This window comes from Mesocricetus auratus, unplaced genomic scaffold (genome assembly GCF_017639785.1).
Source record: "Mesocricetus auratus isolate SY011 unplaced genomic scaffold, BCM_Maur_2.0 Super-Scaffold_100004, whole genome shotgun sequence".
Lineage (NCBI taxonomy): Eukaryota > Metazoa > Chordata > Mammalia > Rodentia > Cricetidae > Mesocricetus > Mesocricetus auratus.
Genome location: NW_024429189.1, coordinates 62,740,795 through 62,812,883, shown reverse-complemented (window position 1 = coordinate 62,812,883; position 72,089 = coordinate 62,740,795).

Genomic DNA, 72,089 nt, shown 5'->3' with positions numbered 1-72,089 from the left:
TCTAAATGACTCCCCAAACAATATAGACTATCTAAGTTGCCCTAGGTTGTCTCCCATAGATGGGGTCCCTATATCTAAAGATATTTCACATTTAGGGCACAGGATGATTTGAACTAGATCTGACCTGAAGCCTTCTTCCTGTATGCTAGCTTCCATGGTTTCAGAACACAAGCTAGCAAGGGAAGGAAGCAATGAAACAGTCCTACCCAGCCATAGCACCTGCAAATCACAACGACCAGAATATAAAAGTATCCCTAAAGGTATTGTAAGTGGTACTCACCTGCTGCTGGTAACCAACAGTTGCCTCGTTCAACTAAAGGCTCATTCACCAAGAGAAAAATTATACCTGTTCCTGGAAAACCAGCCAGCTTCCCAGAGCTAGTGACATCATGAGCCATAGGAAGCATCTACTACTATCACTTTGCTAGAATAGCATAATTCATTTCCATACTCTAAATCTTATTCTTTTTTCTTCAATATATTTTTATTTAAATAAGAAATATGCTTGCTTCACATGTTGACCCCAGCTCCCTCTCCCACCCCTCCTCCCTTACCCTTCTACCAAGCCACCAATGCCCCACCCAATCCCCATACCATTCCCCAGGAGGGTGAGGTTTCATTCCCCTTCTCTGGGGTAGCTTGCATATCTCTCTTGGGAACTTCCCTGTTTCCCAGACTCACTGGCAATGGGATTACAGGGTGGCACTCCCCTGATCCACGTCTAGAATCCATATATGACTGAGTACATATCATGTTTGTCTTTTTGTGACTGGGTTACCTCACTCCGGATGGTTTCTTCTAGTGCCATCCATTTGCCTGTGAATTTCAAGATTCCATTGCTTTTTTTTCTACTCAGTAGTACTCCACTGTGTAGATGTACCATATTTTCTCTATCCACTCTTCAGTTGTGGGTCATCTAGGTTGTTTCCAGGATCTGCCTATTACAAATAGTGCTTCTATGAGCATTGCTGTATGAATGGGCGTCTTTTCGGTATATGCCTAAGAGTGGAATTGCTGGGTCTTGCGGTAGACTGAGTCCCATTTTCCTGAGGAATCTCCATATTGATTTCCAAGGTAAGTGTAGCTACCACCTATCATCAAAGAAGTTTCTGTTTATAGCAAATTGAGACCACCACTCAAAACCACAACTGAACACAATGCAGAGGGATCCCTTTCACAAAACACACATCTATGTCACATGTTTTTGCATCTATGGGCCAGAAAACATCACAGGAGAAATGACAGAAAGATTGTAAGAGTCAAAGTACTAGGAAGTCTGTCATGATACAGTGCCTCCTAAAAGTAGTGGTATAAAGACCAGAATAATAGCAATATCAATGGAAATGTTAACCTGGAAAGGTGTCAATTTCATGGGGCCCACCCCTAGAGAAAGAACTACCCATAATTAATGGCTACTGCCAGAAGAATTATCTATATTGAATAACCAGTAAGGGGCCACATCTACTATGGAGGCCTTTTATTGGTAATCTAATATAGAATGCTCAACCCTAGAATCATATACACACAAACAACAAAAATTAACTCTACAGTTTGTATTTATATATTTGTGTGTACATAAATGCCTTTATATGTAACAATAACAATCAAAGAAAAACAGGCTCCCAAGGGAGGGTACCTGGAAGAGGCTAGAGGGGAGAAAAAGATGTGTGTGTGTGTTTCCCATAATACAAAGATTGTTCTTCAAGAAAAGATGAAGAAAATATTTTAAAATGCATCTGAAACTGAGAAGCTTCTCTATGCAGAGTTTTGATTGAAGAGTCTCTGGCTGTGATAATGGGGAATCTCTGGTGCCATGGATGAGCTTTAATCCTCTTGGCAGGTGTATGCAAGAGCCTGTATTTGCCGATTTTGTATGTACATCATCTCACTGTTTGCATTTTTTAGAAAGACTTCAAATATGTTATTTTGTGGTTGAGATGACCTGAAACTGGAAAGATAATATTGTCTGAATGGATTTTCTGTTTATGTGTTAATTTTAATTCTAATATATTAATTTGACAAAGAAAGATTTTCATTATAAAATTCCCATACAAAGTATAAAGTACTTTGTTCATATCTACCCTCACTATTATTCCTTCATATACCACCCATTCTGTATTCCCTTGTAGTATCCTTTTTATTTTCATGTCCTTTTTTTCCCCTGCTATAGTTTACCCTTTACTGGTAGTTACGGAGACTATTTAGCTGCTGAGAATCTGAAATCACATTTCAAGAGTAGATTTGTCTTTACAGATTTGGTATGTGTTGAGTTTCTTCAGTTTTTACCTAAGACTTGGCTATAGCTATCAGATGAAGAAAAACTCAATTAGGGAAAAGCCATTTCGTCCTCATAAGCCATGAGGTTGAATATTGTCAAGTTCATTTAGAAATACAAATTACAGGCCTCACACTAGCACCCTTCAAATCACATCCAAAGATCAGGAGGGGAATTCCTGCAACGGAGTGCTCCCATGATGGGAGGCCTTGCCTTACAAGATCCACAAGGTCCCAACTCCACTCTTTAATAGCACATGTCAAAGAAGGAAAATTCAAAACCATACATATGCAAACAAGAGGCTAGAGATATAGCTAAGTTTGTGGAGTGCTTGCTAAAAATGTACAATGCCTTGGTTCACATCAACACATAAGGATAAACTAAGTGTAACCCAACACTTGGAAAGTGGAAGCAGGAGGATCAGAAGCCCAAGGTTAGCTCAACTACACAGCAAAAAGCTGGGGTGGAAGCATCAGTACAGGAGACTTTGACTCAATAACAGCAACAAAAAGAATATTCAAATAAGATCTCATTTCCCTTAGCCATTTTGGTGTGATTTGTGATTTTGCACTCTTCCAACTTAAAGATAGAGTAGTCTCATCTTTTATCTTCATGATTCTTCCTTTACTTTGGGTCAATGGAATGTACTTGTTGACCTAGGCATTCACTCTCGTATTCTACCATCCCCTTGAAAGGAGTACATTGCAAATTCCTTGGACCCAGTAGGATGTGTAATGCAGCCAGTATAAGCTAAACTGGAGACATGGAGTAGCATGAAGCCAAGGCCAGTGGGAATCAGCAGAAAACATCTGGCTAACTACTAGGATGTGCATCAGAGATACTGATGGCAATTTAGACCACTGAATTTTGGAGTGGTGGTTACGTAGAATATTGTAGGATAATAAGACAATGGAAGCTTTTACCCTTGTTCAAAGACATCTTCGAGCACATGACGAAGGCTATGAACTTCCTTTACAGCAAAGCGTAGGGATAAATTCTAAATTTTATGAAATTAAGAAGATTCATTGACCTCCTGAAATGTCTTGAAGGTCTGGTTATTAATACTGCTTTTTTATGTATAGCTATATAAAGATAGAGTTTCAGTTGTCTTAGCAAACTGGTAATTCAACCTGAAATACAATGCAGATAAAATATGTATCTTATTTTGAAAATTATTTTAAAGTGTTTCTATAAGTCTCCATCTTCCTCCCTCCCTCCCTCCATTTCCCCCCACCTCTCTCTCTCTCTTTCTCTATGTCCCTCCCTCCCTGTCCTCTCTCTGCATTCCTTTCATGAAACAAGCTCTTCTGGTGACACCTGAAAAATATGCTTAGAAATTGTCCATCCCTCTCCAACCAAGCATTACTTCTGAAAAATCCGCATTTCAAAACGATTGTCATGACCTCTAATTCCCTCTACTGCCCTTCTGCAATGCATTTTTCAACCAACAGCAAAGTTTCTTTCAAAACATTCCCTTGACAGTGTTTTGTAATTATAATTTTAAAAATAGTTGTTTATGTCAGGAACACTTTGCAATACAGTTAAGAAATAGAGTTGCATTCTTCCCATCCTGAACTTAGGGGAAAACACCCAATGGTTTTAAAATTGATTATTCATCTATGAAACCAAAGATAGTAAAGAATATTATGTGATTGTACACAGAACACTCTATGAATACACATTTGGGCATATGCAAAAACATATGAAAAATATGAATTAGGTATATGGTTATATTGGTAAGGCACTTCCTCAGCTAAACAAAGACCTGAGTTCAGCTCTCAACACCATATAGAGTAAGCAGAAATTCCCAGGGCCTATTTTGTAATATTTTCTGGTAAATAGGCACTGGAAATTTGTAGATGTATGTTGTTTTAGTAGTTTAGAAGCTGTCTAACTCACAACTCATTAGTAGATTTGTTTAGTTATTATTAACCAAATAATATTAAGTTCTAAATATCAATCTTAGCAAATCATTCTAAATTTCTATTAGTTTATGTTTGTATGCCTTTATATATAACATATCTTATATTCTTCACATCAGGGTTTATGAAGCCCAAAGTGTCCTCAAATTCATGATATAACAAGAAGGAGCTAGAATTTCTGATGTCCTTACACACGCTGGGTGCTGGGATTACATATGTATAACATCAGGCCAAGTTTTACAGGTTACCATATTTGCATGTGTATTATTATTTACAGTACTGTAATTATTGTGCTTTAATTATCTTATCTGTTACAATATATCATGCTTTATTCCTGAGTTTTTAAATCTCTGCTCTACTTTCTTCTAGCTACAGAATTACCAACTTTATTTGACCTTTTCACCAAACAATCTTCTTGTCAACTTATCTTAGTTTTGCTGATCCTTTCTGTCTTTTTTCCCTTGTATCAATCATATTTATTTATTCTATGATTCATCTCTTTCTTCTGCTAACTTTCTGCTTCATTTCTTTTGTTTTGTGTATTCTTGGAATGAGAAGGGAAGAAGTTAAGCTGAGATCTTTTCTTCCTAACATGGGCACTTCCTGTTTAGTTTGCCATTTGCTGTACCCTGCAAGTTTTACTGTTTTTATTTCAATGTTCATTTGTTCAAAATTGTTTTTTTTTGCCTTCTATGTCTTCATTTTTACTGGTTGTTCTGCAGTACATTATCTCATTTCCACATACTATGCACCTTTTATTATTGATTTACAATTCATACTTTTGCAGACAGAAAATAAAGTCATCATGATTTCAATCTTCTTAAAATTACTCAGGTTTGTCTTGCTGCCTAATATATGGTCTAGCCAGCAGCATACAGATCTACTTTGCAAACACATGAGAAGAATGTATATTCTGCTGCTTTCAGCTCTGCTGGTGTCTCTGGGTCCTATTTGGTTTAAAGTATAGTTCCCATCTATAATTTCTAATTAATTTTCTTGTCAGATGACCTGTCTTATTCTGAGAATAAGATGTTGAAGTCATCAACTGAAACTATACCCAAACTATGAACAAAAGTCATCTAAAATTGATTAAAGACTAAACATAAAAACTGGAAACTTAAGAATTCCTAGAAGAAAATACAGGGGAAAGGCCCCTTGACACTAATCTGAGCAGTGAATTTTTGGATCAGACTCTAAAGCACAAGCAACAAAAAGAAAAACAAACAAGCAGGACCACATCAAATTGAAAAGGTTTTCAAGAAATCTAACAAAATGAAAATGCAAGCTACAGAATGAGAAATATTGATAAACCACTAAGGGGATCTTATTTCTAACATATAAGGAATTCACACAACTTAATAGAAAAGTGAAAAGAAAACAATAAAAAAATGTGCCAGGGATACAAATGGACATTCCTCAACATGGAAGAATCAGTAATATACCATACTATATAGGAGATTAGCTAGTTAATTGTTATTATCACAGGAGTTGAAATGATAGGTATATTAATTAGCCTTGTTATTATAATCATGTTATAATATGCACATATCAAATAATAAAATACACTATATATAGTTTTCATTATATAGAGATATATTTCTTATGGAAATCATAACATCAGCAAGATTAGTAAAAACCATTATTAGAATAGCTTGGGAAATATTAATAAAGTCTTTGTATGGAGGTAGTAGGTTTCACATTGACTTTCTATGTTTGATAATCCCATTAAAGTTATATAAGACAATGACTCTGTTATCAAGATACACACTGTCTATTGGAAGACACTTCCAGGATAGGAAAGCTTGTAAGCTCTTCTTGGAACCTTATGAAAGTTTGAAGACATTCTAAAAGAAAATATAAAACACCTGAATTACTATCATTCCAGACTTCCTTTCAGTGTTTGGTTGTTCATTATTGCTCCATTCTTATAAGAATAATGCTATATATACCAAATTGAGAATTAAAGGCTACAAATAAACGGTCGATATATGAAGAGTCTCTGAGACAGAATGAGTTAGAACATCAACTACAGAGTTATTGTCCACAACTTCTCAAAACAGAAATTAAAGACATAGCAGGTGATTAAAGTGGAGCAATCTTCCTTTCAGACAATTAAATTTGGAAACTACACATCTTTACATGTGGTAAGTGTCTCAAGTAATGTCAGTAAGGGTACAATTTGTGGCAATGAGAAGTGAGTGTATAGAGCCATGTGAATCAACTGGAAAGATGTCAGACTTCACTCTTCTCTTTTCCATCCTCATAGATTTGGCTAATAGGTTGTGATATCAAAGATTGGAGTTCTAAGGGATAGAGAAGTCAAAAGTCATTAAAAAGGAGTAGAGAGGGATACAAGGACAGAGCAAAGAACAAAACAGAGAAAGGAGGAAAATAGGGAAGGAAGGAGAGAAATAGAGAAGGAGAGGAGGAAAGGGTCATTTTTGAGGGAAAAAAAGAAAGGAGATCATATATATGGAGTTTAAAAATAACTTATTAGTTCCTAGCTGAAGCAATAAATGACAAAAATCATACTAAAATATTCTTTTTCTGAAATAACCGCCAGAGCTAGCCATTTATTTCAAGGTCTTCCTGCCAATCCTCTATCTTCTCCCTACTATATTCTTTATCAAATCCTCTGAGAGAAAAATTTACCACTCATGTTTAACTGCAACTCTGCTAGTAATTTTTTTTATCATGAGCGTCTCCCTTGGCTCTGTCTTTCTCCAAGGCTTGTCCTTCATTGGACACCAGTGATACTACTTTCTAAATGCGAATGCAGTCCAAGTACCCTGTTTCATAAAAAAGGGAATCTCATTGGAAGTTTTTGTTGTGCATGTATCAAATTTAAGGTAGATTTCTTAAAACATAGAACTTGCTATCAACAGCATTTATGCCAGTTCCTGAACTCAGGGTGATTTAGCTTTTCAAGGAAATTTTCAAATACTTTCTGCATGTGGCAGATGATTTAAGAGAGTCTGAAAATGGAAAAATAAGAGAAGAGGAGATAAAGATATATGAAATAATGAGGATGATATAAAAAATCTAATGGTGTGATCAGATTAACCTTGTCCTATAATACTTGCGTATGACAGCATTTAGATAAAAAAGTGATCCTTACATAATGTAAAATTAATCTATGTAACTCTGAATCAAGGAATATTATTGAGGTAAATTGCTCAGCTAGCTTAAAGGTGGAAGTGAGTAACCTTTTAAATGAAGAGAAATTGCAGAGTCCATTCCAGAGGCTATTTTTATCAGTTCCCATGATGGAAAGTAGAAATAATCAGCATTCAAATCCTTTGTATGTTGCAATAATAGCTCTCAATGTACAAAATCAATTATTTTGTATTTAAATGGGACTTATTAGTTTTACACCTCTGTACTAATATGCACATATACAATCACAAACAAAACACATAAGAGACCTGTAAGAAACAAAAACATGGACTGAAAAGATGGCTCAGCCAAGTAAAGGATTTGTCGTGAAAGTGTGAGGATGAATATCCAGGCTTCTGAACACACATAATCACCAGTGTTTTTGGCAGCATGTCCCAGAATCTCAGCATGCCTGAGACAGATGTGGGTAATCCCCAAATATAGCTGGTTATCTGAACTAGCTGAGATGGGGAGTTCTGAACTCTGGAAGAGATCCTACCTAAATAAAAAATAGAGAATGATGGAGGAAGAGGTTCAAAATAAACCTTTGGTCTTACACTTAGGCACACAAGGTTGCATACCACACACACAAAAGAAGTAGATAAGAGCAAAGATTAATGACTAAATTCCCTTATAGAGACCTTTACTGAAGTACAGAACCTGAAGCCTGGTGTGGTGGCACGTGCCTTTAATCCCAGAACTTGGGAGATAGAGACAGATAGATCCCACTAGGAGGACAGCCTGGTCTACAGAGCAAATCCCATGTCATCCAGGGCTACACATTCTCAAAAACTTGAAATAGAAAGAAAAAGAAGCAACAAACCTGATGAGAATGTTGGATGACAGGCACTCTTACTACAAAAATGTTAAATAGAACGCCAAAATTGCACAATACTAATTATTTTGTATGGACCAATGTCATAGTAGTCACTGAAACTATAGTTATTTGGGTACGGAAATACTTTATTGTCCAGATTATCAGTTTAGAGAGGATTCGAGAGTCCAAACCCTCCATAGAAGTTGTGCTCTCAGTTAACTATGAAATTTCAGAATATAGCTATCCTGAAAATAGTAATAGCTTTCACACTATACAGCTCTAAGTTTGAATTGGAATTTAGCACCTTAGCCAACTTCAGAGCTATTGTTTTTTTATATAAATTTTAATTCTCTGGTTTGTAACTATAAAAGAAAGAAATATGATTCTAACGATATTCGATGCTATATAAGGAAAAGATATATTTATTTACCAGAGAGAGAGAGTCGCACAGACCAGGATTTAGAAGCGTGGCTAGCTTCCAGGAGCAAAAGGAAGCCCCTTTTCCTTTCACTTCCTTTTATATCTACCTTGACCACGCCCTGTTGGGTGGATAGCTTTGTGGGTTCACTCCTACAATTCCCCTTTTAGTCTAAATAGAAGATTTAAATTTGATACAAACTCAAACACATACAACATATATACGTAGAGGGTGATAATTAAGTTATAATCTACTTATCCTAAACTAAACATATCCATTCCACCTAAATTCTAAACTTATCTGAAAGGGATGCCTAAGTCTGAACACCTTCCAATCCCAACCCTAAAATAATTGCAAAGTAACACTAACAGGTGTAAACTATCCTCTAATATCAATAGTAGGGAGATGGGACGTGGAATTCTCAAATTTACTTCCTGCTGAAGTGGGACGATGACAAATGTTGAAGGTTTCCCAAATTTTAACACCTGATAAATACAATTTCTCCTTCAGTCAAAAATTAGCTTTTATGCCAGGCGGTGGTGGTACACGCCCCTTAATCCCAGCACTCTGGAGGCAGAGGCAAGCGGATCTCTGTGAGTTCAAGGCCAGGCTGGACCGACAGCCTCCAAAACAATACAGAGAACCCCTGTCTCGTAAAACCAAAATATATTAGCTTTTGTTGGATTTTACAGGCATCTTAAGAAAACTGAAAATCACAAAAAAGAGAGGTGCTTCTAACCTTAAGCAGGCAGGACAATGTTTATTGATTGCAGAGCAAGGAGACATAATATCACCCATGGTATAGTATATTGAGCCATATATCCCACATCATGTGGGCGGATGAGAGATCATCTATGAAAGAAGAATGTTGCAATCTTTTATTGGTATGGGGGGAAATGATTGAAACACATTTTCTCCATAGTCCCTCTCTTCCAGCTCCGAGGGAAGCTGTGAAATGTAGTCTTTAAACAAAAACCATCATTTTAAAAATCATTTTTCTGATCCATAAATGAATGTAACAATTAATTGCAAGGATGTTTGAAAGAAATGTTGAAAAAATAAAATGAGATTGCATATATATAAATACTTTTTGAATTAAACACAATGATTTAGGTTGTATGTTCTTCTTGCTGTTCTTGAGTGTTTGTATAGAGTTGTCAGTGATCAAAACATAACAAGAAAATATGAGAATGCAAAAGCTAAACAAACTTCTATAATTTTATTTCTTAATTATATATTTGTAAATATCTTACTAATAAACATTGTATAATATTAACAATGTTTATCTTTCAAAATATCTGCATGATGAACACAATGTTGACTCTCTACATTTCCATTTATTAGTCATAGACATCACTGGAAGTGACCTGTGGGAAGACCTGTCTTGGGCAATATGCTAGATTGCTGCAAATATCTCATTTAAATCCCATAGCAAGCCAAGGTTCCATCACTACTTCTGTTCCTGCTTGTCCCTTGGCATGGGACAGAGTTCAAGCACATACTTAACTAGGCATGACACATGATAAACAGCCCATAAACAAACAATCTAGTTATGATGACCAATATGGCACCACAGACAGGGGCAAGGGATTACATTTCTTCTGCAAATAGGAAATCTCCTGAATAATTATTGCATTTTTCCATGCAGCTATGAAACCAATGAGATTCATACATTGCTTAGGGTCCAAGTTAGACCCAGACCACATGGATGTTATTTGCCGGACTGAGAAAAAAATCGTAAAAATTAGAACACCCATTTTTATATTAAGATCAAGTAATTTCTGTTGCAATTCTCTGTCATTTATAATCACAGACTTCAAGGGTTAAAGGGCACATTGCAGAATGGGTTCTAGGACTCAATTTTCCTTGTGTAGCTCTGGTCCTAAAATCGAACCAATTAATACCCCCTTTGTGCTCCAAGTTCTGTTGTCCACCCCAACACCATTATCATTCTGGTTTGCTACCTGGGTCAGAATCAGAATTTGCCTGTAAAGGGCCTTTACTAGAGGCTTGGGAACCAAGAAGAAGAATTCCTTCATATCAAGAGGTCTGAGTTGCTTATGACACTTGCCCTTGATCTAAAATATTTATTGACTTCCACAATACTGTTTGCTCTATGCCCCAAAAGTTTAGTAGAATGTATGGTAGGCTACTTCCTTCAACTATCTAGATTCCACTTGCTTCTCAGAATTTTACAAGACTCTCCTGGTTCTATTCACATTGAAACTTTGAGCTGAGGTGATTACTGACCATTTCTCCTGTCTTCTGAGTAGAGCCTTCAGTCCTCAATACCTATCATATTGTATATGTAATAAAGCCTAAATAAATATTGGAGATTTTCAAAGTAAGTTTTTCTAATTGAATAAAACTAACACAAGATATATTTGAAATTTAATATTTTTGATTAGTACTTTTTCCATATTTTTATTTAACTTTTTATGCATGTCACTTTCAGTTCCCTCTTCCTCCCCTCCTCCCCAAGCCCCCAATCCTCCCAAACCCTCACCCCACTCCATCCCCCCTCCACTCCCCAGGGAAGGCAAGGGCCTCCAAGAGGGATTTCCAGAGTCCTTCACATCATCGCAGGAATGGCCCAGGTTCTTCCCCATGTGTCAAGGCTGAGAGAACATCCCTCCACATGGCATGGGCTCCCAGAGTACCTCTGTATGCCAGGAATAAATACTGCTACACTCTCCAAAGTCCGACAGATTGCCAAGACCTCCTTTCTGTCGCCAAGATTCGTTTGGAGGATGTCTGGATCAGTCCCATGCTGGCCCCCCAATCATCAGTCTGGGGTCCATATGGTGCCCCTTGTTTAGGTCAGCTGCCCCTGTGGGCCTCGCCAGCCAGATCCCGATTCCCTTGGTCATCACTCCTCTTTGCAAGTGGGTTCCTGGATTTCATTTTGGTTCATAGATGTGGGTGTCTGCCTCTGCCTCCATCAGCCACTGGATGAGAGTTCTAGGATGGCATATAAGGCAGTCATCATTCTCACCATCATGGGAGGGCATTTAAGGCAGCCTTAATGCCAGTTGGTGTCATTCCTGTAGATTTGTGAAGATCTCACTAGTGCCAGATCTCTCCTCCAAATTATACTGGCTTCCTCTTTTATGGTAGCTCCCATCCGTTTCTCCTCTATTTTTACCCTGGCTCAACCTTCCTGCTTTTCCGTGTTGTCCTTTCTCCTCCTCTTCTCTCCCTCTTTTACTCCCATCTCCTTCTGCCTTCCCTTTCTCTCCCTCCCCAATCTAATTAGGAGATCACATCCCATAATCCTTCTCTGGGTTATCATGCGTATCTCTCTTAGGGTCCTCCCTGCACCCCAGACTCTATGGCAGTGGGATTGTAGATTGAAAATGCCCTACTCCATGTCTAAAATCCATATATGAGTGAGTACATACCATGTTTGTCTTTTGTTACTGGGTTACCTCACTCAGAATGGTTTCTTCTAGTGCCATCCATTTGCCTGCAAATTTCAAGATTCCATTTTTTTTTTTGCTGAGTAATACTCCATTGTGTAAATGAATCACATTTTCTCTATCCACTCTTCAGTTGAGGGACATCTAGGTTCTTTCCAGGTTCTGGCTATTACAAATAATGCTGCTATCAAACTTTCACTATTTGCAGATGATATGATAGTCTATGTAAATGAACCAAAGAATTCTTCCAGGAAACTCCAACAGCTGATAAACACCTTCAACAAAGTGGCAGGATACAAAATTAAATAAAAAAATCAGTAGCCCTACTATATATAGACAATAAAGGGGATGACAAAGAATTCAGAGAAATATCACCCTTTACAATAGCCACAAACACCATAAAATATCTTGGGGTAACTCTAACCAAACAGGTGAAAGACTTGTATAACAAGAACTTTGAGTCTTTAAAGAAAGAAATTAAAGAAGATACCAGAAAACGGAAAGATCTCCCATGCTCTTGGATAGGTAGGATCAATGTAGTAAAAATGGCAATTTTTACTAGGGAGCCCAGCTTCAGGTGAGATTGGGTCCCCGGCTGGGACCACCCGCCCATCACCCATCCCCCCCATCTTCGGGGCCGCTCCAGGCTTCTAGAAGAGCCGCCCACACAGGAAAGAGATCAGCCCCTCCAAGACCCCAACCCAGCGAGCCCAGCTTCAGGTGAGATTGGGTCCCCGGCTGGGACCACCCGCCCATCACCCATCCCCCTCCATCTTCGGGGCCGCTCCCGGCTTCCAGAAGAGCCGCCCACACAGGAAAGAGATCAGCCCCTCCAAGACTCCAACCCAGCGAGCCCAGCTTCAGAAGAGCCGCCCACACAGGAAAGAGATCAGCCCCTCCAAGACCCCAACCCAGCGAGCCCAGCTTCAGGAAAGAGATCAGCCCCTCCAAGACCCCAACCCCAGCGAGGCCAGCTTCAGCTTCAGCTGCAGTAAGGAAGGAGACCAGTGGAAACAGAAAGCCCCCACCAGCACCCACTGGAAGAAGAGATGGGAAGAAGACAGACTAAGAGATCACTCAGCAATAGAAACACCAACACGACCCCACCAGAATCCAGGGATCCAACACCAGCAAGACCTGAAAAGCACTACATAGATGAAGAAGAGGAGACAGACCTTAAAAATTATTTCATGAAGATGATGGAGAGCCTCAAAAGAAGAAACGAGGAAATCCCTTAAAGAAATAGAAGAAAAAACAAACAAAAAAATCCATGAAAAGGGGGAAAAATTCAAGAAATAAACAAATCTCTCAAAGAATCTAAAGAGCACCAAGAAAAAACAACCAAGAAAATTAAGGAAACAGCTCAAACAGTTGAAGGATTGAAAGCTGAAATAGAAACGATAAAGAAAACACAGAATGAAGGGATGCTGGAAATAGAAAAGCTCGGTAAACGGTCTGGAATTACAGATGCAAGCATCACCAATAGAATACAAGAGATAGAAGAGAGAATCTCAGGTGTTGAAGACTCATTAGAGGACATAGCATCGTCAACCAAAGAAAATCTCAAAACCAACAAATCCTTAACACAAAATATTCAGGAAATATGGGACACCGTGAAGAAGCCAAACCTGAGAATAATAGGTATAGAAGAAGGTGAAGAACTTCAACTTAAAGGTAGAGAAAACATATTCAACAAAATCATAGAAGAAAACTTCCCTAACCTAAAGAAAGATATGCCTATGAAAGTACAAGAATCTTACAGAACACCAAATAGGCTTGACCAGAAAAAGAAGTCACCTCGCCATATAATAATCAAAACATCAAACCTACAGAGCAAAGAGAAAATATTAAGAGCAGCTAAAGAAAAAGGCCAAGTAACATATAAAGGCAGACCTATCCGAATTACACCTGACTTCTCAATGGAAACGATGAAAGCCAGAAGATCCTGGTCAGATGTCCTACAAACGCTAAGGGAACAAGGATGCCAGCCCAGACTACTATATCCAGCAAAGCTCTCAATTACCATAGATGGAGAAAACAAAATATTCCATGACAAAGCCAGATTTAAACAATACGTATCCATGAATCCAGCTCTACAGAAAATGCTAGAAGGAAAACCTAGAGCCAAGGAAGATAACTACATTCACAAAGACACAGGCAATATAGAATCATACTTTACAAAACACTAAAAGAAAAAGGGAGGAGAAACTACACAAAATAACTTCACTAACAATAAATCAAGCGCAAACAAGGATCACCAATCAATGGTCATTAATATCCCTCAATGTCAATGGCCTCAACTTACCTATAAAAAGACACAGATTATCAGAATGGATACGAAGACAGAACCCTTCCTTCTGCTGCATACAAGAAACACATCTCAACACCAAAGACAGACGTTATCTCAGAGTAAAGGGCTGGGAAAAGATCTTCCAATCAAACGGCCCCAAGAAACAAGCGGGCGTAGCAATCCTAATATCTAACAAATTAGACTTCAAATTAAAATCAATCAAAAGAGATGAAGAAGGGCACTTCATATTCATCAAAGGAAAAATACATCAAGACGAAGTCTCGATTTTAAATATCTACGCCCCAAATACAAAGGCACCTACATTCGTGAAAGAAACATTACTAAAGCTCAAAATGCACATAAAATCTCACACACTAATAGTAGGAGACTTCAACACTCCGCTCTCACCGCTAGATAGGACCTCCAGACAGAAACTTAACAAAGAAACAAAAGAATTAATAGAAGTTATGACCCAACTGGGTTTAACAGACATCTATAGAACATTCCACCCAAATACAAAGGGATATACCTTCTTCTCGGCACCACATGGAACCTTCTCTAAAATTGACCACATAATAGGAAACATAGCAAATCTCCACAGATACAAAAAAATTGGAATAACCCCCTGCATCTTATCAGACCACCATGCATTAACATTAGAATTCAACAATAACACAAATCGCAGAAACCCTACAAACTCATGGAGATTGAACAATGCACAATTGCACCATCCCTGGGTAAAGGAACAAATAAAAAAGAAATTAAAGACTTCCTCGATTTCAATGAGAATGAAGACACAACATACACAAACTTATGGGACACTTTGAAAGCAGTGCTGAGAGGAAAGTTTATAGCACTAAGTGCCCACATGAAAAAACTGGAGAACAGTCATACTAGAGAATTAATAGCACAGCTGAATGTTCTAGAACAAAAGAAGCAAACTCCCCCAGGAGGAGCAGACGCCAGGAAATAATCAAATTGAGGGCTGAAATCAATCAAGTAGAAACCAGGAAAACATTGAGAAGAATCAATGAAGCAAAGAGTTGGTTCTTTGAGAAAATCAACAAAATAGACAAACCTCTGTCCAAACTAACCAAAAGACAGAGAGAGAACATGCTAATTAACAAAATGAGGGATGAGAAAGGGGACATAACAACGGACTCTGAGGAAATCAAGAGAATCATCAGGGCATACTTTGAAAATCTGTACTCCACAAAATTTGAAAATTTAAAGGAAATGGACAATTTCCTGGATAGATATCACTTGCCAAAACTAAATCAAGAACAGATAAATAATCTAAACAGACCTATAACCCCTAATGAAATAGAAGCAGTCATCAAAAGTCTCCCAAACAAAAAAGCCCAGGCCCAGATGGCTTCAGTGCAGAATTCTACCAGAAATTCAAAGAAGAGCTCATTCCAATACTCGTCAAAGTATTCCACACTATAGAAGCAGGAGGCTCACTGCCAAACTCTTTCTACGAGGCTACAATTACCTTGATACCCAAGCCACACAAAGACACAACTAAGAAAGAGAACTATAGACCAATTTCCCTCATGAACATTGATGCAAAAATACTCAATAAAATACTTGCAAACCGGATTCAAGAACACATCAGAAAAATCATCCACCATGATCAAGTAGGCTTCATTCCAGGAATGCAGGGATGGTTCAACATTAGAAAATCTATCAATGTAATCCACCATATTAACAATCTGCGAAAGAAAAACCACATGATCATCTCACTAGATGCTGAAAAAGCCTTTGACAAAATCCAGCACCCCTTCATGATAAAGGTCCTAGAGAGATCAGGGATAACAGGAACGTACCTGAATATAATAAAAGCAATATACAGTAAACCAACAGCTAACATCAAACTAAATGGAGAGAAACTCAAAGCAATTCCTCTAAAATCAGGAACAAGACAAGGCTGTCCACTCTCTCCATATCTCTTCAATATTGTACTTGAAGTTCTAGCTACAGCAATAAGACAACAAAAGGAGATAAAGGGGATGCAAATAGGAAAAGAAGAAGTCAAACTTTCATTATTTGCAGATGATATGATAGTTTACATAAGTGACCCAAAAAACTCCGCAAGGTTACTCCTAGAGCTGATAAACACCTTCAGCAATGTGGCAGGATACAAGGTAAACTCAAAAAAATCAGTGGCCCTATTATATACAGATGATGAAGTGACTGAGAAAGAAATCAGAGAAACATCACCTTTTACAATAGCCAAAAACAGCATCAAATATCTGGGGATAATGTTAACCAAGGAAGGGAAAGACCTGTATATCAAGAACTTTGTGTCTTTGAAGAAAGAAATCAAAGAAGATACCAGAAAATGGAAAGATCTCCCATGCTCTTGGATTGGTAGGATCAACATAATAAAAATGGCAATCTTGCCAAAAGCAGTCTATAGATTCAATGCAATTCCTATCAAAATTCCATCACAATTTTTCAAGGACCTGGAAAGAACATTAAGCAACTTTATATGGAAAAACAAAAGGCCCAGGATAGCCAAAACATCCCTATACAATAAAGGAACTTCAGGAGGCATCACCATACCTGACTTCAAGCTCTATTATAGAGCTATAGTTCTGAAAACAGCTTGGTATTGGCACAAAAATAGGCAGGTAGACAATGGAACCGAATCGAAAGCCCTAATTTTAACCCACACACCTATGAACACCTGATTTTTGACAAAGAAGCTAAAACTGTACAGTGGAAAAAGAAAGCATCTTCAACAAATGGTGCTGGCATAACTGGGTAGTGGTATGCAGAAGACTGCAGATAGATCCATGTTTATCGCTTTGTACAAAACTTAAGTCCAAATGGATCAAAGATCTCAACATACATCCAGCCACACTGAAACTTTTAGAAGAGAAAGTGGGAGATACTCTTCAACGAGTTGGTACAGGAGACCACTTCCTAAACATAACACCAGTGGCACAGGCACTGAGATCAACAATTAACAAATGGGACCTTCTGAAACTAAAAAGCTTCTGTAAGGCAAAGGACACAATCAAAAAGACAAAAAGGCAGGCCACAGAATGGGAAAAGATATTCACTAACCCTACATCTGACAGAGGGCTAATCTCCAAAATTTACAAAGAACTCAAGAAACAAGTCTCCAAAACACCAAAGGATCCACTTGAAAGGTGGGGTACAGAGCTAAATAGAGAATTCTCAGTAGAGGAGGCTAAAATGGCCAAGAGACACTTAAGAAAGTGCTCAACATCCTTAGCCATCAGGGAAATGCAAATCAAAACAACTCTGAGATACCATCTTACTCCTGTCAGAATGGCTAGAATCAAAAACACCTAAGACAATTTATGCTGGAGGGGATGTGGAGAGAGAGGAACACTCCTCCACTGCTGGTGGGAATGCCAACTCATACAGCCTCTTTGGAAATCAGTATGGAGATTCCTCAGGAAAATGGGAATTAATCTACCACTAGACCCAGCAATTCCACTCTTAGGCATTTATCCAAATGAGGCAGGTTCATACAACAAGGGCATCTGCTCCACTATGTTCATAGCAGCATTGTTTGTAATAGCCAGAACCTGGAAGCAACCTAGATGCCCCTCAACTGAAGAGTGGATAGAGAAAATGTGGTACATTTACACAATGGAGTATTACTCAGCAGAAAAAAACAATGGAATCTTGAAATTCGCAGGGAAATGGATAGCACTGGAAGAAACCATCCTGAGTGAGGTAACCCAGTCGCAAAAAGACAAACATGGTATGTACTCACTCATATATGGATTTTAGATATGGATCAGGATAGTGCCAGTCTGCACTTCCACAGATAGAGAGTCTGGGAAACAGGAAAGAACCTAAAAGATATGCATATATGCATAATACCCAAGAGAAGAGGATGGAGACAAGATCCTCTGAATGGATGGGGAACAGGGCGAGGGGGGTAGTGGGACCTGGGAAGAAAAGAGGGGGTAAAGAGGAAGGGAGTTGGTCATGGGGGAACAGGAAGTTGAGGGGGTGGGGGTAGAATAGGGGGAAGAGGGAATCATAGGATCGAAGACAGATCAGGCACCAGAGTGACCTCGAGTGATCTAAAGGTATAACATCAATTGGCAAGCTAAGCAATAGTGGAAGGACCACCTCGAATGCCCATTCCTGATAATGAACTTGATGTCTATAACTATCCGGGAGCCTTCATCCTGGGACTGATGGAAGCAGAGGCAAACACACAACTAAGCACTGAACTGAACCCAAGGAACCCAGTGACAGAGAGAGAGGAATGATGAGCAAATTGGCAAAGAATGGGCTGGCAAAACCAGCAGAGACAGCTGATCTGAACAGGGGAGTGCTCTTGGACCCCAGACCGACATTGGGGAGGCCAGAATGGGACTGATCTGGACCCCCCAAATGTGAGTGTCAGTGAGAAGGCCTGGACAACCTATGGGGCTCTGAGCTGTGGATCAGTGTCTATCCCTGGTATACAATCTGTCTTCATGTGCCTATAGCACAAAGAGAGATGCTCTCTCAGCCTGGACTCTTAGGGGAGTGCCTTGACCCTACCAAGAGTAAAATGATAGACTCTAGACATCCCCTATGTGGAAGGATTTGGCAATAGGGTGGGAGGGAGGGTGGAAGGGGAGTGCGGGAGGAGGGGAGGGAGAGGGAACTGGGATTGACATGTAAAACAAGCTATTTAAAAATTAAAAAAAAATGGCAATTTTACCAAAAGCAATCTACAGATTCAATGCAATCCCTATCAAAATACCAGCACAATTTTCCACCGACCTCAAAAGGACAATCCTCAACTTTATATGGAAAAACAAAAGATCCAGTATAGACAAGGCAACCCTATGCAATAAAGGAACTTCTGGAGGCATCACCATTCCTGACTTCAAGCTCAATTATAGAGCTATAGTATTGAAAACAGCTTGGTATTGGCACAAAAGCAGACAGTTAGACCAATGGAATCTAATCAAAGACCCTGATAACAACCCACACACCTTTGACAAAGAAGCTAAAACTATACAATGGAAAAAAGAAGCATCTTCTACAAATGGTGCTGTAGTAACTGGATGCTGGAATGTAAAAGACAACAGATAGATCCATATCTATCACCATGCACAAAACTTAAGTCCAAATGGATCTAAGACCTCAACATCATTCCTGCCACACTGAATCTCTTAGAGGGTAAAGTGGGAAGTACCCTTGAATGAATTGGTACAGGAGACCACTTCCTGAACGTAACACCAGTAGCATAGACACTGAGATCGACAATTAATAAATGGGACCTCCAGAAACTGAGGAGCTTCTGCAGGGCAAAGGACACAGTCAACAAGACAAAAGACAGCCCATAGAATGGGTAAAGGTATTCACAAACCCCACATCTGACAGAAGGCTGATCTCCAAAATTTACAAAGAACTCAAGAAGCAAGACTCCAGAAGACCAAAGGATCCAATTAAAAATGGGGTACAGAACTAAATAGAGAATTCTTAATAGAGGAGTCCAAAATGGTCAAGAGACACTTGAGAAAGTGCTCAACATCTTTAGCCATTAGGGAAATGCAAATCAAAACAACTCTGAGATACCATCTCACTCCTGTCAGATTGGCTAAAATCAAAAACACTCATGACAGTTTATGCTGGAGAGGATGTGGAGAAAGAGGTATACTCCTCCACTGCTGGTGGGAATGCCAAATTGTGCAGCCACTTTGGAGATCAGTATGGAGATTCCTCAGAAAAATTGAAATCAGTCTACCGCAAGATCCAGCAATTCCACTCTTTGGCATATACCCAAAAGATGTACCCTCATACAACAAAACTTAATTTTTAAATATTCCAATTTAGTTCCTTTCTCTCCTTACTCCCATCACTTTATACCATTGTATCCTTTTAAAATATTCAGAGATCTTACTGTGCTTCAGAGTTGGTTCCATGAGAGTCAGATGCAAGTAAAACACTTTCATTCATTTATTCATTTACATTAAACAAATACTTAGCAATCATCTATGCTGTACCAAGCTGTGAGAAAACAATTATGAGAAACGATGCAATTCTCACAGAACTTCTATATCATCAGGAACTCTGGTTACTAGGTAATCTGATTTACAACTCTGAAGAGTGTTGTGCTTTGCCATTCCCTGAAATGTTGTCCTACTTAGTGACTTCAGAATCTCCCCAAGTGAACAATGAAATGAAAGGTACAGAAACACTCATTCCGTAAAGAAGAAAGGAAACTGCATGAAGAGTGTATAGTGTGATTTGTCTAGACAGAGGACCAAGGAGTAAAGAATGGAAACCATGTTACTGCAGCAAATTGTGGCAAAAGGCAGAATGAATGTGCTCCATGCTGTGAAGGAGGGGATCCAGATCATTCTAGTTGATGCAAACCATGTCATAATTTTTAATATTAAAAGTTATACAAAGTCACAGTCATTTGAACAAAAGATACTTGTTTAATCATATTTATACATTTTTTAAAATTTATTTTTCAGTTTAAATTTAGATAAGAAACAAGGTTGCTTCACAAATCAGTTCCAGGTCCCTCTCCCTTTCCCTCCCCTACTCCCGTGCCCTACCCCCAACCCCCCCCATTATCCCCTCATTTAAATGGTGCTGGCATAACTGGAGGCTGGCATGTAGAAGAATGCGGATCAATCCATGTTTATCGCCATGCACAAAACTTAAGTCCAAATGGATCAAAGACCTCAACATAAATCCAGCCACACTGAAACTCTTAGAAGAGAAAGTGGGTGGTACCCTTGAACGAATTGGTACAGGAGACAGCTTCCTGAACATATTTATACATTTTAAAGATTATTCTGACTGACTAAGTAGTGAATGAATTAGAGAAGACGTGTTCAGGGAGGGGATATAAAATTATAGCATCAGCTAAAGAGAAAGAGAATGTTTGCTTTTACACTGGAAAGCCTAAGACATGATAAGTAGCTAGAATTGTAATCAATATCAAGAGAGGATGGTGAAATAAAGGCACAATTAGGAAGAGAATCAACATAGTGTGGTGTTGTTGCAGGTTTCAGAAGTAAGAGAGAGGGAAGACCCAGTGACTCATGCCAAGTTTCTAGCCTATATAAATGGGTACATGGTGAAGTCAGTCACTGAATATAATGGTTCCTCTTGATTGTCAACTTGACAGAATCTAAACTAACTATGCAAACAACTCTCTGGGTAAGTCTATGAAAGCTTATCAGGGTTAGCTCATAAAGGTGGGTGACAACATTACATGGGCTGGTATCTAAGGCTATATAAAAAGTAAAAGGTTTGTTAAATATCATGATTCAGCTCTATGTCTTTTCTGATTAGAGATGCAATATGATCAGCTGTATCATACTCCTGCTGCAACGGCATGTTCACTATGATGGACTATAATCTCCAGACTATATTGTGAGGCAAAAATAAACCTTTACATTGTCTTTCTCTAGTTCTTTGTCACAACAATGAAACAAGTAGCCAGAATCTTAGCAACAGAAACAGAGGAGCAGATTGGGAGAGGGAGATCATTGACCAGTTGAAGATATTTGATGTTTCAGATATCCAAGAAAAGAGAAATAAATACAAGATTTGTGTTTAAAAGGGTTGAGGTTGGATATTCTATAGATCAGAGGTATGAAAACTAGTTTCCCTTTTTAAAGACTTGTCACAATGAATGCTGAGCCTCAGTTCTGGTTGTGTAGGTGACAGGTTACCTGGTAGTATTGATCTTTTGAAAAATATTGAAGAGAGAATTCAGTGAAGATGAGAAGTATCGTGGTAGTTTCACATAAGAAGGTATATTCCAGGGGGAAATATGGAGTCACTGGAAATTTATTAAATTTCAAATTTTTCAGAATTAGTAAGGGATAGTCAAGAACCACCCAAATGTCAGTAAACTCCAATGGTTAGACAAGCTATGGCATCATGAGATTTTGCCTAGTTTTTCAGGTCATGAAATAAGATCAAGTCCTAAGAATTAGACCCTGAGTGTGGGGATAAGAAAAGTTCAGGAGATCTGTCAGAGGAGGTGTTGTGAATCTAGTCTCAAAGACAGTAACATTACTATACACATGAAACTGTTAGGATATGCTGATCATATTCACTAAAATAAAAATAAAAGTCTTAAAAATCACTTGCTATCAAAAAGTTCTCTAAATATCTGTTTATTTGGGGGATGAAATAAAAATATTATTTTATCCTCACTATCAAATTTTTCTCAAAGAGATATTTTTGTATGTAAATTTAAGAATGATTTAAAATAGTTTTTGGCATAAAAGGCTTTTTAAAAAGAAATCTATTTTAAATGACTGCAATAGACATGCATTTTTCTCCAGAAAATTAGTCTATAATCTCACAAGGTTAGAAAATATGTCATGCTGTGTATAATGTCATTTATGAACTGTTTTGCATAGGCCTTCCTTAATATTAAATTTTAAATTGGAGCTATGTTTGATTGGGTAAGAAATGACACCATAGGCTCACATATTTGAACTCTTTGTCCCTTGCTGGTAGTTTTGCTTAGAGAGTTTTAGGAAGCAGAACCTTGCTGGAGAAAGTATGTAACATGACAGCAAGCTTTGGGCTTCATACCCTCTCCCCATTTCCAGTTCATTCTCTCTGCTTTCTGCATGTGTCAAAGATGTGAACTCCCAGCTTCCTGCTCCCACCTCTTCTGCCTTCCGATCTTTACTTTATGGACTATCTCCATGGAACCATAGGCCTAAATGAACTCTTTCTTCTATCAGTGCCATCTAGTCATAGTGTTTCATCACAACCGAAAATCTACTAACATTGTGGTCGAACTTACTGATATAAATTGCATCCTAGTGTTTGCCAAAGTTTGTGTGATAAGGACTTGCTTCCCTGGGGCAAGGCTTTTAACAGGTGTGGGAATTTCAAAAGGCAGAGGCTAGTGAAATTGCTTTAGGTTGTTGGGGGATGTGCCTTTGAAGTAGATTGTTGGATTCTAGTCTTTTTGGCTTTATTTTGTTTCTTGGCCATTATAAAAGGCTCAGCTCCATCATATACTCCCTGTAAGACATACATTATTAGTCAAGAAACAGCAACAACTGATCACGAAATAATAACTCATAAACTGTGGGTCACCTTACACTTTTTCATACATTAATGGTCTCATGTGTTAGATATGGTAGTATAAAGCTAACAACTATATAATGGAAAATAATAATAACCATGAATTCCTTCACTTCATGTATCTAATTATCCATAATATCTCCCCTCTTTGTCTCTATGACAAGATAAAATGCGTGCCATATGTCCCTTCATTGTCATTAAATCAACATTAAGTATGTTTAATCATTATCCTAACAGGCAATGCCTTGTTTCTGTCTACATATTTAAAAAGTAAATTTATTAGTAGACTGTGACTTCATTATATCTATAAGAACCAAATTTAAGACCTAAAAATACTACATTTCCCAGGATTTTTTCTCATGTTACTGGAACAAGAAATCTAATAAAATATTTTAGTTGATTTATCTTATAATTCATTTAAATATTCATTCAATACTTATTGATAGTGCATTATACTCCTGGTCTTGGAGGAAGAATTAGGATCTATTGGGAAGATGGGGGAGGTATCTTTTTTCAAATGTACTCGATCCTATCAATTCCAAGAACAAGCTCAGTAAGAGAAAGAGGAACCACTGAATGTACTTAAAGACTTATGATAAAGCCTTTAACCTAGAAGTTACTTTAAAATGTATGCAAGAAGAGTTTAGATTAAAAGGTGAAGGTTCATTAGAAATAGTGATCATGAAATATAGATATAAATTTCCTGAGAGGATATTCAGAGACAGGTAGAGTGGGAGGAGATACATTACCAACAAAAGTGAGAAATTTAGAAAAAGCAATGAGGTAAAGGGAGCATGTAGACGATAGTTTTTCCAACTGTGGAGGCATTGAAAGACATAAGTATATCAGATAATGAGGTATACAGAGATGACACACTTACATCAGGTGAGGAGACATCCAGAGAAGGCCATAGGTGTATTATCTAAAGAGGCAAACAGGGATGACATAGGTTTGTCAGCTAAGTAAGCATACAGAAAAGACATAGACATATCATCCAAGGAGATATACAGAGATGACATAGGCATATCAGCTGAGGAGACATACAGAGAGGACCATGGTTATCAGCTTTAATTTCACCAATAACATTTTACCAACATAGGACTCAGCTACACCTTTCGTATCATCTCATCCACTAGATTAAATTTTTCTAGTTTGCACTGTACTGCCCTAGTCCTGACATTCATCACTGTATTGCCATTTTTCTTCTTGATGTTTTCCCCAGTAGGCTCTGTGTGGTTTAAGAACAAGGATGTCAGGATAGACGGAAACACCCACCCAGCCTCACTATCTCCTCTATCTTTCATGCAAAAGATCTCCAAGCCACACTGGAAAGACCTACCAACCAACAGGCAGTAGTTGGACCTTATTATATGTTATTTCCTAACCATGAACTATGCTAGTTCTATAACATTAACATCTATAATAGCAGCCAGTTTTGCAAGCTCCATTAATAGGTCCCAAAAGTTGGCCACCTGCATAAGCTTCAGGTTGTAACAGCTAAAATTCAAACCCATAAAATTCAAACCATGAAATTAATTTCTAACTAGGTAATATGAAATTCCCCATGGAAGGATACTCTCTCAGCATATATATATATATATATATATATGGGGAGGGTCTAGGACCTGCCCCAAATTACATGACAGACTTTGATAATTCCCCATGGAAGGCCTCACCCTCCCTGGGGAGTGAATGGGGGGTGGAATGGGAGCATCGATGGGGACCATGAGTGGATGCCAGGGAGAGAGAACTGGAAGTATATGTAAAATAAGATTGTTTAGAATTAAAATAAAAAATTATATAAAAAAGAAATACCTTTACATTCATGCCTCAACGTCATTACTATGAATTTGTAGTGGTAAGAGGAGTTTCAGAGCAAGGGTGATCTCTGATTTATTTTGACATCCCTCCCACTTCACACAGAGGCAAACATTTCCAAGGTGCCAATTATACTAAGAACTATTTCAAGAATGTCACTTGAATTAACTCATCCCGTGTTCTCAGCAAGTGAAATTCAAAGCTTCTGGATCATGTCACAAGGGAGTGGCAGTCACATCTGTCCCTTTAAACTGTGCATTAGACTGTCTTTGAAAACAATACTAAATATCTACACTTTAAGTATTTAAGCATTTTGGGTCATCAGTATTTCAAAGCTCTGATTGCCCCCAAGCAAGCATATAGAGTTCAGACACATCTGAACCAATGGACAGGACAAAATAAAAACCCCAACCTGGAAGTCTATACATCATCCCAACCCCCATCAACCCTGCAGCATTTATATCTGTTATAAAGTTTTAGGATTTCTCAGTCAATGTTCATACATTTCTGCAGGAAAGGAGCTCACTTCAATTACTCAGAATACCTTTTGCCCCCTAGAAGTCAAGGGACCAGAAAACTACCCAAGAGCCTGAGAGACTTCTTGAATAAACAACAGATTTAATGAAAGCAAGATCTGGTTGATCCCTAGTTATCTGGCATATGTGGTGATAGTCTCATGATTATATATATATATATGTGTGTGTGTGTGTGTGTGTATGCATATGTGTACATATGTATATACATATATATATTGCTATGTAACAAGGACACAAATTGCATTATCTAAAGACTGGGTCTGCAGTCAATGTGATAGTTATTAATCTGACATTAGAAATTCTCTGGCCTTATGAGTGTGAAAAATATTGAGTTAAATAGCTAAGCCAGATATATTGAGGGTGACATGCAGAAAACAGCTTTTCACAAGCTGATCAGAAAGACAGGGACACTCAGCAACAAGACTTCTAGGCATGGTCTCATCTAGCATAGAGAAATTGCTATTGCATTTGATGAAATACAATAATGTTGACTGAATATTTGGAACAGGAGTTATTTTAAACTCAGAGATCTAATCAACACATAGAGTGAATGATCAGTCCTGAGCTGCAGAAAAAAATTACACTGGTTAAGGTCAAGTTAAAGACACTGGATTTTAGATCTACATTCAATCACCTGATATGAGATTGTGTCACAGGACTTTATCTTCAGAAGAAAGGGAATTATTTATCCAAGTTCAATATCATATTTAACAGCAAACAGAAAACAGCTTGAGAAAAAGCCACTTTGTTCTTGCTGGAGACTACTACCCCATTTGAAGCATTAGACTGACATCACATCTGCCCCTGTACTATACTCAGTGAAGTGGGACCTACTTAAGAATCAACCTGGGGTTCCAGTATAACTGTCTGTCCACCAACATGCTTCTCTTTGCCTGTGGTGATATTTTGTTTGTGCTCTAACGAATAAAGCTTGCATGAACGTCAGAGGAGGAGCTAACCACTAGTTAACCATAAAGGCCAGTCGATGGTGGCATACACCTTTAATCCCAGAACTTGGGAGGTGGAAGAAGGAATATCAGGAGTTCAAGGCCACACTAAGCTACATGAGAAATAGAGTTCACAACTTTGATCCCATCATGTGGGAGAGGAGACAGGAAGTGATATGGCTAGATGGAGAGAGGAATATAAGGTGGGAAGAGACAGGGGTTCAGGCATATTCAGTCTGAGGATTCCTAGAGACAAGATTGCATATTCATCCTGAGGTTTCATAAAGATAGCATTCAATCTGGGCATTCACAGGGACAGGATTGCCCCTTTGGTCTGAAGATTCAGTAGAGGTAAGAACTAGTGGCCGTCTGTTCTGCTTCTCTCATCTTTCAGCATTAGCCCCTATATCTAACCCTGGGTTTTTATTATGAAGACCGATTAGAATTCATGCTACATTTGTCCATCTTCAGAGCACAGATCTATCACAGCCAAGTGTTTGAATACAGAGAAGAGCTGTTTTGTTAAAGACTACCTTACCCCTGCCTTGACCCTTTCCACATATTCAATCTGCTTAGAAACCTTATTTACTTGCTCTTTCCTCTTGCCTGGTGGTTTTATAGCACAAGCCTACCCATGCTACCCATACCTATACCCAGGGATTCGGTCAAAATTAGTCCAATTTATCACAATAACTTCCAGAAGCTTCAAAAATACAGCAACATGTTTGAAGTTGACTATCACTGTTGGTTGGAAAGACAGTGCAGCCAAGAATAAGCACATTCGTCCAAAGTGTTGCCTCAGAAGATTTAGCATCTCCTTCCATCCTTCCAGAGTCCCATTTTCTAAACAGCACTCACTCACCATGTACCAGTAGTTTTCATGTCTCAGAATGTTCATACGCATATAATTTGTGAGAAGCAGATATCCAATAGACACAAACAGCAAATTCTACAGAAAAACGTATCAGATTTCCAGAAAGAACTAATGTCCCTGAATATCTTCCCATCCACTAACAGCCTGTACAGTGAACATATTGAAGACTTCTTTGCTCTATCATCAGACTTTTGGGGGAGGCTGGAGGCTCCTCAGTGCCCTGCCAAGCCCAGTCCAGCCCAGCCTGTTCAGGCAGAAACAAGGCTAAATTAATCCTGCTGGGTCACAGCAGCCTTTTTATTGTTTCGCTTTAGTGACTCATTGACATTTCTATTTCTAATTAATCAGTTTTAATATATTTTACAAGTTGTCCTGGTAGCAGAATCTCTGGGCTTCTAAATTTATAGAAGTCACCTCACTTCCCAAATATCGCATTTGGCAGAACATGTGTCATTTTCTATAAATATTGAAAAATCAATAATTGCTGCCAGAAATCCTATATTTGTTCAAATCCCAGGCAAGATAAATGATGAATAGAAATGCCACTCTCTTTAAAATTCAGAAAGAAGGCAGATGTGATTGTTTATTCATTTGATGTTTTCACAGTGTGTCTGGCTTCAATAATCAACCTGACTCCCTTCTCCTCCTGCAGCATTTAATTCTTTAACAGCATCCTTTAAATGAGCATTTAGATGCAGCATGCCATCTTTCCAAGGAGAGGACCAGGTTTACATGGGAGCAGGTACACATAGCAAAGGGCTGGGAAAGAGATTTGGTTCAAGAGTAAACACATTTTCCCCAAGGTGATAACAGTATGACAGCTGCTTTCATGATTGTCTCTCAGGGGCTTTTGTTTGGTTGATTTGGTTTGGTTTGGCTTTTTTTTTTTTTGGCCATGCGCTAAAATCATTTAAATTTTTTGAGGCCTCTTTTTCTTCCCTCTCACTCTTTCTCATCCATCAGTACAAAGATAGATGATAGCTATATAGATAGATGATGATGATGATGAACATAGATAGATAGATAGATAGATGATAGTTATATACATGATAGGTAGATAGACAGACAGACAGATAGATGACAGAACTGCCAGCAGCACAGAATGCTAAGTATCAGTTACCTTGAATCCAAATGAAACTGCAGCATTCTCATCACTACTGCCTAGCAGCAGGGTACAGTACTGAATATGTAGTGGTAGTTCTAGAAAATTCAGGATTCAAAGTATCATTTCCATACTGGGAAAAGTCTGGGGACCTGATCTTTAATCCCAAGAACCCAAGTGAAGCTGAATGCAATAGTTAGTTCATCTCTAATCCTACTTCTCCCATGGTGAGATGAGAAATGAAGACAGGAGAGTGACTAGAAGCTTGTGAACCAGTTGACCTGCCATACACAGTGTGACAGCAAACAACACAGACACCCTACCTAAAACAAGTTCTACTGGAAGGACTATCACAAAAGGTTGACCTCTGACCTCTACACACAAGTTGTGAAACATGTAGACCTATAAACATGTGCCATGTGCATGTCATACCACATGTTGTACATATACAAATGCAAACAGACATACACATACCACACACACAAATGTGGCTTCTGCTGGGATTGCATCAATTTTTAAATATCATAAAATAAAAAAACCTGTGAAGTTAAATTATTGTACATTGAAAATTATCTGTATCTATGCATGCACTATACACAAACATAAATCTGCATATTTCAAACATTCACTAAATATTGTTAGAATAAGCTTTATAAATTCAGGGATTATTATTTAGATATTCTTGAAAACAGAAAGAAATAATACAAGCCAAAACATATTTTTCTTTTCCCAATGGGTTATCTTGCCGCCACCTGGTAAACAAACCATTTTAAAGACAATTATTTTCAATCTTAGTTTGTAAAAGACAAAAACCTTTTCTGTAAATGGCCAAATGCAAAGCACTTCATCTTTGGTGGGTCACAAAGTCTCCATTTCCACAAATCAACTCTGCAATTTCAGTTTAGACACAACGCTAGTTAACAGCTAAGCCCGCATGTGCAGTTAACTATGCTCTGATAAAACTCCATTTACAAAAACAGGTAGGAAGCCAGAAAGAGCCCCTGGGAAGCAGGAAGTTGCCAATGTCTGTATGATGAAAAGATCTTCAAGACAGCGGTGGGAAGGAGAACCCGTGAGAGCTAGTGCAAACATAGTTAAATCCACTTGTTTGCATGCGCTTGTTTTTTCTGTATTCATTCTCACCCATGTATGAAATTTTTATTTATTTGTATATGTGAGTATACATGCACAGGTACATGCCTGTGTGTTAATCAAAGGACTACCTTGGTTGTCCTTCCTCGCATACTCTCCTCCTGTTTTGAGTTGTTTTTTTTTTTTGTTTAACTTTGTTTTGTTTTAAATAACATCTCTCACTAAATGGGAACTCACCAAGTCAGCCAGACTTGCTGACCAGTACGTCAAGGGATCCTCCTGTCTCTCTGTCCAGTACTGGGATTATATGCAGCCATGAACCACCATGCTTGGATTTTGGTATGTGGGTTCTGGGGATGGGTGCAGCTCTTCATACTTACAAGGTAAACATTTACTAAGGGAGTCATATCACCATCCCTATGCTATGCATTGCATGGCTACACATTTGATATTACTTTAGAACATATATCTAAAATCAAGAGAATCTAGGCAAGCAGCCTAGACCCATTATTTGATGGCCAAAATTCAGATATGACTAAAATCAATACAGCTACAATGCAGCATGTTCAGTAGCCTCTTAATTCCTTCATACATTTAGTTTTTGTTGAGTTTTTCACTTATAGCCAATGGTGTGTTGTATAAGTTGATTTGTAATTCTTTATTTCATTTAATACGACTGCAACCTAATGGAAGAATTTTTCTCTCATTTTAAGAGAGGGAATTACCATGTAAAGATGTAAAGCACCCCATTGAATTCTTTCATCAGGCAGTAGTGACAAGCTGTGAGTTCTTACTGGGTAGTAAGTTCTGGTGGCCATGACACAAGACTGTCTCCTGAAAGACCATAAATCTGGGTGCAGTTTCACAAAATAATAAACAAACAGAATGAGTTCCAGAAGTCACCACTTGTGTCCCTGAGTTAAATTCCTATTTCACTAAGAAAATAGGTATCGACCACAGTTGGCTTGATTACAAATGCCAGGCTCTTTGAATTATTAGGAACTGCAATGAAAAATTGATTACATTTAAAACATCCTGTGAAATGTTTTACAATCACACATTAAGAAATGGTGTTAAGTAAATAAGAACTAATTGTTCTCAGCTACACTGGTAATAACCTTGTCTGCCTTCCTAGTATGATGCATATTCATTTCATTTGAAGAGCAAAAGTAAATAAAAGTAAAAGTCCCAGATCTCATTTACATTCAATCACTATAACTCTAACCTGCAGGTCATCCTACCAAGGAAGGAGAGCAGTGCAACTACTAATGCTTTCACTGAGAAACATCTGCCTATCCCTGACTGTACTGAAACCATCAGGAAACCTACAGGGAACTAATACCATACATCATTTAGTAGGTGTGCATCAAAAATATTACAATGTAAATTTGAGAGACCAAGTAAGCTATTTTAAGTGCCCCAATGTAGTTCAAATCAAAACAAACATCAAGGTCAAGTGCATTTTCTATCTTCATTTATGGCCAGCCATCAACTGGCTACAGTGTAACCCAGAGAACAAAACTCCCACCTCATCACATTGACATCATCAGTTCATGAATCATGAGGAGTGAGAAAAAAGTAGTCCAATCAAATCTACACTGCACTCATGGAGTCTTCTTTCTATTCTATGATTTCTCTCCTGAATTAGTCAGAGTGGGCAAGGTTCTGCTGCAGCAGCCAACCATGCCAAAATGTTCAGTTGCTTATAGTTGTTTCCTTTCTCATAAGGGCAAAAGTGGACCTCTTGGGACCTCTTGGGACCCACATGTAAGTCTCAGCCAACTGGATATCCAATCACCCTTTCTACATGAGAACTCACAACCATTTTGTACCACATCAGAGCCTCAAGACATTTTCAATTGAGTGGGGACTCTTAATTGGATGATTGCTCTAATGCTGATCTGGAATTATGCTTTTCTGCTCCAAAGTTTTGAAAGATACTTAATCTCAACAACACAACAATGACTAATACATTACCTATATATGTCACTGTCATTTATATGCTGATAAACTCTACATATCATCACATCTTTGCAAATTTGAAACATTTTATAATATGCTCTACCTCTGAGGGCTTGAATGTGAAGATACTGTTTTCTGGTCCCAACTTACCATCCTTCCCTAACTGATAAAAATGCAGTAGGATCATTTGTATCATTCACAGTCCCTTCTCCACTGAGTTTAGAGAAATGGTGCAAATATCAACTATGTCTCTTAAAGAGCTTACCTAAAAATCGAAAAGCCTCTTGCAGTGTGGTGACTTTAAAACACAGCCATGCATCACAGTCACTGTCTAAAAAAATCCTAATACCAGACAATATCACGTGTCAATTAAATAAAGGGTTTTCATGTCATGTAGCAGTATCTTTTTAAAAGTTCCTGATGTTATTACAATGTTCAGAGAAGTTTGTAGCCATTGACTCCGAGTAATAAGTCTGGCTATGACAAGTGAAGTACTTCAAGAGAGGCATCAGTTCCCAGCACCCACAAAAAGAGTACACAACTGTCTCTAACTTCAGTTCCAGATGATACCATGCACTCCCGGCCTCTGCTGAGGTTCTTGATCAATTGATAGCATTTCTCACTGAGGCATCCTCTCATGAGTTAAAGTAGCAATCCTTCTGAGCACACCCCTCCCCGCCAAACAAGCATGTGTAACTCCTTCTGGCAGAGAAATGACATCTCAACCTATGCCAATGTGAAATTCTTTTTGCTCTCAAAATAGAACTCTTCCACAAGCCAACAAATTTCCAGAAGCATCACAAAATTCACCTGTGTAAGCTGAAATCCCTCCCCCCACCCAGTAGTATCTTGAAGCCAGCTCACAGAAGCCACTTGTTAAATAATCAGAAACTCAAAACCCAGAAACTGAAAATGAAGGCTGCTTCCCAGTCTTTATGGTAGCTTGAAGTCAGACATGATGAAACTATTTCTATCATAAAGGCTGGAAAATCTTGCAAATCGAGGCTTCAAAACAATAAAGCCAGTTAACTACTAAAAATTATTATTTATAAAGTTTACAGAGTTTTTCAATTTTTATATTTGAATTCAAATTCGATTATAATATTATGAACTCCTGTTTTCCTCATTCTGCATTTAAAATCCAGAAGCTCAAAATGCTTGAACACCTTGTCTGTTACAACTAAGATTCAACCACAGAGCTGACTCCTGGTTTATAACCTTTACCCAAAGCAGCACTTCTTTTACAAGGTTAACCACTTCTAAACCAAAGGCAAAAGTTGCAATGGGTTTTTCTTTTTGCTTACTTGCTTTTGTTGATTCATTCATTCCTTTCCTTCATTCATCAACACTTACTGACTCTTTTGTGCTGGGGATTAGGATTACCAAAATCAATAAAATATAGTTCCTGTTCTGGAGACCTCCACCTTAGCTGGGAGTGGTGGCACAAGCCTTTGATCCCAGCACTCAGGAGACAGAGGTGGGTTTATCTCTGTGAGTTCCAGGCCAGTTTGGTCTACAGATCGAGTTCTAATACAGGCTTCAAAGCTACACATAGAAACCGTATCTCAAAAAACAAACAGAAAGAAAGAAAGAAAGAAAGAAAGAAAGAAAGAAAGAAAGAAAGAAAGAAAGAAAGAAAATCATTTTAACAGGTAAATCATAGAAGAATGTGATGTGTGTGTAGCCCTGGTCCCTCATTTATCCTTTCCACTGGATGGAATTCATGCATGTGCCTACAAATTGAGATCCTAAAGTTAATGAAGATTTTCATGCAATCTGGAATAACACTTTCAAAACCCTGAAACTTCATTCATCTCCATATGCATAGCTGGTGACATGACATTCCTGCACAGTATATCCTTATTTACATCATGTGCTCAAAGATCAAGGACAGGCATTTTTTCCTCACAGTTGCACATCAAGCCATGCAAATATATTGTCATTGGTTTACTTGCATCTGCCAACAGGCAATATGTCAAATAAATAATTTAAACCAGCTGAGGCACTACAAGAAAACAAAGCCATCAGTCATCTTAGCTGCATTATTGATTGCCAATAACAAGATAGTTGCTAAGACAAATGACTTAACTATTACACTAGTGAGGTTTTAGCCCGTCCCAACTACATAAATCATGTAGAACTGCTTGTTGTTTTAAGGTGTGCAAACATATTCATAATACCCCTTATTTTGCTATTTATCTTGACTGGCCGTTCATATGCAAAATCTCAAATACTTCATTTACTCACACACACACACACACACACACACACACACATTCTTTTTATCTCTTTAGGTAATATACCACATGATTGCTGTTTACACCCAATGGAAGATAACTTCTATTTATGCCTGTTCCCAAAAGATTTAGCTATTGGCTTAGAGATAAAAGAGAAGACACGAAATACAATGACTTTAAACAATTTATCCAATTCAGATAAACCAAGTTTAATTCATCGAATAGGCACATGGCTACTGAAGTTGGAGAGTCTGAAGGCATAGGCTCAGGAGCAGTTATTGGTTGGGTGAACTTGAACTTTGTATTGTTATCTCATTTGGGGTTTTCTTTACAAAGTGGAGATATTACTTGACTTGTTGATACCATGTTGTTGCTGGGAATAAAAAGAATTACTATAAAAGGTAGTATGACTGAGCTCCAAGATACCCATCAGCTTGGTTTCTCAATGCTCTGTGACTCTGGGATGAAGTGATTTTGGGTGAGAAGGAGGAGCATAAAAACTATAAGAGTCAAAGGTGATAGGTAACTTCAAAGAAGTCATATTTTCTACATACAACAGGTCATTTGCACATATAAATCCAAACAGATTAGGATGTAGAAAAATTGTCTAAATCCAAGGCAGGCAAAAATCCCAGTATGGAAGGGAGGGACACAGGAAAAACTGTTCATATTTCAGAGATTTTGGAATAAGGAGATCAAATTGCTTTAGTGTTGTGATGATCCAGGTAGGTCAACCACACTTCAGAGAAAGCCCAGCTCCCAAGAGTAGTTGCACGGGACAAAATAAACTCAATGGGAAGAAAGAAAAAGGCTAAAACTTAAAGGTGGGTGGATGGGGGGGTTAGATAGAGAATGGACATTGGAGAAGATAGAAAAACAAGGGTAAATATAATCAAAATATATTATATGAAAACACCCATTATATGAACACACCCATCTACACATTACCAAGTAGATGAGGTTCTTTCATATTCTGGACAGAAACTGGATAATTCTAAGGGTATATGCTTGCCAAAGTACTAACTAAAAGGATATGGGAGAGAGCAGAGGAATGTTGGTGCATAGTACAGGAACATGTCTGTGATTCCCCTGATCAGAGAGAGTACAGTACAAGAAAGACAGCCTAAAAAACATTCCCAATAACAAACCCATGAAGATCAGGCTACTTTGGGAAAAGCAATGACTCTTTCATAGACACATTCAGTTCTGGGGGCCTTCATAGTAAGGAATCACATACATTCTAGTATCTCCTATTCATCACACCACGACAGCAGCAAGGAGGCAAAGGAGGTAGTACCTGTACCTCAGGTAAATTGATATCTTGGAACAAAAACCATGTTGTAGGAAAATGAATATGGAGAGACAAAGGAAGGAATGCAGCACAACAGGACAGTGGGAAACACTGTCCTACTGCCGGGGGATATTAACCACAAAATCATACTATACTTTCTCTCCCCAAGTACCTAACTGACTCCTGAAGTCAGGTCCACTCTGTCTCTACCATTTCTCTTACATAAGCCTCCTAATATTCACACCTTAGACATTCTTCTATGGTAAAATCTTTTGAAGGCTTATGTCAGAAAACAACTCAATTTGGCTAAATAAATGAGTAATTTTTGTTGTTGTTGTTCTTTCACTGAAGTCTCTGTGAAAATTGTGCTTCAACTTTGTTCTGATTCCAGATTTTACTTATTTCATTAGTCTTTCTTTCTATATTTCCTGGTTCATCTGCTTCTCAAGCTGTAGACATCCTTGCCATATGAGTGTTCTTCCCATTGGGACTTTGAGTTACTGTAATCCACTTAAAACAGTTAAAGTTAGTAAAACAACAGAAGTGTCTCTCCTATCAAGTAGAATTCCCCAAACCGAGTCTTGGTGCCCTCTATAACTTCAACCATACTTCACTTCTTTGCAATGACTGTGACCAACATAAATAGACTAGTTCTCAGTCCTGGGCTAAGTACCTTTCCCAGAGACAAGTGGTATCAGGTATGTAAACACACACACACACACACACACACACACACACACACACACATACAGACACACACATTGAAAACTTTAATTATAATATGGTGATTTCATTTTTAGTTATTGAACAGTGATTATCATAGAGATTTATATTGTTCATAAATTTTGACAAAGGTTTCTTAAATTGTCCCAAATATCCATCTCACATGAGCCCTTGAAGTTTCCACAAATAATCCAACTGTTCTTGATATTTCTTCAAATTTTAAATGGTCTTCTTTCTTCACACCAGCTTCTAGTTTCCAGCAGCATAAGATGCTACCTCTTTCCTGAACCGTTTTGACCCTGACAAACTCAGGTGCTTTGGTTCCCACTACAAAATCTCAGTGCCCCACCTCACATTAATGGAAAATTTGACTTATTGTTTTTAATGTACACTACCAGAAGAGAAAATCAGTCATGAACATTACCCAGCTACAGATCCTGTGACCTACAACAGCAACCTGCTTGCAAAAGTACTAGTGCAAAAGTGGGACAAATACTGTGGGAGCAACCAAAAGTTTTTGATTACATGAAATGGAATCCATACCTGACACTGCTAAAGGAGCTAAAAATCTGAGACTAGATAGGCCATGGGCCTAGGGGAAAACATAAAAGTATTATTGAGCAAAAGGAACAAAACAATAATGATTCCTAACTATGTATTGCTATGCCCAAAGACCAGTGCATTATCCAGTCCTCATCATAGATGTTTCTTCTTATAGTGTGTGGTAATTAGCATGGAGACTCAGAACTGGACAATATGCTGAGAGTGATGGACATTAGGACACTCAGCCCTCACTACTCTTCATCAAAACCCTCTTCTTAAGTCTATTTTATTCATCAGAAAGAGGAGGCAGAAAGACTGAAACAGTCAGAGATGATGGATAGCTCCATGAAAGTGGTGTCTTCCAGACACAACAGGGCTAAAACTACCTGCATAAGGCCTACGTAAGCCCAGATAAAAGCCCAGCACTGAGAAGGGGAAGTGGTCATAAAGTCTCAACCCTTACCAAGAAACTGTTTCCAAATGATACCTGGTGAGAAAGAGAAAATTTGTGTTCCTAAATGGGGTGAGACTGATGTATTCACCACACTCTGGGACAGGTCCCATGCCCCCATAGCCCAATAGTAGCTAGCAAATATCACTCAAATTCAGAAATTTAAAACTCCAAGCTCAGAAAACAGGTATAAAAGAGTTCAGTTCTTCATTTTTGACATTATTTTCTTTAATTTTTATAATAAAGATGAAATGGAATAATGTTAAGTGTTGGACCATTCTGACTTCAAACCCTACTCATTAATACTATTATACAGAATAAGTCCCTTTCCACCTTAGGATCACAACACACACACACACACACACACACACACGCACGCACGCACGCACGCACGCACATACACACACACGTGTTATTTCAAGACAGGGTTTCTCGGTGTAGCTTTGGAGTCTGTCTTGGAACTAGATCTGTAGAACAAACTGGCCTCAAACTCACAGAGATTCATCTGCCTCTACCTCCTGAGTGCTGGGATTAAAAGCACTTGTATTTACATATCAATCCCACCATTTCCTCACACTCCCATCCTCTCATGCTCCCCACAATCCCCCAATATACACCCCATCCACTCCCCAAGGATAATGAGGCTCTCCAGAGGGGACCATCAAAGCCCCTCACATCATTTGGGCTAGGGCCTATGTCCTCTTTCCTGTATTTGGACTGCAATAGTATCCCTCCATAGGGAATAGGCTCCCAAAAGCCATTTGTGGTCTAGGGATAAACACTGGCTCCACTGTTAGAGGTCCCATAGACTTTTCTGGCTTCCTAGCTGGCACCCACATTCAGAGGGCTTGGTTGGGTCCAAGGTTTTTTTCCCAGTTTTATGACTAGGGTCCCAGTGCTCTCACTAGGTCAGATCAACTGGTTCTGTGGGTGCCTCCAGCACAGTCTTGGCTGCTTTGCTCATCTCTCCTCCCTCTATATAACTGGATTCCAGGAGCATGGCTCGGTGTTTAGCCGTGGGTGCCAGTTTCTGCTTCAGTCAGCTACTGGATGGAGGCTCTAGGAATGGTAACCAAGGTAGTCATCAATCTCACTATAGGGGAAGGGCATCAAAGGCAGCCTCTCTACCACTGCCTAGGTTCCTAGTTGGGATCATCTCTGTGAATCCCCAAACTTTTCCCCTGTGCCAGACCTCTCTCCAAACCTATACTTGCAGCGCCCGCACCACAAACAACTCTGAGGTATCAGGAAAAGAAAGACCAGACGTCCAGCTGTTTGTACTAAGAAGTGTCTTTATTTTGCAAATGCTAAGAGGTCTCTCTCTTGTAGGAGGGAGCAGTCTTATATATAGTCTTACAACACAGTAGAAAAATCCCCAGGTGGAAGAGAGCATCTTTTCCTAGTGCTAAATGTTGATGTCAGTGGGGCAATGTGGGGGCAGTAAGCCAGGACTAGAAAACAGGATGCACCTGTGGCTATCAGCTGACAAACAACTAGCCCCCTGAGGGGGCTAGGCCCAACATATACTGGCTCCCTCTATCAAGGCATCTCCTTTCTTTTCCTCTTCTATTCCTCCCCTTCCCAGTCCTCCTGTTCTCCTCCCCATTCCCTCTCTCCCCCTCTCCCCTTCCCACCTCCCTCCTCTCTCCTCCCATGCTCCCAATTTGCTCAGGGGTTCTTTTCACCTTCCCCTTCTTTGGAGGATCATGCATTCTTCTCTTTGGGTCCTCCTTGTTTCCTAGTTTATCTGGTGGTGTGGATTGTAGGCTGGTAGTCTTTTGTTCTATGTCTAATATCCATATATGTGGGAGTGCATACCCTGCTTGTCCTTCTGTGATTGGGTTACCTCACTCAGGATGTTTTCTTCCAGTTCTATCCATTTGCCTGTGAATTTTGAAATTTCATTGTTTTTTTTTTCCCTCTGAGTCACTGTGTAAATGTACCACATTTTCTCCATCCCTGTGAGAGGCATCTAGGTTGCTTCCAGGTTCTGGCTATTACAAACAACACTGCTATGAACATACCCGAACATATGTCCTTGTGGTCCTATATTTTTAAAATATGCATGGAAAGCAGAAACTGACAATTACCTCTGAGTTTTCATGAAATATATGGCATCTGTGGCATCAAGTCAATGAACCTGTCTTTCCATGGTCCTCCTGAGAAAACCTGTAGGAACTTTGCATTCCAGTCTCAAGGAGTTGTAGATGTGCTAGAGTAGAATGAGAAAATACATGCAATTATGGGTAATTGTTCCATATAGAGGGAATACATAAAGAGAGAGAACAAGATTGTTCATAAAACAGCAAAATGTTCAGAATGTGTACAAATTACAACACAAAGCAGGAGGATGGGAGACTGCACAGGTAAGCAAGGCCAGACAGAACAGGCTTAGGACATTGGATACAAAATGGATAGCTGATTAATAAACAAAGGAGACCTCCCACAATATCATCTTTCATCAAATCACATAGGATATGCCAATACCAATGTACATCACAAGTCCAAACCAGAAGGAAATACAATTTATACAAACCCCAAATATTCAGAATGGCTTCACTATAACAGTGTTGTCTCTAGAGTATCTGAGAAATAACTATACATAAGTCTGATATATTTTTTCTCAGATCATCCTGTGTTCAAAGATAACACTCTTACAAATGAGATATATGTTTATGTTGCACATTAACTCTAAGGACTGAAGAATAGATGCTGTGATTTCCGCAAGCTGTAAACAGGAATTGTGGTAGAATATGTCAGATGATTTGGTATTCTAGATAATTGAAAATTTTTCCTTCATCTATAAGGTATTGTCATAGCACATTATATATTTTCCAATATAATTTCCAATACATTGCATTTGATTCTTGCAAACACACATATATGGGTTCTTTCAAACAATTTTTTCCTACACTAGCCAATACACTAGCTTATGAGGATGCATAGATCAGAATGACACATCTAGAATATACAACTGTAATAATTCCTTTTATTTGCATAATGATTTTATTTATAATTTATACAAATCTGCTCCAAGTAAGGATGTGAGAGAGCAATAGCACTTTATAATTTATAAGACAGTTCATCTTATGACAACCCTGGGAGGAAGAAAGAGTAAAGCTTGGTAATCTTTTAAAAAGAAAACAATGGAAACTGAGTCTCTGAACAGTAAAGAGACTCCTGAACCCACCTCTAGATCACTGAAAGTCTCACACTATGCTCTTTCAAATGAGTTAAGTTGTCTGCTCTAACAGACTGTACACTTAGCAGTTGTACTAAAGGTACACTGAGAAGTGAATAAGAAAGCACTATGGATATGAGGCAATTTACAAATCTCTTCACATGGTCCCATGACCATATCCTCAGTCACTCAAGTGTTAAAACAGTTGCTAGTAACATGGGTGCCTATTGTGTTCACATCTGTGTTATATGTGGTTTCCCTTTGTGGACTCAGGAAAGACCTATGATGCAGCTAACACTAATTTGATAAAGTGCCAGGAGATGGACAGCTATGAGGTTAAGAACCTAATGGGAGTGGTGAGAAAATGAAGAGAGGACAGACACACAGACACATGTACAGAGAAAATGGGATGGGGTAGACTGTTGACTATGGTAAAGATGCACCAGCAGCAGCTGGGAAATTCAGCATGTTTACTATATTCCAAAGGAGGAGACTAGTTTGTTGTGTGCAGCTGAAGGGGGAGGAGGCAGGTTTAGCCAATCTTGATGGGAGATCTTTATAGGGAAGATATTAATCTCAAGCTGTAAAATTCCTGGGGGGAAAGCTGTGGTGAATATTTTCTGTACAAACTAACAACATCCACACATGCACCAGGAGAAGGTTTTACAATTTCCACTGGCCTGAGAAATTGGAGTCCTTAATATGGCCACACTCATGTCAATAAACACATTTGCTAAGGACTTAAGCTGATTCTTATACGAAAGTAGTAAAGACAGCAAGAATATTGGGTAAATAATTTCCCTGGAGAGCAGATTTTAGAGTTGTTTTTCAAATCCTGCCAGTCTTCAATCAAGAACCTATACTTGGAATAACCACTATGCTGTTGTTATTCTTTTCCCCAGAAAATTTTTTACAGTACATATCACAAACAATAGATTTTTTGGTAAGAAACATGCTTATAAACACACACACACACACACACACACACACACACACACAAAGTCATATAGTGTATAATTCATTTCCTGGATGATTCAATGGAAGAATTAATTTTCAATATTCTCAGTATGTCATGAACCTTTTGGTACCATATACAGGGGGAATTGCCAATAGCATCTCTTCCATCTAAATGCAAGCTGATTTCTCCACTATAACTTCTGCAACTGGTATCAGTACCTAATGGGGACAACTTGACTGGCCCATTGATTATTTTGCAAGATAGCAAAATATCTGAAGACATTGTGTGCATGTACAAAGACTATATAAATAGTAATTACAAAATTTACTATATTTTTCTAGTATAATAAAGACTTAGGAGCCAAAATTTGAGATAAAGACCTGATAAATTCAAGGAACAGCAAAGAGTCAAATGGCTGACTCTCTGTCTGTGTTTTTCTCCATCCACTAGCCTTGTAAATCCCCTCAAAAATTCTCTCTTCTCTCTTCCTGTCTCTCTGTATCAGACCTCCTCAGTTCTCCAACACTTGTATGGCTAACCCCAGTTAGTCAATCACTGATTACATCCTTTGGTTTACTTTATTGGAACAGTGGAATGACCATATGAACAATTCTCCCACAACATCTCCTCTTTTTGTCTAAATAAAAAGGAAAGGTTTTAAATCTAACATAGTAAAATTATACACAATAAGAACAAGTATTGAGTAAGAAATGCATTCACAATATCCAGTCCATTATTGTTTGGCAAATTCTGAGAAAATGCTCTATTATCTATCCCATCGTGGTGAGTCCAAAGTTTGGTGCTGAATTTACTTTCTATAATAGATAAGGAAAACTAACTATAACTATATAATCTTTAACCCCATAAGAGAATAAACAGGAAATATAGAGCAAGCAAATTCCAAAACTATAAAAACTACAGAGGTATTCATCTGCCTGGACAAATTACAAGTTTTGTCTGCAACATTGGGGTATTCATCTTTGGCCTACAAGCCTAGAATAGCTGGCAGATGTTTTAAGAGCAGGAATTTTTGAAGGATTTTACTACCTTGTCTTGGGAAAAGTCTGGAAGTTGCCTTTTTTGTGTTCTGCTTTTCCGGTTGAATAGCATATTGTCAGCAGTTGAGGCAAGGGCAGCCACTTTCCCAAATGGACAGCCTTGCCACACTGAAAGCAAACTCCATCTGGAGGTTCTTGGTTGTCCATCATCCTCTCAAAGTAAAATGGTGCAGCCATAAGCAGACATGTCTCACTATCAAGAAATGCCCTATGGTATCAAAACATCCTAAAGGCCATATTGTGTAGGTTTCTGAAAGTTTGAAGACCATCTATCGATTTATATATATATATATATATATATATATATATATATATGTATATATATATTTGACCTAGAAAACATACCTAACATGACTATAAGTTAGATTGTTATAAAGCACTATTAACCTGTATTTCTTTATTATCCTAACTAGCTATCAAAGACTGGAACTTTACATTAAGTTTTCAAATGAGCTGCCCTAATACCTAAACAAGAATAGAAACATATACAATATAACAAAAAATAGCTTTAAATTTGTATCAATATAAAAATATCTTAAACAAGAGTAGAAACATATATACAACACAACAGAAATAACCTTAAATTTGTATCAATATAAAAAATATCTTATGCAAGAATAGAAACATATACACAGCAGAAAAATAAATTTAAATTTATATAATATACAAAAATCCATACCAATGTAAAATATTTGAGACTAGTAGTTACTTTTTTAGTTGAAAAGTAGATTTAATTATCTGTCCTTTTATCCTATCATTTATATATCCCCCTTTTCTTTTCAGAATAAGATCCTAGAATCTAATCTCATTTGCTGAGCTTCCTCTCTTGCCATGACCAATAACAACATGTAACTAATCCTCTTAAATGATGATAAATACACACTTAATGACCAAAAACTGCCCACCCCACCTCTTGGAGATATGGGTACCATATTCTTAAAATTCCTTCCTGCTGCCTGGGGGCAATGACATCTTTAGGAGATCCTGAAAAAAACTGAGATAAAGATCATGTACTGGGAAACCTAGCTGTTGTCCAGTCTCAGTGTGATGGGACAGTACCAGGCTTATCTCAAGTTCTGGATGGAGTTGTTCATGATGTTAGACCATCTGAGATGACCTGACTTAAAATTCGCCTGAGTGGTTTGCAGTCTGAAGCTGATCTTTGAGTGGTATTTGTCAGCTTAGTAATTGTTATTGCAATCCAGGTGTAATCATCGTTGTGAGGCCCTATCATCTTTTTAAAGACTTCAAAGGTCATTGATAGGAATGATCATAGTTCACTGTAAAAAAATAAACATTTTAAGTGTCATATACAACAGATCATGGAAAGGATAAAGGACCATAATCTATTAAGTACATTTGGAGTACATAATATTAATTCCTGATTACCTGCTTCAGACTCAAAGTCACATACAGAAAGATACATGAGGCCTATTTCTAGAATTATTTATTACACTATATGGCCATTAATATCATGACAAAAGGTTTAAAGATATACATAGTTAAGAAAAATTTTAGAGTCAAAATAAAACCAAAAAATTATGAAATTAGTGGCAATACAATAGTTCCCTACTTTTGGTTTTTCCTTCTGTCCCACACCAGGTTGCTTTTCTGACATGGGACAAAGATTTTGGACTTTCCTTTAACAAGCATGTTTGAGTTTAGAGAAGATAAATACCATGCTCCAATTCCAAAGGCAGTTTTATCTTTTTAATTGAATTGGAACTACAAAAAGACCATTTGTCTTACATGTCTGTAGAGAACAGCAGAAACAAATATCTGGGAAGATTTGTAAGATTTTATGCTATTGGAATTATACTAAACCAATTTAATCTTTTCCTTGGGCCATTTTCTCTATATGAGTCTCCCTTTTTAGATGTTTTATTTGTCCAGGGGCATTCAGATTCCTTAGTTGCGTGCTTTTATTCTCCTGAAAAGACAAAATAAAAGCCCTGCCCCATCTCTAACTTTGGGGAATTTTCCTTTCTGAAAGAGTATATCAGATAAAATAAAAGCATCTGTTAGTCTTATAAGTTAGTTTGGATTGAAAGACCAAGCTGTCTGATAAACTATTGCCTCTCCTAATCAAAAGGTCTCTCCTGTTTGAATCTAATCTTTATCAATTGTGATGCTATCTATAGCTTTTTCTTCTTCTGTCAAAACAAAATCAAAACCTCTTCTCCAACATAACACATATCTTGTTTTCCATTCTGAAGTCAACACTGAAGTATATAGGCTGATTCAATTCAGAAAATTTTTCCATTATCCAATGTATCTCCACAGCTGTCATTTCTTTTTCAATAGCACTTAAAAATTTTAATGTTTATGAAGTAATATATAATTGATTTCTGGGTATCTTTATTATTCCTTTCTGTTTATTAAGCATATCTTTTAAAGTGTGATTAGATTTTTCTGTAACTGATTGTCCTGTAAGATTGTGTGATATACCTGTAACATGCTTTATATTATAATATGCAAAAAAACTTTCATTTTACTAGAGACATATATTGGAACATTGTAAGTCTTAATTTGTACAAGTATCCCCATGATGGCCATAATTTCTAATAAATCTGTAATTACAGCATCGGTCATTTCAGAACTTTAAGCAATTGTCCATTGTAATCCTGAATCGATGGTATGGTGCACATACATTAATTTTTCAAGCTCTGCAAAATGAAATAAATTTATTTGCCATATGTCATTTCTTTGAGTAGACTTTGGGTTACTTCCTGCAGGTAGTGGAGTTTGGTCATAAAAAATGGGAATAAAATTTCCTTATAATTTCCTGGGCTGGTTGTCAAATTAAAAAAAAATTAAAAACAACCCACCCGGGCAGTGGTGACAATCACCTTTGATTCCAGCACTTGGGAGGCAGAGGTAGATGATCTCTGTGAATTCAAGGCCAGCCTGGTCTCCAGAGTGAGTTCCAGGACAGCCAGAGCTGTTACACAGAAAAACCCTATCTCAAAAAAGTAAGCCAAACAAAACCAAAACAAAACAAAAACCTTTCTTCAAACATTTGCTGCTAACATGATGTTTCTTATGAAATTATAAGACTTGTAGCACATTTCCTACCAATAGCTGATCAATTTCATCATTACCTTGTGCTAGAGAGCCTGATAGACCTGTGCTATATGCAAGGGATGATTTCTAATTGCTTGCTATAGTTGAATAAATAAGAAAGCTAACTCTGGAATAATTTCAGCAGTTTCAATATAAATAACAACTCTTTCTGCATATTGAAAGTCAGTAACTATATTAAGAGAACTGAAAAAACTATTAATAAAACTAATACAGTCTAGCATATAATTCTGATTTTTAAACTTCATCATAAGGCCCGGGCCATTTTGCTTGGGTTTTTTGTGACTTATACCTTGCCTTTCATGATTTATTTGCATCAATATAGAATATAAAGGCTCCAGAAAATGATGGTCATGTAAAATATGAGAAAGGATTTAATTAGTTCTGTTCATAACGTGAAGTCTCTTGCTTTGGGATATTTATTGCTAATGTACCTCCCAAAAATTACTGCAAACTCTTTTCCAATGTTCATTTTATATCATAATGAAACAATAATGAAACAATTTCAGTGTTAACAAAAAGCACCACAATTTCATTTGGGTTTATTCCTGATAAGTGACAAAGATTCAGTTTTCCTTTCAGAATCAATTCAGAAAACTTTTCTACATAGGTCTGTAATTTTTTTACTGTTTGTGTGGTGAAATATCCATTCTAAGATATTATCTTCTATTTGCATAAGAATTCCTGTGGGAGAATGTGTAGAGGGTAAAATAAGCAGGATATAATCAAGCTCTGGATCTAAGTGATCCACACAAGCACCCTGTAGTTTCTTTTCTATCAAACTCAATTATCTCTCAGCTTCAGCTGATAATTTTCTTGTACTATTTATGTCTGTATCACCTTGTAAAGTTTTAAATAAATTACTTAGCTTTTGAGTTGTCAATCCAATTTTCCACTGGAGCTAGTTAATATCACCCAGAAACTTTTCAAAATCATTAAGAGTTCATAATTGATGTATGCTGATTTGTACTTTCTGTGGTTGAATCTTTTATAAACCTATCTTATATCCTAGGTAATCAATAGTATCTCCTTTCTGTAATTTTTCAGAAGCAATTTTGTAACCCCCAACAAGGAAATTTTTTCTTTACCTATTCAAACATGTTTTCTACGGTATCTGCATCTGAATCATCTAGTAAAATATCATCCACATAATGGTAAATTGTAGATTGAGAAACTGATGATGAATTATTTCCAATGGATGTTGTACAAATATTTACACAAGATAGGGCTGTTAAACATTCCTTGCAGAAGAATTTTCCACTGATGCTTTTTAACAGACTGGGAATTATTATAACTAGGCACTGTAAGGACAATTTTTTTTCTCTATCCTGTTCTTGTAAAGGTGTAGTAAAAAGCAGTCTTTTAAATCAATCACTATTCTTTAGGTAATAGAGACAGCAAGGAAACTCAGTCTGTGAAGAGTCTATTGGCTGAATCACTTTATTTATGGCTCTTAAACCTGCTAATGTTATCCATTCTCCAGATTTCTTTTCTTCTTTTTTTTTTGTTTTTGTTTTTACGAGACAGGGTTTCTCTATATTGTTTTGGAGGCTATCGGTCCAGCCCGGCTTCGAACTCACAGAGATCCGCCTGCCTCTGCCGAGTGCTGGGATTAAAGGCGTGAGCCACCACCGCCCGGCTCCAGATTTCTTTTTTTTCTTTCTTTCTTTCTTTCTTTCTTTCTTTCTTTCTTTCTTTCTTTTTCAGTTTAAATTTAGATAAGAAACAAGGTTGTTTCACAAGTCAGTTCCAGGGCCCTCTCCCTTTCCCTCCCCTCCTCCGGTGCCCTCCCCCAACCCCCCATTATCCCTTCATTTCCCCAGGGAGGGTGAGGCCCTCCATGGGGGTGTCCATAGTCTGTCATTTAATCCAGGGCAGAGCCTAGACCCTCCCCCAAGAGTTCAGGGTGAGAGTGCACCTCACATTGTTGGATGGGAGTCCAAAGTCCGTGTGTATACTCGGGATGGGTACTGATCTGCTGCCCAAGGCTCAATAGATTACCTAGGCCTCCTCACTGACACTCACATTCAGGGGGTCTTTTTAATGACAAATATAGGAGAATTACGAGGACTGGCCAATTCTTCAATATGTTGAGCATTTAGCTGCTCCTGTACCAGAAGGCTAAATATATAATGCTTACCTAAATTGTTCTAGTATAATAAAAACTTGGGAGTAAGAAATTGAAATAAAGGCCTGATAAATCCAAGGGACAGTGGAGAGTTGATTATCTAAGCATTTTTCTCAATCCATCAACACTGTAAAGTCCCTCTTCTCTCTTCCTATCCTGCTCTATTAGATTTCCTCAGCCCTCCAACTCTATGGCTAATCCCAGTCAGCCAATCACTAACTGTCATTTGATTCAAAGTGGTTTTATTGGAACAGTGAAATGGCTATTCAAACAATTCTCTGGCAATAAGTTTTTCCCAGATATATTTAAGAGAAATAACACAATACCACAATGACTTTTTGTATTAGTGTATCTAAACTGTACTTGCCAGTACCCCAAATTATTATAAGAGTGTCCTCTTACTCCTCCCCTTTCTGTCTTCACACTGTGAGGAACAAATGCTGTTATCTCTGACTCTGGGTTATCAAAGTACATTGTAACCTGGACTTCTGGAGATCTCACCCAGGAGACCTTAACCAGATGAGGAAAATAACAGTCACTGGAAACACCGTGAAGAGGAACTCTTAAGACTTCCATATACAAAAAACTGGAACTATGTTCTAGAAAACTAATCATATATTACTTGAATTTTTATTCAACTGCATAATTGAGTTGGATGCTACATGAGATCTTTTAATCTAAGAAATCTACTAGTCTTTGCATTCTTAGTCGTGAAACTACAAACCTGTGCCATTGCATGCAGTTTTTTATTAAATGTTAGTTCTGGAGAGAAAAAAAATCAGGTTCTTGTATTTTTTAAATAAGCACTTTACTGACAAACTATCATGCCAGCTTCACAGTATCTCTTTTAAGCCTAAGATATTTTCAAATGATACATACTACACCATTCATAGTTTAAAATACATGCAGAGAAACTAGACTTCCTTTTTCACTTTTACAAATTTTATGCCATATATATTGTACATTTTACTTCTATGTGTTACAAAACCATTACATTGTTACTGTTTTCTTTAATGAGATATTTTTTACTGAGATTCTTAAAATTGAAGTAAAGGTATTTAATGTTTGTTCTAGCTGTTACTGTTTCCAGTGCTTCAAACTTTCATGTTGATGTAGATTCCTGCTATAATGTTCTTTCTGTTTCAGAAGCTTTTGAAATCACGTTTATAATCTATGGTTCTGCTAATTCTCAGTTGTTTGGGCTTTTATATAAAAATGTTTCTTTTTTGTTGTTTATGACAGATTTTGGGGTGAGGGCAGGAATAGAATTAGCATTTAACAGTTTTGTTTTTCTCTCACTAATTTCAAAGTGCTATTTTGCTGTCTAATTATGGGCTGGTTTTTCCTGCATCTTTGTATGCCTGTTCATTTCTTTTTATTGGATACTAATCATGGTGAATTTTATATGGCGAAATGATAGGTGGTTTCATGTCGTGGCAAATATTTTTAATTTTTATTCTGAGGTGTATTTGTCCCCTTGCACATTCCTTATTAACATTTGATTCCTGATAAAGGGACTTAATGGAGACATTTAAGTCGTTTAACACATTCCATTTGAATTTATACTTTTGAAACTAATGGCAAAAATAATGAAGGAAGTTTTATTATTTCAAACAGCAAGCAAACTCACTAAGAAGTATTCAAGATCCTGGATGACTCTGTCTCAGAATCATCAACCTCATAGCATGCCACCTACCATCTGTAGAGTGATCCAGACAAAGGCCTTTCAAGTTCTACAAACTTTTCAAGATTGTTCTTTAAAAGATGACAAATATCCATTAATGAGCGAATACATACCATTTTTGTCTTTATGGGTCTGGGTTACCTCACTCAGGATAATTTTTTCGAGTTCCATCCATTTGCCTATAAATTTCACAATATCATTTTTTTTAACCACTGAGTAATACTCTATTGTAGAAATGTACCACACTTTCTTTATCCATTCTTTGGCTGATTGGCATCTAGGTTGTTTCCAGGTTCTGACTATTACAAATAATAGTATTGTAAACATAGTTGAGCAAATGTCTTTGTGGTATGATTGCACATCCTTTGGGGATATGCCCATGAGTGCTATTGCTGGGTCTTGGAAGCAGATTGATTCCCAATTTTCTGAGAAACCACCATACTGATTTCCAAAGTGGCTGTACAAGTTTGTACTCCCACCAGCAGTAGAGGAGTGTTCCCCTTACTTATCACTGTTTTTGATCTTAGCTATTCTGACAGGTTTAAGATGGTATCTCAGAGTCATTTTGACTTGCATTTCCCTGATGACTAAAGATGTTGAATACTTCCTTAAATGTCTTTTGGCTATTTGAGTTTATTCTGCTGAGAATTTTCTTTTTAGATATTTACCCCATTTTTAATTGGATTATTTGGTATTTTGGTGTCTAGTTTCTTGCATTCTTTATATATTTTGGAGTTCAACCCTCTGTCAGATGAAAAACAAACATGGTATGTATTCATTCATAAGTGGATATTAGATATCAAGCAAAGGATAACTAGGCTACAGTCCATAACCCCAGAGAAGCTAGGTAAAAAGGGGGACCCTAAGAGGGACACAGATGGAGAGCCCCAGGAAGGGAAAATAGTTGAGATCTTTTGGGTAAACTGGGAGGTGGTAAAAGGGAGAGGATGGGGGACTGGAACATGTGTGATCATGAAGACCGAGTTGGGTGAGGGATAGAGGGGGAAACCAATGAAAGAGAAATCTTGACAGAAGGAGATATTAGGGAGTTAGGGAGAAGCCTGGGGATAGAGAAATTCTCAGGAATCCACAGGAATGACCCCAGCTAAGACTCTTAGTAATAATGCAGAGGGTCTGTGAATGATTCATCCCCTTTAATCAGATTAATGACTGCCCTAATTGTCATCATAGAACTTTCATCCAGTAACTGATGGAAGCAGATGCGGAGATGCACAGCTAAACACTAGGCTGAACTCCTGGAGCTCAGCTGAACAGAGGAAGAAAAGATCATATGAACAAGGAGGGTCAAGACCATGACAGGGAAAACCACAGAAATAGTTGACCTGAGCTAGTGGGAGCTCAAGGACTATGGACTGACAGTCTGGGAAACTGTGTGGGACTGAACTAGACCCTCTGAATGTGTGTGACAGTTATATGACTTGATCTGTTGGGGGAAACCCCAGGCACTGCCACCAGGACCTAACCCAGGGGTATGAACTGGCTTTCTGGGGCCCATTCCTTATGCTGGGATACCTTGTTCAATCTTGATACAGAAAGAGGCTTGGTCCTATCTCAAATTGGGAAGCCAGACTTTGGACCCTCCAAGGAAGGCCTTATCCCCACTGAGGAGTCAATTGGGAGTGAGAAGAGAGAAGCAGGGGATGGGAGACAGGGGCGGGAGGAGGAACTGGGGTTGGTATGTAAAAAAAATTAATATAAAAACAAAAATATAGTTTATGTGTACAAGTGTTTACCCACCATGTATGTACACCATGTTCATGTAGTGTACATAGAGGCCAGATGATGTCATCAGAACTCCGATAACAGACATCACAAATGATTGTGAGCTGCCATGCGGATGCTGAGAACCAATACCAACCCCTCCCCAAAATCAAATCAAGAACAAGGAATGCAAACATATATAAAATGTTATTTTGTGTTGTAAAAGGGATTAATCCATCCTGAGATCACTATCCTACATGTTTATTTCCATAATAACAGAGTGTTAAAGTACATGAAACAAAAACTAGCAGTACTATAAGAAATAGACGTAAGTTAGAGGTGTAATTCAGAGACAGAGGGATTGCCTAGTAAGCACAAGACTTTGGGGCTTAAACCTCAACACTTAAGAAAAAAAATAGAAATCCACATACAAATAATTTTGTAGGGGATTTGAGTAAATGTTTATAGGCGAAATATCAATTACTAATAAATTCCTCATTAAACAAATCTAACAAGAAGGAATGCCAATCAGCTTTTTAGTGAAGGCATTTTTCAGACTGATACAAAACCAGGCTAATGTATTAATAAGAAAAAATAACTCACCCCAGCCAACTGTAAGAAAATTCCATAGCTTTTTATGTACTAAGTCTAAGAACATAAAGCATATCAAAATTACATCTCAGAAATATGAAGTTGATTCAATAGTTGAAAGTCAATGTAATGTATGTTATTAAAAAGTATATTTTAGATTTAAAAATTGAAGATGACAATAGTAATGATGAAGAAAAGATATTTAATAAAATCTGGTATTCTTGCTAACAAATATTCTTAGAAATAAGGAATAAAACGTATTTCCTAAATATGAAATACAGAACACAAATAAAAATTTTTCAACTTTTTTCCAGTAAGATTAGAAACAAGGAATCTCACCATTTAATAACATTGTTATTATGTAACAATAACACATTGATATGTATTAGAGGTTCACAACAGTACAATGAGTCAAGGAGAAGAAGGAAAAGCAAAATTAAGGGCTGGATAGATGGCTCAGAAGAGTACTCGCTGCTCTTCAGGAGGTCGTGAGTTCAATTCCCAGCAACCACATGGTGGCTCACAACCATCTATAATGATATTTGGTGCCCTCTTCTGTCCTACAGGGATACATGCAAACAGAACACTGTATACATAACAAATAAATAAACCTTTAAAAAAGTAAAATTGAAAATGTCATTACTCATAGATGACATAATCAACTTAGAAAATTCTAGGAAATCCACATCAAAGCTGCTAGAATCAACTAAGTTAGTAAAATTGAAAGAAGAATCAGTATTTTTAGAAGTCTATATTGTTGCATTTATCAATAGCACATTTTTGAGTATCTGTTTTAACTATACACTTTTTTAAAAGAATTCCTTATGTGCTTGTAAATGTTTAGGCCAAGTTTAATCTGAGACCATTTTAAATAACATGTTATGAAGGTATGTATATATCTTGTGCTCTCCTGTTGACCTATGGTCTAGCTTTAATTATATAAAGCACTAAGAATGACACATCTGAGTCTTACAGTACACAAGCTATTTAAAATTAAAGTAATAAAAAAACCAAACAAACAAAAAAGAAAATACAAAATCATTTCCCAAATCTTTCACACAATCTGAAATACCCACCAGCAGTGTGTGACACCTTTAATTGTTCCACATCATTACATTACCAACATTAGATACAACCAAACCTTTTAATGCCAGGTATTCTAAAGTACAGTAGTGTATGACTGTGTATTTATTTGGCATTTCCCAACCATCTGATGCTTTTCACAGCTTTCTTGTAGGCTTGTTTGCTACATACTTAACTTCTTTGGCAAATTTTAAATGTGTGCCTTTAATCGAAATTATATTTGTAGATTATTAAAGACTTACTCTTCCAGACATACTGTTCTAAAATATAGGACAGACCTTTCTAGAATATATGAAACTCTGTAAGGAGAAAAAGGAATAGGCAATTTTTAGAATAAATTATGTCACTACAGTGAAAATAGAAGAAAGATCATTACCAGCAAGGTGATCATCATGTGTGAACACCCAAAATTAAGAAAAGTCTTACGGTGGAGAATTGACTTAGCAGTTAAGACCACATGCCACTCCTGCAGGGAACTGGAATTTAGTTCTCAGTACCCATGTGACAGCTCACGATAATTTGTGATGCCAGTTACAGAAGTTCTGATGCTGTCTTCTGGCCTGTAGGAGCATTGCACACATAAGGTGTACATACATGTAGAGAAATTGCTCCTATCCACACAAAAATATTTTGTTGTTTTTTTTGAAAGAACAATCTTGAAACACTTCTAGAACTGGAAAGGCCTGTCGCTGGAACACTCTGCAGATGGTAAGTGGCATGATATTAGGTTGAACTGAGACAGAATCATCCAGGACCTTGAGGCCTTCTTAGTGAGTTTGCTACCTGTTCAAAATTATAAAACTTTCTTCAATATTTTTGTCATTAGTTTCGAAAGTATGAGTTCAAATTGAATGTGTTAAAACTCTTAGATATCTCTGTAAATTCCTCTAACAGTAATCAAATATTAATAAGGAAATAATGACAAAAACATAAGCAAGGCATTCATTGTGTCACTTTCCTCACTCTAGATAGTCTTGTCTCTGTCTTGGTGCATTGCAAATAATGTAATAAGTTATTCTGTAACTACTGTTTCAAGAATCTTACTTTGAATACACTAAATAGAAAGGAAGCTAATCATACTCTCCATTTAGTTGTTCACATAATTTGCTTCATCTATTGTTGTAAGTGAAGAAGTACTTTTATACACATCTGTAACATTTACTTTTCCATTAAAACAGTATTTCCCAAATTTTTGTAATTCAGTACATTGCTTCCTAACTTAATTATCTTTGCTATACTACCCTCAGTATATCAACAGTGTAGTGCCATTTCAAAATAAATCAGGATACTGAAAAATAGTTGATATAAATATGTAATACATAGTAAATGTATACTACATAATACAGTATGTGGTAAATATAATACAGTATAATATATAATAAATATCAATGTAATCAGATCTAGATTTAGAGTAATAAAAATTTATAAAGTGAAGACACCTGAGTCCTACTTTTTCTTTGCTTCATCCCTTGTGGTCAACCAATATCCTGGATTTGACCTTTCGTGTGTGTGTGTGTGTGTGTGTGTGTGTGTGTGTGTGTGTGTGTGTGTGTTTGTGTGTGTGTGTGTGTGTGTTGTGTGTTTTGCTGGTGGATAACATCAGAACCTTGTTCATGCATTCAAGTGTTCGCCTGCTGAACTACATATTCCATCTCTTGAAGCTGAGATTTATTGCAAAGAATATTCCCACACCCCACAGTTTTCCTGTAAATGTATTCACCCGCAAACAATACATAGAACTATATTGCAAGTTTTATTTTATATAAACAGAGTCATTCTGTTTATGGTAGCCATGAAAATGTGCATTTAGTAGTTATAATGGTTGACATAATTGGTACCCTATACCACACTTCCTACAAGCTGCTGCTGCTATACTGTGTCTGAGAAGGGGGTGGTACTGGTGAACTCCATTCTGCATGAGACAAGACTTCTGGATTAGATGACTTTGGCTATTGACTTCTGGCAGGAGGAAGATATGCACTGTGGTTTGGATGCATACATACTCCTTTTCCATCAGAGACACCCATACCCTCTCCATACATGTATTGTACGTCTAACTTGATATTAATGTCTTAATTTTACAGTACACAAACTTCTTTTCCAATTTACTTTTTTACTTAGCATTTACATTTTGAGATTTATTTGATATGGATACATTTATGTGTAGTTCATTAATTTTAATCATTGTGAAGATTCTGTTACATGAGTATTCTAGAAGTGATTTATCATTTTTCCTTTTAATGGGCATTTATGTTGTCTCCTGATTTGTCATCATTACAATTGATGCTTCAATGAACATTTTATATATAGCTCATAGTCTATGATTCCTTTACCAGCTTTTGTCAATTATATTAAGTTTACATCTCCAGACAGCCTTCAGGAATGCCAATGGTTTCACTCACTTACACCCTTGAAATCATTGTTTTCATATTTTAGTGTTGATGACATTAAATTATAGCATCTTTTATCAGTTATATAAAGATTTACGTTTCCAGACAGCCTCCAGGAATGTCCATGATTTCCTTAACTTACAACTCTTGATATCATAGATTGTTTTCATTTGATTGGTTACATTACCTCTGCCATCTTGCAGGTCTTAAAACATACTGTCTGGATACACGATTCCTAGTCTAGTCTACATTCTATCTGCGTGTTAAAACTCATTGTTCAAATTAGTAAAATATTATAATAATTATTGATATCTGAACTTCTAGATATGAGCTTAATGTTATACTTTAATCTTCATTAAAATTTCCCTGAACATTCTTGCTCTGTTCTATATCGATTTTAGAATCAACTTGTAAAGGTCCATGAAAAATCACCTTGGGACTTTAAATGGAAATTATATAAATTAGTTGTTAAGAGAAGCTTTCCTTGAGAGGAGCCTTCCCGCCCGCCTGGTTTCAGATCCGCATCAGCCCCAAATAAACACACAGGAGGCTATATTAATTATGAAGCTGTTGGCCTTGTTTGTCTCTTACTGGCTAGCTCTGCTTTAAGTAATTACCCCATAATTGTTAATCTAAGTATGTCTCTTACCGGAGAATAGTTCTGGACTCCTACCCTCATGGCGGTTACATGTTGATTCTCCTCTGTTTTTCCTTCCCAGAATCCTCCTGGACTCCTAGCCCCACCTATCTAGATTCCTATAGGCTCAACAGTACTTTATTGACAAATAACAGGACTTCCCCCAACATCTAGTGGATTGAATTTCAGAAACTGAAGATCTAAGTGATTTGATAATTTAAGGTCACAATTACATAATAAATCTTTATTTTAATCTTTTCATAAGGATTCATATTTTTTCATACTATGTGTTTTATTTTGATATTACTGTAATTTTTATTCTCATGTAAATGTATTATAAAATATGGGTGTTATGTATGCATACATGTGGAAGAAGTGGCATGTCCTAGTATGTGCACATGAAGGCAAGACAGCATGTCAAGTTTCCTGACCCATCCTTGAGAAGTCTCTTACTGAACCTAGGTTGTGTTGGGTTAACATCTAAAACTAACCAGCATGAGTAATAAATTACACTTGTAAATTCTTTAATATACTTTGGAAATGCACCCAGATACTTCATAGAATTTTTTCATAAATATTTATTGTTTTTGAAATTTTAATAGGGCTCATCTATAAAATTCCAAAATATTTTTATTTCATTTTAGCTGTTTATTTTACTTTTTAATGCCCCTATATACTTTCCTTTTTTTCTTAAGTATTGGAAAGATAATACTTTCCTGGAAACAGCTAATTTCCCCATAGTCAAATTGATCCTTCCGGAATTCCTAATAGATATTATCTTGAGAGTTTTGCATTTTATCTGTAGCATATAGTATTCTTAAGATTTTTAAGATTTTATATGACCCTTCCCCTTTTTATTCATCAGTCTTTCCATTTTTATAACTTTTATTCTCTCCAAAAACTACATTTCAGCCTTGAATTTTTCTACTTTTGTTGTTTCATGTTTCATTAGCACCTGCTACTGAGGACTTACCTTTACTTTTTCTAATAATAACATTTTCTACCTAATAAACTTTATAGAAGAATTTTGTCTTTTTATTTTCCAATACAATTATTGAAAACTCGCTAAGTTGATATAACTGTTTGATGCACACTATTTGTACCCATAATAAAATTTAAATATTTCTGATATTCATTATTTTTATTCCATGATTCATTAATAGTTACAATAATTTTGATTGTTAAATAATTAATCTTTATTTTTAAGTTTTTAATATTTTAATTTTAAATCCATGCCTGAAATATATTTGAAATATAAATTAAAAATAAACCATATATTTATGTTTCTCTTTCTAATTTAAACTCTGTGGTTTTTTATTTTGATCTTTTTATTGTATAAACTCTATTATAAAAAACTTGTGAATAATGGGCAGTGGGGGCTCATACCTTTAATTCCAGCAATCAGGAGGCAGAGGCAGGTGGATCTCTGTGAGTTCAAGGCTAGCCTGGGCTACAGAGCTAGTTCCAAGACAGCCAGAGCGACACCAAGGAACCTTGTCTTGAAAAAAAAAACCCACAAAAAATTCAAATAAATAAACAACATACACAAAAGTGTATTTTGACTATTCTTTAACTTCTAAACATTTCCCATTTTAAAACCAGTACTTTAAATCTGCCTGTTTTACTGAGGAGTACTCAGATTACATGAGACACCTCTATTGCATCCTTTCTTCCCAAAGCTCAGCGTTCATCATGTAGGAAAAAGTGGAAAGACTGTAAGAGACAGAGGGGTGACTGACTACAGTGAAACAGTATTTTCCAAAGTGACAGGGCATTTGCAAAAATAAGTTTATGGCATCTGTGAAATTATGCACAAGACCTGCTCAAGGCCAAGACAGACAAAATTTCCTCTTGAATAGGGGATGAGGTCACAAACTGCCACCCCTGGCTGAGGAACTACCTACCAGCAACCAACATCTGCTGGGGTAGGGAAAGTAAGTTTTCTTCCAGGTTGCACATACCCCAGTAGATGACCCTACATCCTCTCATATACTGGCAACAAAATAAGATCAGCGTTTTGTTTAATTCTATTAAATCACATGAAGTTGGGAAAGAAAAGCTCAGGTAGGGAGGGAAGGCGAGGGGAGGAACTAGAGGGGAGGCAATAGAGGTAGAACTGACAAAAAAATATATTATTTGCATGTGTGAAATTCTCTAACAGGTTTTTCATTAAATAATGAATAAATACATAAATAATATATCTGACTCTTGGTTCTCCAATCTCTACAACACTTATACATGCCCTGTATACTTATGCCCTAGAAGTTCTTCTTAATTTAAAATGACAAATGTTATTAAGTGCAATTTCATGCCACTCATAATGATCCTCTTTATATTTTAATCAATTCTCATACCTTACTTTCTGTGATTTGTTTTCTGAAATCATTTTCCCTTCTTGTCATCTTGGATTTTTTATGTAACTTCTGGGTACCTTCAAACTGGTGCTGGGACTGGGAGGGTGTTTTTGTGCAATGGATACAAAGCTTTAAATAAGCAAGGTGAACAACTTCTAGAGACCTGCTATGCCCACAGTTGACAACAATGTGCTGTTCACTTAATTGTTTGTAAGCGAAGATCACATGCCAATTATTCTTACCACATACACAAAAAAGTAGTCCTAAGAAAACTTTGGGGCCTGATGATTTATTACCTTGTCTGTGATGGGAGTCCTGTTACCATATACACATATTCAAAGGCATCAAATTTAACACACTATATATGTGTTATTACACCAGGTGCAGCAATTGTACCCAATAAAGCTGAGGTTTATTCTAAAATTAAGATGTCATTTTATTTATTTTAAATAATAGGAATTTTAGAAATGCTTAACACTATATTATAGCCCTTCGTTCTATAGATTCTGATGGCCCAAGGGAGTGCTTTCTCTCTTAAAGTTCATATTTTTTAGATTTAAGAATCACATCTGGAAATGTTTTTATTTATAATCATATTTTCTTTTTCAGCACCAAGTATACCCAACACTTGTATAATGACTCCTATGGGCCAGAATATAATGTATAATCTACATTAGCCCTACATCAAGAGAGCTAGCTTAACCACATTCAAGCATCTGGTATGGCTAGAGCTGGGGTGTGAAGTCACATCTGTCTACTTCTAATTTACTAATTTACTCTTAGGTATTCGTGCTCTCCTGTGACTGAGAATCAAATGTGTACAGAGTAACTCCTGCTATGAATTCCTGTCAGTGTGCATAGCATTACTGAAAGCTCTATACACAGGCAGAGAATAGAAAAGAACAATCATAAAAACTAACAAGGTATTATTATTTAAGCTTTATACAAAGCCCAAAGTTTGGAAAGAGCATTTGAAACTGCTTATTTCCCCTTTTCCTAGATTTAAGCAGGATTAGGGAAGAGAGACTAAGACTGTTGAAAACCAATAATGAAGTAGAAATGAAGATTCACACAGAAGAGCCTAGAAGCTGAGCAGCTGTTCCCACTAACCAGGGTGTTATTTTTCATGTGCTTTGCCAGTGTCACCTCATTTGTAAGCTTCCAGATGCATTTGACGCTCTCTTAGACCAGTTGTTTTGTATGCAGCATGCTGCTCTACATATGCTGCATTGTATTTCATTTCCTTTTCCCTTGGCTGTGAAACTTAACTAAGCCTATACATTATTGTAAGGTATAACTTCCAGTTAATGTTTTAAATTAGGTATAGCATCCACTCCCAAATTATTTTCATTGCTCCCTATCAAGTTTACCAACTTGCTCCATCCTACAGAAGACACCTCCTTAAGCTATACAAGGTCTGTATTCTTACTACCAAACCTTGGAGACATTCATAGCAACTCTTTCCTGGGTGCTTGTAATTTTGCTGAATGTATGCTTCTGATACCATTATCATGAACAGTCAACAGCTTTTAAAAAAATATATACAGACTAAGCTTTCCCTGCTCCCACTTGTCATTAAACGCTAGAAGAAGGCTCGGTGGACTTATACAACATGTTTTAAAAAAAATAAAAAGAGGAAATATAAGATACAGGTGTCACTCTGCTCAGGGAAAAAAATCACAGAATAGAAAATTATGCACAACAAGAGAAGAAAGAAAAATCAGGAAGAAGAAAACTAAAGTCAGTTAAAGGCCTTGCCCACTTTCCCGGAGAGAAGTAATTTCCAAAGCTACAAACAGACATTACAGAATGACAGAATGAGGAGTCCTGCACCCAATGGATTCTTATTCCAGTTTATCAACACTAGTTGAAACTTGAACTGAATCCTGGATTTCCCAGTTCTTATGAACATAAAGAAAAGAATTTAAAAGTCTGGCAGATGACCCAATATCCAATTTCAAAGGCACGAGTAGCTTCCATGCTATTCCATTCTGCTTATTACTAATCAAGTTTTGTGCAATAAACACTTGTAGAAGGTTGAGTGTGCTAAATAAAACAAATTAGGTGAAACAAATTCATCTTGAAATTTATGGTGGTTACATACACACAGCTACTAGGGACCCAGTGTCGTGTTTTCAAGGCAATAAAAATTATGGACAGAAAACACAGAACAAGGCTTTAGAGATCAACATTACTATATCCATGTCTCTTTATAAGTTTTTGGCATCTATTTTATTGTGAAATATAATTTAAAATAAACTCACCTCTCAGTCAGAAATGCTCTTCACAAAGTAAGGCAAAGAAAGTAGTTTAGTACTGAATAAGCTTAAACAAGAATTCCATTCCATCACAAGCCACCCTTGAAGAGACCCGAAGAACAGAAAGAAATCTCAACCTTTTATACATTTGAGTAGATACAATCATTTAACACTTGTTTTCAAGATAATGCCTAGCCCTCATGTCAGAGGACTTGCCTCATCATTTCTTACATCCAGTTCTTCCTCAATTCACACAGTAGGGAGGTGGCCACCTGCACTATCAACTGGCTTTATGCTAAGGAAATATAAACTTCTGACAGGTTGATAACAGGTAGTGTGGGAAAGTACATGCACAAGTTAAGCTCCTATTTTTTTCCATGGAAACTGGGATGTAAGCGTGCTATTTGCCTTAATTACATTTCAAAGAGATGGGTCCAGAGTCCTTGAGAGAGATATTCCTGGATTGTAAAGCTGACAAGAGGCTTAAGTTTTTAGAAATTTACATATATTTCAAAGAAATGGAAAAAGAACTTACCATTACAAATTTTCTAAAGTAACTACTCTAAGGAAAGACTGGTGGGACATGAGTCTCTCTCCCCCTCATTTCAAGAGGGAGAATTTTAAATTTGCATTTGTTCTCATAAGGTATGAATCCAGTACTTATGCTTGAACACCCTAAGGGGGAATCCAGATAAGTTCTCAATGGAGCAGGGTATCAAGTTGTAATCAAGCCAAGGTTCTTAGTGCCTATCTGCAGTCCTGGAGATCTAGGTTCCTCTCACATCAAAGCTCGCTATGTTAATCCAAAATTCAGTCTACCTGGGAAAGGTGGACAGATGCAACTCTTACACACCAGGATGTTTTGGCTGCTTTGTGATGAGTGACAGCCTTTCACAGTATAGCAATGGCTGCTACAGAGACCCGAAAGCTGCATCTGAATCAGAGAAGTTTGTATTTTATCAGCGCAGTGATAAATCTCATATCAGTCTATGTGTTTAGTTAACAATCCTGATGCAGTATAATGCTGAACATACTTTTCATTATTAAAGTGCATAGTTTCATGCTTATTATAAAAGGAAAAAGAAACTTGAGATAAGAATTTTTATCTATATGTATGCATGAGTGTAAGGAAGGTATTTGGAACTGATTATATTTATATATTTAAATTTACAAGGCACAGTAAGCCCTGAGAAAATAGGGAGAATCCAGCATAGGGAGAGATTAAAAGAACAAAGCCTGCATTTGAGTCTACAGTTGACCTTAGATTAGATAGTTCCTTTTCATTTTCATGACTCATGTATACATGTGTTGATGAGGGATAAGTTTCTACTTTTCAAGGAGAAATAAAAATAATAACCTTACTTGTTTGATGTGTTAATGAAAAGACAAAATAAAACCATAGATACAGAAGAACTTTGAGATAAGTCTTCCCCACTACTCTATAATGATCCATTATGAACAATGCTAAATTGTATAGAATTTCAGAGATGAAACTCACCTGTAATATAACAGAGGGAATTATCAGACATGCCTATGAGTAAAATGCATCATATTTATTAGTGAGAATAAAATGTTGATTAAGTATTCATACATAGATGACTTTGACTGAACTTTGAAAGATGTTTTGCCTCCGTGTAAAAAGCACCCATGAATTTGGGAGCTTTTGGAAGAAGGAAAGGGAAGAGAGATTATATAATTTCATTATAATATCAAAAATAATAAGTTTTAAAAGTCAATATTTCACTACATTCTTCCATATGACTTTAAACAATCAAATTTGTCCTACATAGGACAGCATTTTCCTTGTGAACAGATTAATTTACATTAGAATGGAGAAGCATGGCCTCAAAGAGGGGAAAAAGGGTAAATTTTACATCATTACAAGTTGACACAAAGGATAGCTTTGCCTCCCACTTAATTAAACTTCTAAATTAATCTTCTAACCAGATACTTAAATATTTAGATCAGCAATTATCATGTCTTTGAATTCCACTATCAGATGTTGTATTTTCCTAGCTGCCCTCCTGACTAAGCTTTAATACAGAATGAAGATTTTAAGTGAAGTCTTATCTTTTCATGTTTTCCTTTAAAAGTACATAGTCCTCTTCGCCAGCCTGTTATTTGTTAAGCTCCCAAGCCTACCTTGTCATAAATTAATGCTTAAACATCTGAAAAAAGACAAGGTGTTCTTAAAATGTGAGGCCATTGTACAGAGTGATGTGGTGGAAAGGCTAGGCAGGTTGCTGGGGAGGTTCCATGATAACAAAGAACTAGAAGTCAATTTGGACAAAATAGGAAAGAGCAGCATCTGAGCCTGCGACCTGATCCCAGGTTTGATGTATGAGTTCTCAGGGGCTGTTTGCTCCATTCTGTCAGCTTTCTCATTTCCCTCAAACACCCCCAGTTCCCTTCATAACCACCTTACCATTACAATAGCATTTCCATCTGCCCATGAGCAGACAGAAGCTCAGAAAATAGTTTTACCAAGATAGTATAGTCATTGGGGGCATACACCAGGGTTTGAGCTCCAGACCACATCAATGACTGACCCCCACATTAAGATGAAAAGAGAAACATTACCTTAAGCAATGGAATACACCCTCAACATCGAAACTTTGTTTCAGAAAAGATAACATTTCTGAAGGCCACCTGCTAAACCACCAAGATTGGAAATCTCACCGATCTGGATCAGTCTGGATTGTCTCACTCCATATTCACTGGGCCTTTTGTTTGGGATATAGATATAAATATAAACAAGGATATAAATTTGATATAGCCATAGGCATATTTATGTACATGCATAAATATAGGTATAATATAGATGCAGATGATTAAGCAGAGACATAAGTATGAATGTAGGCATGTGCATAAGATTATATCTAGATGTTAGTTAGATGGACTATTCAATATATGAAGGAATATCAAACTTTAGCTCTAATTTTTCCAGTGTTAAGAGAATTTAGTGATTCTTTGTTCTCAAGGAAAAAGGCTAATCTGACATGACACCCATCTGTGGTTTGGAAATGAGCAATGATGAGGAACAAACAGCGCTTTTTACAAAGAACAGAGGGTGTGCCTTGACTCCTATCCTTCTGAACCTAAACTACTAAAGTCCTACCTACATTTCTTACCTGACTGATTCCAAGCAAAGAATGTGTCAGAATCCTTGTGATTAGAATGACTTTTAGCCGGGTGGTGGTGGCACACATCTTTAGTCCCAGCACTCAGGAGACAGAGACAGGTAGATCTCTCTGAGTTCGAGACCTGCCTGGTCTACAAGAACTAGTTCCAGGACAGCCTGCAAAGCCACAGAGAAACCCTGTCTCGAAAAACCAAAAAAAAAAAAAAAAATAGAATGATTTTTGCACAGGCAGTTGCTGGGGACTTCAGAGCTTCCAATCTCTTCTCTTCTTGATTCTGCACATCACAATGCCTTGAAATTTTTTAGTGTTCACGTGTCATTGTGACCTTTGAAACCAGCATATTTCCTTTGTAAAAATCAAGGTCAGAGGCATCTGAAATAGACAAGGCTGTAGCTGTGTGTGGCCTCAAACTGTAGATATTATTTGATGCTGCTTCTGCAGCCTTGTTCTTCTATAGAAAGGGGAGGTTTTAGACTAGACATGAAGAATCCTCCTCCCCACCAAATAAGTTATCTTCTACAGCCCATTAATGTGTATATAACAAATCACACATTTTCAAGCTCTTTCTCCCATACACAGAATTAATCATAGTTATTTCGGTAGTAAGGAGAAAACGTTGTGATGAGCCTCAGACCCCAGGTTTGAAAAAAAAAAACAACCTAAACCAAATTAGACTATAATAATGTTTTTTTTTTGTTGGTGGTGTTTAAATCACTGCTAGCTGTTCCTAAAATAGTCCACATATCTGGATGTGATGTTTGAATCCCTCCTGTCTCATCCTAAGACCAGCTATGAGAGGAAAGCCCACACACTAGGAGAGATTGCTCTTGTGATGAACCATGTTAGGTTGTATGGGAACAAAAAGAAATTAGGGACAATTGATAAGGATCATATACTTTAAATCCAAACTTTCCTCATTTTTAATTATATTTTAATTTTTGTTTAGAGTTTCCTATATGTGTATGGTACATTCTGGTTACTCTCACCACTCCCCCTTTTCATGTCCCACTCCCACCCCTGTTAACTTCCTCTCCTCCCTGTAAGTCCACTTTACATGTTCATAACTTTTAGTTTGCCTAGTGACACACTGAGTTTAACCAGGGCCATCTATGTGGCCACATATTTGAAAGCATCCACTGAAGCACTTGTCAGTGGATACAGAACTGAGGATGATAACAGTCCATTCACCAGAGTCCTCCAGAGTTAATAGTTCAGCAGAGACACATAGGGCCCAGTGAGCCCCTCTATGATCCATGATTGACTTATAACAGGCCCAATAGTATGCAGTGCTAGGGCAGGCAAATTTACCTGCGGTGGAATAATGATTTCAATGGCTTTCTCATGCCCAATTGGTGGCATTTTGCAGTCTTTCTCCTTCTATTCTGCTTCTAACATTCTGTCTATCTTCTCTTCTATAACTTTTAAAAACTACACTGAGCCTGAGAAACTCTATGATGGTTCATTTTCAACATCAGGTATTATATTAAGAAACACTTAATGGAATTAATGAAACAACCTCTGAATGTATCTGTTGTATATACTCATACACACACATATGTATATAAATATATATATATTTTGCTTTCTTTTTTATTTTATTTTCCAGTTTAAATTTAGATAAGAAACGAGGTTGCTTCACAAGTCAGTTCCAGGTCCCTCTCCCATTCCCTCCCCTCCTCCCGTGCCCTCCTCCCAACCCCCCCCCCGTTATCCCTCATTTCCCCAGGGAGGGTGAGGCCCTCCATGGGGGTGTACATAGTCTGTCATTTCATATAGGGCAGGGCCTAGACCCTTCCCCAAGAGTTCAGGGTGAGAGTGCACCTCACATTGTTCTATGGGAGTCCAAAGTCTGTGTGTATACTTGGGATGGGTACTGATCTGCTGCCCAAGGCTCAATAGATTACCTAGGCCTCCTCACTGACACCCACATTCAGGGGGTCTTGATCAGTCCCATGCTGGATTCCCAGGCTGATGCCAGGGATTCAAGAGTTAACCTTTGTCTGGTCAGCTGTTTCTGGGGGTTAAACCAGCCCAGTCTTAATCCCATTGATCATCAGTCCTCCCTCTCTGTTACTGGCTTTCTTGATTTCAGCTCAGTACTTAACCAAGGGAGTCTGCCTCTTCTTCGATCAGCCACTAAATGAAGTTTCTGTTTCCCAGACTCTCTGGCCATAGGATTGTAGGCTGGCACTCCCCAGATCTATGTCTAAAATCCATATATGAGAGAGTACATGCCATGTTTCTCTTTTTGTGACCAACTCAGGATGGTTTCTTCTAGTGTCATCCATTTGCCTGCAAATCTCATGATTCCATTATTTTTTTCTGCTGAATAGTACTCCATTGTGTAGATGTACCACATTTTCTCTATCCACTCTTCGGGTGAGGGACATCTAGGTTGCTTCCAAGTTCTGGCTATTACAAATAAAGCTGCTATGAACATAGTGGAACAGACATCTTTGTTGTATGAATGGGCATCTTTTGGATATATGCCTAAGAGTGGAGTTGCTGGGTCTTGTGGTAGGTTTATTTCCATTTTTCTGAGGAATCTCCATACTGATTTCCAAAGTGGCTGAACCAGTTGGCACTCCCACCAGCAATGGAGGAGTATCCCCCTTTCACCACATCCTCTCCAGCATAAATTGTCATTGGTGTTTTTGATTTTAGCCATTCTGACAGGAGTGAGATGGTATCTCAGAGTTGTTTTGATTTGCCTTTCCTGGATAGCTAAGGATGCTGAGCACTTTCTCAAGTGCCTCTCAGCCATTTTAGACTCCTCTATTGAAAACTCTCTATTTAGTTCTGCAGCCCACTTTTTAATTGGGTCCTTTGCTGTTTTGGAGACTTGCTTCTTGCGTTCTTTGTAAATTTTGGAGATCAACCCTCTGTCAGATGTGGGATTCGTGAATATTTTTTCCCATTCTGTGGGCTGCCTTTTTGTCTTGCTGACTGTGTCCTTTGCCTTACAGAAGCTTCTCAGTTTCAGTAGGTCCCATTTATTAATTGTTGATCTCACTGTCTGTGCTACTGGTGTTATGTTCAGGAAGCTGTCTCCTGTACCAATTCATTCAAGGGTACCACCCACTTTCTCTTCTAAGAGGTTCAGTGTGGCTGGATTTATGTTGAGGTCTTTGATCCATTTGGACTTAAGTTTTGTGCATGGCGATAAACATGGATCTATCTGCATTCTTCTACATGCCAGTCTCCAATTATGCCAGCACCATTTGTTGAAGATGCTTTCTTTATTCCATTGTATATTTTTAGCTTCTTTGTCAAAGATCAGATGTTCGTATGTGTGTGGGTTAATACCCGGATTTTCAATTCGATTCCATTGGTCTACCTGTCTATTTTTGTGCCAATACCAAGCTGTTTTCAGGACTATAGCTCTATAATAGAGCTTGAGGTCAGGGATGGTGATGCCTCCAGACGTTGCCTTGTTGAACAGGGTTGTTTTGGCTATCCTGGGTCTTTTGTTTTTCCATATAAAATTGATTATTGTTCTTTCAAGGTCTGTGAAGAATTGTGCTGGGATTTTAATGGGGATTGCATTGAATCTGTAGATTGCTTTTGGCAGGATTGCCATTTTTACTACATTGATCCTACCTATCCAAGAGCATGGGAGATCATATATTTTTAATTCAGGTTTTTTATGCCTCCTAAGTCTTTAGAACTATTAGCCCTATCTCTAATCAGCAGTGCCTTCTCTCAAAAACTAGAGAAAAGAGTAGTAAACCAAAATTATATGTAAAAATGTGCAAAAGTTATGTAAAGCAAAATAATACAAAGACTCAGTAGTTTTTCTTAAGAAAGATGCAAGAAAGGCAGCTAGAAAGAAAATTTACATTGAGAGGCACATTCTATTGTCCAGACTGAATAGACAAGGTCACCAGTGCTTCCCTAAGCCGGTGCCTTACTGAGCCTGTTCTGTGTTCAATGCCTACTCTGTCTTCAGAATTCAGCAGAATACTGATGCCTGAGATGCACGAGATGCTCAGTTCATATTCACAGCTTGAAGTAAAAATAGCTTATTTTATCTTCCTGACCTCAATTTTCCCAACTTAAAAATGAGGTATAACTAAAAGTTTTGTAGGCTTCATAACATCTGGCTTAGCAATTAACTTCAATTGGCTTTTTAAAAACATTTATGCTAAATCTCAATAAAAAAAGACAGAAAACACAGAAGATGTCAAGAAAAAAGCTGAGAATCCACACTCTTAGCCACTGTGTGTTCTTACACAGCATACCCACAGAATACTTTGATTCCAGGGATGCTTATTCTAAATGTCCTCTATCTCAGGCTCCTATTTCCTGACATGACTATGTCCTGCCCTGGAGAATGTCCTGTTCACCTTTACAGGAAAGACAGACTTTGCCTCAGAGCATAGTATATATGCTCAGGAATAAAAATATATCTTTAACATTAAGACACACTCTTCTTCCCACCTACAGAAAGGGCCTGAAGAATAAGAGCCTTGTCTGTCTACCATTGGCCATGTGCTAAACTTCCACAGGATCAAAAACAATCAGTAGGGTTCCTGGGTATATAATTGCTCAAAGATGATTTAAGGCCTGGATATTGTTAATGGGTACAATCAAATTTTCATTTCAGATGAAGTCTCAAAACCACCAAAGGCTAATGTCAAAGAGTAAAATTTACCTTATTAAGGTAAGGTCAAAGCAGAGAACTTGGGGCTAAGACACTTCTGACCGTACAGGCAGACAGTGTAGGAATAGACAGGGAGGAATAAAGCCTTTATGGTTTGAGGACTGGGGTCTGTTGTCTAGAAAAGATGTACAGCATGGGCTTCTAAAGCATCACAATTCTTATTGTTTTTCTGTATACTCATTAATAATAGCTCACACCTATTGCCTCCTTCTAAATTCTACTCACAGATTTGAGCATCTAATTCCATTACCACATACAATCCACTCAACAATTCTGTGGGCTTGACATACTTTTCCTAAATCTCTGTTGTATGAGAAAAATAAAGTTTAGCTGGTTAAAGAAAACAAGGAGTCCCACAAGTAAACAGTAGTAAAAGAAGGATTCAGACTCAGACCTGTCTGACACAGAGGCTCATTCATGCAAGTCCTCTACTGTGACTCCCACTGAGATCTAATTTGAACAGCACAGATACTGCTGAGATGTTCATATCTATCTTCCTGATACTAAGGCCCCTGATACTAGGAAAACTCTCACACTTATGCCCTCTTCCTGTCACCCTGTCACCATCAACAGAGCCTTTTTCCTGTTCCTTCATTTCTGTCTAAGTCAGGTACAACAACTTCTTTAAAATGGAGAGGTGCTAGGGAGATTAATCAATTATGTCACCAAGCATACTTGAGGACCCGAGTTTAATCCTTAGAACCCACATGCAAGGGTTGGATATTGTAGAATATGCTTGCAATTCCTGCTCTGGGGGATACCAAAGATAGGTGGATCCCTGGGACTTGCTAGCCAGTCAGCAAATCCTACTTCACAAACTCCAACCAATGAAAAGCCCAAAAATCAAGGTAGATGGTAGCTACAGGAAGACAGATAAAATTTACCTCTATTTTCCACATGCAGACAAGCATATCTACACCCACATAAACACACACACTAAATACACACACACACATAAACACACACACACACACACACAAAGGTAGGGAATCTAATCATGTTCTATGATTTTGTATTGGTTTCTCACTTGTTTAGTTTTATCAAACAGATAGCAATCAAATACACACCCACCTGAACTCATCTGTAATACTGATAAAAATGTTATAAGTGGTGTGAGATAATGATATCAGCTTAGAATAAGATAGCACAGTTGAGGATAGAAAAAAACAGATAACCAAACTCTCAGCTCTGTCTGTCATACAGCACTGAATAGCTTGGGAAAACTGCCTAAGTGCTTTGAAATTCAGCCTTCTTATCTTAATAGTTCGATTCTACCAGCCTGTGTACATTAGGATAGTCAAATGAGATTAAGTGAACCTGTTTCTAATGCACAGTGAATATCAATGTGCAAATCTGTCATTCTTGAGGTTAGTGGTACATTGACACTAGGTGTTCAGCTGTGAAAATAGATTATCTCAATTTAAAACTCAGCCTTGTGGGCTGAAGAGGTACCTGAACCAGTGAATAAGAGCATTTAGTACTGCTCAACACAGAGTTTATATCCCCAGCATCCACGTAAAATCAGGGCATGGTTGCCTGTACCCAGTGCTGTGGGACACAGTAGGGAGTAAACACAGGAATATGAGTAGGGTTTGCTGGCCACCAACCTAGCTCCAAAATTCAGTGGAAGACCCTGTCTCATGGCAGTAAGGCAGAGACACTCTACAGTCATTTTTGCATGTACCACACATACAAACAAAATTACTGGAAACATAATTAATTGAACTTACTTTCTAAAATGTTTTGTTACCTTCTTAATTTTGACCATGGAAAAGTTTATTAATGTCACTGTACTTTTACATCTAAACTATAAAATATTATGTACCATTGTTGGAAAAATTAACATCATCCTTACAATGTCCATCATACAAAATGAATGACAACAATTAAATTTGTGTGTATATGAGATCTTATAGTTACTTTTAAAACATATTGATATACAACATATTTTACTACATGTCATATATTTATATATCATATGTTAAGATGTTGTCATTATTTTCACCTTTGGATTTTTGTTTCATGAATCTATCATCTCACAAGTCATTCAGAAAAACTAATTCAAATCTGTTGTATATATACAGACACTTAGGTAAAAATCACAGATGAGTCACACAAAGAACTGTCTGAAAAATCATCAGATGCAACAGTTTCCTCTTTGTCTCTTTCCTGGATTGTGCCCTTTATCTGCCTATAGTTATTCCTGTTAGCATGTGTCTGTTTGCTTCATCTCTCTGGAAACTAATTATTCTTTTTTTTTTTTTGGTTTTATGAGACAGGGTTTCTCTGTATTGTTTTGGAGGCTAATGGTCCAGCCTGGCCTCAAACTCACAAAGATCCGCCTGCCTCTGCCTCCTGAGTGCTAGGATTAAAGGCATGCACCACCACTGCCCAGCGAAACTCATTATTCTTAACTTTATGGCTCTGATATGATAGACACAATATGTTATGTTAGTCCAAGGGCCTTGTACTCTTCCCAGCTCACCTTCCATAATGTCTTGTTTAGTTGTTTTGTACCCTCATTCCATAGTCTAATAGAGAGAGGTTACCTCATGAACTCCTCTGGCAAGAAGATATTACAAAGGCTCTAGACTAGATTTTAAGGCACTGAAAGACCAGAGGCAATAACAGGAGAGCAGTATGGGTTACTCGGGCTTAAACCACAAATATGGGACAAGGGTAGCATATACTCCAATCTGGGCCGGTCAATACTGGCATCTATGCTCTAGCCAGAACCTTTATAGCAAAGGCATATTCCCTTTGGCTGAAATGGACCCTGAGAGGCCACAGTATTAAGGCTCCTGAAAATAATTATGCAGAATATAAAAATGAAATAATCATAGTGGAGGAAATTCTAAACCATCAAAACCCTGACTGATGCAAGAACTGCCCTAAGCCTTTCAATGTTGTGAATCAGTAAACACCTAGACCAGTTTTATTTGTGCACACTCTTTTTAAATCCAAGATTATAAACCGAGAGAGCTGAATGCTTCAAAAGAGCAGTTGCTCTCCAATTGTGCAAAATTAATTAACAGAAATCACAATCCAACCACATTTTTCCTTTCAGCTGGCTTTGAAATATGGTCCCTGTCACCAGCACTCAGCAGCTGAAGAGACCTCTGGAACAAAATGTATGTGATAAATGAAGCCAGGTTCCATGTTAATTATCTGGTCTGAGGCCAGAGAAGATGTTAAGGAAATAAGAATGCTATAAGGCACACAGATTAAAGGAACAAGAAAGTATAATTCCTAAGAGGCTTACATATTAGGAGACAAATGTGAAAATAGAGGTTGTTCTAAGGGACTTTGTCATTTCACTTCAATAATAAGAAAAGAACACATACTTGGTCTCCCCGGTCAAACAACACACAATGCAAGCAATGGTCTCTGCTCACTCTTGAAATCCAATTGAGACAGCAATAAAGGGATATTTTGAAGGCATAAAATTACAAGGACAAGCAAAATAGAAGATGCAATAGCCATGTTACTGTGTGGCTATGGAAACCAGGATGCCAACAGAGGAGAGGAGACTGGTTTAGCACAACAGTGGGGATTCAGCCAACAGCATGGAAACAAGGGAAGCAAGTCCTTTCATGTCTCAGAATTCTCCAGAAGTCTCAGAAACAAGCAGCACTGAGATCTTTGAAGACAGAGGTGAGGGTGGGATTAAAAATCAGTAATTGGGAAAATATGTGTAAACAGCAGTTAGAGCCTAAGATCATCTCTCTTATTGTAAAAGTAAAGTATATTCTAAGTCATTAAGTGTTTCAACAGAATTTCCCAGCATTATAGGACTACCATGGCAAAAGTAGTATGAGATAAATGAAAATTATCCAAATCAAATTTTCAAGCCCTGGTCTTTTTCTTTATCTGTTTGTACTACATGGAGAGGAGACACACATGTCTCCAGTGGAAAAACTTTAAATGTATGAACATAAGGGTTTCTCCCAAGGAATTACTACAGGCAGGTCATCCTATATTAGAACTTAGAGTTGAAGAGGCTACCTGATTTCCAGGCTGCTTCTGAATGCCACATATAGACAGACAAGCATCACTAGGTGTTGATGGTGTACCTCCATCAAAGCAAATGTGAAGAAGCAAGTACTTGGATGACAACTAAGAAATGATGGGAAGGGAGACTAGCCTAACTCCTGAACAAAGACGTAGCCTCTTTAAATCATGTGTTAAAAAGAGAAGATGTTTGTTTTTATTTTATTAA